We start from the raw sequence: 71,800 nt of genomic DNA on the forward strand, positions 1-71,800 counted from the left end.
ATGACGTATTATTCTTTCTCATGTAACTTTTAAAAGCATAGTATTAATTAGCCTAATGATTGTTAAGTAGGCATTTTGCTTTTTCAGTAAGTGCTGCTCAACTCCTTCTTTGAAAAGTAAGCCATAAAGACTGCAAATAGTTTGCTTGCTGAAGGATTTGTTCAGTTGAGGATATAGCAATTTTAAATATTTTTAATTACTGAATAACAATCTTTGACTTAGCATAGGTGTTAACATCACAAATATACTGTCTGTATATTTTATTGACATTTATTCCCTTTCTCAGTATCTGATACTCCTTTCTGAGTTACAAGTTTGTAAATGTTTGATATGCACATTTAATTTGCATTTTAATCGTATGTGCCAGTGGCTATGGGTTTACAAAACCTGTTTTTCGAAGTGACCATTTCACTGTGCAAGTCATGCACTTATCCTGTCCCAAACTCCTCTCGGGTTGATCAGTGATGACGCTTGGGGGTTTTATCTATAGATCCATGGCTCGACCAACTGTTTGGACTGTAGAGGTGACTAGTGGTGCTTTTGTGGCTGAAATGCTGGAGGAGGACTTGATGTCTCCCATCCCAGCGGGTTATACAGCTGTTGAGCAGTCAGCTGTATTACTTGTTTCAGTATCCCTGCATATTGTATTTCATTCTTGGATGCAAGGTTTTTTTGTTTTCTTTGGTTGTTTTCTTTTTTTAATGTTAGCAAAGTTTTTTTTTTTTTTTTCCCCCCCTGTAAAATGGTTCAATATATTTGGCATTTAGATCTGGACTCTGGATTTGCTGTGCTCTGCATGACATGTCTACTAAGATAATAAGTATGAGTGGAATGTCTGGTTACTTCTGGCAATCTTTGACTTAAGAACAACTTGAATGCAAAGTTCTACATTTTTTTTAACTAGCTAAAGCTCAGTACTGTTTTAATGTTAATGTAAAATGGAACTGAAGCTAAATTTTCTCACAGGAAGTGGGAAAAGAACTGGAAAAAAATTCATTGTTATGAAGCAGCCATTTGGTTATATTAAACCACTTTTTTTTTATTTTTACATCATCCTTACCAAGTGACCATACTGATTTATATGGATCCCTCCTCTCAGTAAGTGTTGAATCTGTTGTCTGATTTCCACTAATGTTGACATTGAAGGGAGTATGAATTGCTAAATATTTAATTAAAGTTGACAGCTAGATGGAAGAGAGAGATATAGATGTGTGTCCCCAGTGAGGGAGAGGCTGTAATAAGAGCAAAACAACGTAATCGAGTGAATACTTCAATATAAATTGGGTATTGAACAATACATAAACAGAAAACCCCTGGGGCTGCAGTGAGTGCAGCTGTGCTGTTTGACATCATAGTGCTCACGTTGGAAAGAGGTGTTGTGAAAGTCCTGCTGCAGGGAGAACTTCAGCTGAAGCTGATGCGGCACGAGGCAGTCCTGCCAAGGTGAAGCTGCTGAGATGCGAGGCAATCATGCCAGGAGGGTTGGAGCTGGAGGCAGCCAGGTTTCCTGAGTTCAGCTGCTCGCAGAGCTACTCGTTTGATCAGTGTCTTACCATAACATGCTTTGCTAGGGTCTCCACCTAAGCCGCCTCTTTCTTCTGATGATCTTTGTAATGGGCGCAGTTATCAGTTGTGCCAACCCATACAATGGCATAAAACCAAGCTGTGTCTTTTATGCCACGTGCCTTCCAGTATTCCTCCTTTTTTGGAGGCACAGGCAACCTCTGCTTCCTGACTGTTTCTCGCTGTCCCTTCCAGTTGCAGCCTCAGTCCACGGTTTCACCATGTGTTGTCTTTCCTGGCGGTACGATCTTAAGATATCGCCAGTGTCTCTCCTCTTCCTTGCCCAGGAACCATTTGTTGTAGTGCTGCAGAACTCTCTGGTAGTTTTGCTAGTGCCACCAGTTGTGTATCCATGCTGAGAATCGGCTCCCTGGTCTGATCTGGCACAAGCATTTCTTCGTCCCCTGCACAGCCTGGCTGTGCAATAGCTGTCAACAGAGATGAAGAGAGAACATGCCCTGGTGAAGGAGTGATAAGACCGGTGTCTTAATCCCCACTGAAGACAGCATATGTGACTGCAGCCTTGGTCTGAATTGGTTGTCGCTTGTTCTGCTGAGTCCTGAATATCCTGAACACCTATCCTGAAAGTGTGTCCGTGTAATCATTAATTTTTAGGAAGATATGTACTTTGTAGGTAAAATTTCCATGGGTAATTAGAAATGATGCCCCAGAACTTCAGCATCTGGGTTCATCCAGATCCTAAAATTCTTGCAGCTTCTGAAAATATGACATGTCAAATATTTTTTTGAAGGGAAGAAAAGAACAAGGTTCTTAACGGCCTCAGGATACGTGTTGCAGCACTGGGAATGAGAAAGCTCCAGGAGCTTTAAAGCCCTGTTCCCTCTTTCTGCGTTAAAAGTAAACTAAGTAAAAGGCTGAAACTCTGACAGGAAACAACCGTGTTGTTGGCAATAATAAAAGAGTGCTAAAGTTTGCCTTGTGATTTCTGTGGACTCTTCGTTTTGACGGACCAGATGAAAGATGCCCTTAACAAAAGTGGGTGTTGAATCTTAATTTAATCTGACTGTCAGCAAAAGCAATCAAAGTCATGTTGGCATATTAGCATTTTTGATAGTTACTAAAAGGAAATTTGAAATGTAGTAGAATAATTAATTATGTTAAAGAATAACATGGGATTGCTAGGGATTGATCTTTGTAGGAGAAGCATTACTAAGAATGTATTATTGACTGTTTAGGGAGGGTAATGACAGCAACTGTGGTGCGCTAAGGGAGATCAGAGGTGCAGCATGGTGGGAAACCTGATAATGATGGTAGACTTGCATCCCTCCCATGTAAACTGGATGAATGTCACGTCAGGACTCGTATCAAGACTGGATTTAGAGGTTGCTTTATCATGGAGCAGCTAATAAAGAAGGAGGCAAGAGGGGAAGCAGTTCTCAGCTTGGTCCTGAACAGCTCCAAGAGTCTCCTGCAAAATGTAATGATCAGAGCTGTTGTACAACAGAGATCATAATATAGCTCGAAGCACATCCTTGCAGGAGTGACCAAAGCCCTCCCCAAATCCACTGCAGTAGTGCCTGATTTCAAAGAGAAGAACTACGTAGAAATGGGGAGACTTGCTAAGGGGGTGCTAGGAAAAGTAGGACCTTTGCAGGTGATGTGTAGACTATTTCAGTTTGTGATTTTGGAGATGAGATGAATGCACACTGCCTGTTCAAAAGGCCTCGAGAGAGGGCCGGGGGACCACAGCATGATTAAATAGCAGAATAAGGGGCAGCAACTGGAATTACGTGGTCTCCTTCAAACAGCTGAAGCTGCTGCCAGATAGTGATAGTGTTGCTCATGTTGTGTAATAAAGCTTTGGAACATATTTTATATGTTAATATTTGGTCCTAAAAGCAATGGGAAAATTCAGGGGGACCCTTTCCCTCTGCCCATCTTACGGCATCCATTTTTTTATTCTCCGTTTTTATTAGTGGGAAACAGAAACAGAGAGGCAGAGCGATTTGCCAGCAACATGCCTGTCTGTGATGGGGTGAAGAATTTAGTTTAAATTTGCCTAGAAATTCCTGTTCTTGCAGAAATATCTTTGAAAGACAGGCCTTGACAATTTTCAGAGAATGGCTAGATTATCACAGAACTGTTTTGCATTTGCACAGTACAATTCTCTCTTCAAACGCTTTCCAAACAGTTACGGTAAGGAATCAGCAGAAAATAAATGCATCATAAAAAGAGCAATAACGCAATGCAGAGCATAGAGAGCACAGGATTTAGCTACTAATACTTTAGGAATGCTGAGAGGCAGGCGAACACAAAATTCAACAGATCAGCAAGTACAAAACAAATGAGGGTTTCCCATGGTTTGATCCACTGCAGTTAAGGATGCCAAGAGGTTAATTCTCCGCTTTACTCTCCTCACCGTAACAACAGATCTTTTGGTAGAAGTGTGCATCTCTACGTCTTTCACGTGTGGTTCTGGGTTCAGTGCTCCCTGTTGACTACTGGACTTGTGAGCAATACCTAAAGAGCAGCATGTGGTAGGTACCAAACAGACCTTCATCAGAACGGTGCTGGGTAAATGACTGCATCTTCAGTGTATCGACTGCTTGAACTGTGCTTTCACGTGCAGAGTGGGTTTGACATTGTTTTTACCTTGAGACGTCCTGCTGGTTCACTGCGGGAAGAGCATTTCTTCACTTAACCAGGTCTGAAGTTGCTGTCAAAAACTGCTGACTCTAGAAGTTACCCGCAATAGTTGGTGAAGAAAAGTTGTGTTTGCAGTGAGATGATGGGGTTTATGTATGGTTGTACTTCTGATACGTGTCTATATCTTCAGATTAAAAATGTTGTGGCCTGCCATAGAAAAAGCAAAAATGCTTGCCTAAGTTGCAGAATTGGCAGTTCTGCAGGCTGCCCCTCAGCTGCAGAAATAGGAATGACCGAAAAAGGTTATGCGAAGAATGAGCTGTCCATGATCACTGGGGAAAAGCGTATGGGCAGCCCAGAGCAAAGCCAGTGCCCAGGCCGGCGGATGCTGAAGGAGATGGATCACTTTAGCTTGTATGTTGGCACATTAAAGCTTAAAAACCCCATTCTCTGTTTTCCAGACAGAAGCAGTCTCCGCCAGCCAAGAAACCAGCAAAAATATTTCACAATGGACGTAGACGATGAAGAAAACATGAGTAAGACGTGTTTATTTACACAGTAATAAATGATGTAATCGCTTCTGAAGGTGACTTTCTCTCCCTAGCACAGCGGGTGACTATGAAGAAATTTTGTAAGCACAAATTAAAACGGTTTCTTTGAATGTTTTAAATATGCTATAGAAGAATGAATCAGAGCTTTTGCACTAAAAGAACTTTTAAATACATATGGCTATATACTAATCTAGTTACCCTATGTGTGTTTCATATTTCTCTTCCAACACTTGGCTAATCATGCAAAATATTTATATTTCAAAATAGTCCGTAGTTTTGTAACATGACTCTTCCTACTTTGAACTGGCAATGAAATAATGATGACAGTTTTCTCACATTGATTAAACAGTTTGGTACACTGCAGCGATATCCCACATATGGGACTGACGCATCCCGCTGTGCTAGTGTAGGTAGCACAGAAAACCCTTTCTGTGCCCTGGCTCTGTACTGTGTGTCCCGGCTTTCCGGCTGCTCTTCTGCAAATTCCTCACCTCCCAAAAGACCCGCAGGTAGGGTTGCAGGTCGCCTTGTCCTTGAGCTAGGTGAGATTAGTTCAAGAGCAGATTTTGTGCGAGGTTTCCAATCCAGGTGAGAGCCTTTTGTGCAGTTTTAGTAGGCAGGTCATTAGGAGGCTTCCTGGAAATAAAGATCGTGATTACATGAGATGGTGAGGGAAGAGTACTGATTTGAAAGGTCAAAGGCCTGCCCCAAGTGTGTACAGTGCCTCAAGCAAAGATGTTGAAGACAGGACCATTTCTGTAGTCCGTAGTGCACAAACCATGCTAATGGTGGCCAGCATCGTTCTGGGCTTCTTGGGCTTTTTCACTTAGAATGGCTGCAGTGTTTGTGGTTTGCTTCTTGCCAGGGGTGTTAGTTATGCAATGCAAGATACCTCCGCGTTCTGCCATCACAGCTTTCATGCTGGCAGAGAGGTAAGAAGAGACCACTGGAAGAAGAAAAACAATCTGGAAGAGGGAGAAACGCTGGAAGTGCAGATGATAAGCATTAGGGTGCAGTTAGAGGTCAGGATGGGCAGACTCAGGGGGAGAAGGGAGAAATGAAGGAGGCTGAATCAACATACATAAAGTAAGTGGGGGAGAGCAGAAGCTGGAAGAAGGAAAAGCAAAAGGAGGAGCTGAAAAAAATCACAGTGCTCAGCTCACCACGTATCTTGGATGCCTGATTGTTCTCATTAGACAGCTAATTGTTCCAACCCTGGCCTAGTGAAGTGTTTAAATATATGTTTAAGCACAAAAAGAGTCAAATATAGTGACCATCTTAATGAATACGTTGGTGAAGTGCTGTGAGGCTGCTAATCCTGTGGTAGAATTTAAGATCCAATAACTTATGGAGAAAAGCGTTCTCACTAAAATATTGTTAAAAAATATTTTAAAGATTTTTGGCCTTTCAACTATTGATTTATTTTTGGTGTGTGAATGAGAGAAATGTTTTGTTGCTGCTATGCTTATGTGCCATGCTTGACTGTAATTTATTATAGAAAATGTAATAACAAACATGTGCTTATTCCCTCTGAATGACAGTGGCTAAATGCTACATCTCTCGCAATGTTTTTGAAGCCCAGCACTATAGGAGGCTTTAGAAGAGAACAGGTGAAATTCAGTTTGAAGAAGTTACAACACCTTTTTCTTGGGAAATGTTGGATTATCATGAAAAGAAAACTAAAAACCTTAATTGGTTTCGAATGCGTCATTTTTCTTCAGCTGAAAGAGTGAACTTGCCTGGAATGGGTCTGCTACCACTTTCTTTTTGGTATAAAAGAAATTTCTTCAGGTGGACGCTAAGAACACGTTAGCTGTTTGTTTAAGTGGCCTCCCTAAGGAGGACTTTAGAGAGGTAAGAGATGTAATTGGGGAATTCACATAATTTGAAGATAATTGTCAGATAAAACATGCTATATTCCAGTAAGGAGTAAATCTGAGCATGAACAAAAGGTGCCTTGCTGAGCTGAAGAAAATACAATCTCTTCAACAGTGACATTCTGTAAATGTCTTCTTAAAAAATATTCAGTTTTTGTCTGCTTCTGTGTGTTTTTGTTTTTTTTTAATGTTAGTGCATTCAGATAAGAAACTGTTTGGATTTATTGAGCTTTTTATCTTGTCAGGAGTCTGCCTCCATGGAGTTGGTTGCAGGTTTGGGCCATGCAGTTGTGAAAATTTAGTTGTCTCCCAGAAGCACATTTTCAGATGCCTTTTCTGTACTGTATTTTCTAAGGGAAGCTAAAATAACAACATATACTTGGATGAACCCATATAATAGAAGGTATAAGAAGGCTCTCATGCATCTGTATGTCCACACAAATAACATGAATTTGAAATGTTATCAAATTTATGGGAGAAATCCAAATTCTTAAGTTTGTCACCCTTGATTTTTGCAAAGATTTTTCTACTTTGTATCTTTTTATATTTTTATATCCTTTGAGATTGCAGAGTGTGGTATCAGAAGCTGGCTGTTAAAACTTGTATTGTTTTATGTAGCTCCTTTTTGGGGGAAGTATCATAAGGAAAAGAAGGTAGACATAAGCAATATTTGTAGATTGTAGTTATAAAGTTAGAATTTCTCTGCAGAAGCTAGAATTCAAATTGTATTCATTCTGCAGAAATTTAAGGCAATGACGATGTTACATTAACTCCCTTGAGAAAATACAATTTTTCAGACCACGGGTTTTAAGTACCTTCTCCTTTTCCTGTTGAACACAGAGAAGATGTGGCAAGAGATTTAGGGTTTTCTGTTTATTCCACCTGGGGAGGAATAACCCCATGCAGCAGTACAGGTTGGGGGTTGACCTGCTGGAAAGCAGCTCTGCTGAGAAGGACCTGGGAGTGCTGGTGGACACCAAGTTAAGTATGAGGCAGCAATGTGCCCTTGTGGCCAAGAAGGCCAATGGTATCCTGGGCTGCATCAGAAAGAGTGTTGCCAGCAGGTCGAGGGAAGTGATTCTCCCCCTCTACTCAGCCCTGCTGAGGCCACATCTGGAGTACTGCGTCCAGTTCTGGGCTCCCCAGTACAAGAGGGATGTGGCAGTACTGGAGCAAGTCCAGCGAAGGGCCACAAAGATGATTAGGGGACTGGAGCAGCTCTCTTATGAGGAAAGGCTGAGAGAGCTGGGCCTGTTTAGCTTGGAGAAGAGAAGGCTGAGAGGAGATCTTATCAATGTGTACAAGTATCTGAAGGGAGGGTGTCGAGAGGATGGGGCCAGACTCTTTTCAGTGGTGCCGAGCGACAGGACGCGAGGCAATGGGCACAAACTGAAACACAGACACTTCCATCTTAACATGAGGAAAAACTTTTTCACTGTGAGGGTGACAGAGCACTGGAACAGGTTGCCCAGAGAGGTGGTGGAGTCTCCTTCTCTGGAGATATTCAAAAGCCGCCTGGATGCAATCCTGTGCAATGTGCTCTAGGTGACCCTGCTTGAGCAGGGGGGTTGGACTAGATGATCTCCAGAGGTCCCTTCCAACCTCAGTGATTCTGTGATTCTGTGATTCTGTTGCTTGGCATTAAAGGTATTTTTGCAGCATTCTGAGTGTCCTAGAATCTTTTTCAAGAGTGTCTCCAGATATTATCTCAGTGTCAAATCAGATACCCCTGCAGTCGCTTCAGTACAACAGAAGTAAGTAATCTGCTTGACATAAATTCACATTTTGGCCTGTTCTTATCCATTACCTTATGGGGAAGGGAGAAGTGGTGGATTTTGCAGAACGCTTGGGATACTAGTGAGTGACTGAATTAACCTTTTTCTTTGATTATGTTTCCCATATTTTTTCTCTAAAAAGATTCTTGCAAGAAATGCCGTGATTTTGCTCTACCTCTGTTTTATCTGGAAAAACTGACTTTTATAGAATTTCCCCAGGCCAGTAAATGAGAGCAGCAGTATACAGGGTGGATAGAAACATCCTTCCCACTGTGGTTCAGCTAAGAGTCATCTAAATTTAATTAAGTGTGCTCCATATCAGACAGACAGAGTGGGGAGAATGTTACCTCTCAGCAAGTAAGGGAAGTTCCCCAGTGGATAAAGCATCTTACTTAAAGGCACTTTTTAATTACAGGGGGGAAAAAAAAAAGACCAAAACCAAAAACCAACACACTCAGCCAGAATGTTTCTTTACTAGCATAAAAGTTTTTATCCATCTTTCCCTTTTAGAAGGTTCTCAGCTTAGTAAATATCTGGAAACAAAATGTTTTCGTGGCAGAATTTATTTTTTCCACTGGAGATGTCGGCATGTGATACTGTCAGAAATGATTTTTGCCAAGGCACCTTCCATAGACATCAGTGAAACCTCTAGTTCAAACTGCCAACTGTTTTTAGTGTCTGGAGAATAAACTAGTCTTATAAAGAATGTCTTATTCTTAAGTTAAAGGTAGTGTTAACGTTTTAAAAAGCTGGATCCTGTTGTCAAGTGCTTATATCTCTATTTAGACCACTTTAAAATGCTGGATACACAACAGCTGTAATGGACCTCAAAGGATTCTCCAAAGTATTCATTACTTTTAAAGATTTGAAAACTTATTTAAAAACTAGTATTGGTCTCTGAAATTCTTGACTTTTGTGTTTGTTTCCCACTGAAAGCTGTATGACCTTACAAGGGCAAGACATATGAAGATAGCATATGGTCACTTGTCAACCACAATAAAAGTTAAAAAAAAAAAGAAAAAAAAGAAAGAAAATGGATAATGAAAAGCATCCATTACTGAATGCAGAGATTTTTTTAATAGTTCAGACTGTAAATTTTTCTCCTGCCAGCTCTCTCCTATGCATTGCTAATAGTGTTTTAGCATTTACAGTTCTAAGTTTCTTGCCTTATTTTACCTGTTATTTTGTTGAAAGCTATGATACCAGCAGCAAAGGCGTTAATACTGGGCTTCGAATCAGATGGACAGAACTTGAAAAGAGCGAAGCTGGCTTTTAGAACGTACATGGAGCAGTCCACATCTTCCATGAGTTCTGCTTTGGAGCAGTGAAATTTTATTCCCTTTGAGTACTGCTGTTCCTAACTAGAGTCACGATGGGATTCTCAATCAGCGAGAGCTTTCAGGGGTCAGGCTGCCCCTTCTCATTTTCTCTGAAGTGAGCAAAAGACTCCTGAAGGCTTCTGGTCTCTAAAACAATGTTACCAAAACCAAAAAAAAAAAAAAATTGCAAGGGTACATCCACAGTGCATCCGGTTCTTTACTACTGTCTGTGGGGCTGCTTCTCCCGTGTCCAGAAGCGCACAGTGGAAATAAAGGGATACTGAGAGAAGAACTAAAGGGAGAACAGAATGAATAAGTACAGGTTAGAGTTTTTCAGTATGAGAAGGCCTGACAAGGTTGCAGTATTACAGAGATCTGTAAAATCATGAGCAGCATGGGGTGTTCATCTAGTATTGATGCTGCAGATGGTGGGTTCAAAACAAGCACGGGGAGATGTTTTCATGCAACATGTAATGAACCCAAGGAACTCATTGCCCAAGACTTGGAGGATGCTGAAGTGGTTTACATGGTCTTGAAAAGCGATTAGAAAAATTAATGGAAGAACAACCCATCAGAGGCACACTATCACTCTCTCTCAGGACACCCCAAAGCTGCAGCTCACTGCAGGCTGAGAGGTTGTTCTGGGGAAGTATCGCTATGTCCTTGCTCTGCTTTCATACCCTTCTCTTGGTGTCTGCTTTTGGCCCTTGTCAGACATGGGATATTGGGCTGGGTGAGCATGAGCTAGCAAGGCCGTTCTTCAGCTCTGCGCTGGGTTGAGAGGCCTTGAAAAGAGCCATTTCTGAATGGTGGGGAAGGGCTGGGTTGGAGGAGTTATTAGACATTGGAATATGGAAGAGGGTTGAACAAGATGACTTCTCTCTGACTTTCTCCCTAACAGGTGGTGGTAGTAAATCTTACTTTTTGACTAGTCTGTCAGCTGTTCTTCAGTTCTAAGATAATCAGGGGAACTCACAACTGCTGGGCAAGACAGGCTAAGGAGAAGGACTGAAAGCAAATCTTCACCCTCATCCTGGGAAGCAGCTGTCCTTTCTTCCGGTCCCATGATTTTTGGTGACTTTGTGGGTTGAAACAGATCAGAGTCCCTTCTGCTTCTCGAGGGAAGTCTTGTCCTTTCCATCACATCCGAGGCTTGGATTTGGATCTCCTTTGTGTTGTACGAGTTTGCCTACTCTCATAGTCTCCCAGCTTTGCCTCAGGCTGCTAGCTTGCTTTCTCTCCTAGTTTCTTCCATCCTGCAGGTTCTCCAAAGCTAATGTGCCCCATAACTCAAAGGCAAGGAGTAGTTTTCTTCCCTTCCTTTTGTTTTTTTTCCTGAGACAAGGGAAGCATGCAAGTTTCTTTCCTGCTCCCTACAAATCCCACCTCTTTGACAAGACATTGTTTCCCATGTGTAGGTAAAGAAGTGGATTTAATAGTTCCTCCGACTGCTGTACTCTGTACAAATTTCTGTTTTTAATGTTCAGTTGGCATATATTCAATTCATGTTTTCCTCTTCTGTTTTCCACAGATGTTGGTCCTATTGTTAGCAGTCTTAATTAAAAAAAAAGAAAGATACAAATGGAGGCTATGGTGTAATGTTAATTAAATGACTTCCATTTTAGCGTAGAAGTTGCATTGTTTGCTAGCAGACTCCTGATGCTGCTAATAAGAAGAATGTTCCAAAATTGTGGGCTTAGATAAGATATAATTTTTAGAGATCACAGCTTCAGGTAAGAAACTCACTCTAAGCCAAATTTTAATGTTTTGTTTTATTTTACTTAAATTCCTTCAACGTAGTACAATGAAGAATATTCATGCATGAACACTCTGTGTTGACTGTTGCGGTCCTATAGTATTCATTTTGCGGACAATATAATTTGCGATTGAACACTACAAATGATTACTAAATTAAGGACATTTCTAGTGATGAAGCACTTTAGAGTATTTAGTGTTTCACTGTTATATTGGTTTGAATTTAGCATTCAGTACTGTACAATTCTTTGCTATACCATCGCGACGTAACAAAATGTGTTCCTACTTTGGCTTTTTCTTTTGATCGTCTTTTTTTTTTTTTTTCCTCCCTCCCTCCCTCTCTCTCTCTTTGAGCACCGAAAGGAGTGACCTATCGAGCTTTTGCTGGAGGATGTTATAAATGAAAATTTAGTAACCATTCCATCAGCTTTGTAACCTGGGCGAAGTGGTGTGTGCACTTTAGCTATTCTTAGGGAAAGGTTATAGTGTGTTGGAAATTCATCGCTGTGAAAAAGAATTTCCACCTTGGTTTGCTCTAAGTTTGATTAATATTTATCACCTGTGAACTGTGTGGATGTATTATAGTACTAGATATTTTAAAGTCCTGGAACAGAGAAGTTGGAAACACTTGACCTACTAAATTTGCCTTTTCACTTGTGTATGCCAATATAAAGCACAAATAATTCATTTAAGCAGTTTCTTTACAGGGTAAAACCGAGGTCTTTGCAGTTGTAGCAAAAATAATTCTTAGAATATACGTGTGACATCATTACTCAAGCTTTCTACTTTAGGAAGTAAATCATTAAATTAATATAACGATGTCACATTGCTTTTCCATTAAAGATATCATCATTGTGATTATGCAACATTTGTCACACGTCTTGTGTTCTGTATAGCCTTAATGAAGGATCTTTATCATTATGATCTTTGGTTTTATCACTCTGGAATACCAGTTGATTTTTACTTTGCAAGGAATTGCAAAATTGCATGTAAATAACAAATACAATGTTTCTCAATAGCTGGCTTTGTGCAGACATATAGTCTTGTGGCACAGCTGAACTTAAGCATAGAACTTAAGCATTTTTTACAGCTGTTTTTCTGAGGAAAGATGGAATATATCTGTGGCAAATTTTAGTTCAAAATCTAAGACCATCTATCCAGAGAGAAGCTGAAGCTAAGTTTAGCGCGCTCTACTCTGCATTGCACTGCATCCTTGCAGCCTTATTTAAGAGCCTTTTTGATGCACAGAAAGGATGAGTATGTGTTTGGGTTCAGTGCAGATGAGCTCGGGCTGTTCCAAGGTCAGATTTTCTGGGAGAAGGATTCTGCTCTGTTGGGCATTCTGCCGGAATTAAACTGTTCTTGTTGCTGCCGCGTGGCGGGAAGTCAGCTGCTACTGAGAAAGCGGGCAGCCGTAGCTCCTTAGCAAATTATGGTGCGGTTGAACATTGAGGAAGAATGTCGAAAAGAATTGAATGCAGAATCTGTAGCAGCTAAAGAGAAATATAGGAATATTGGTGCACCTTCTGGTCAAGGTGCCTACAAAAGAGCTTAACTTTTCTTGACTCAGACTTTATTTATGTCATTTCTCAGTTTGAGCAAATAAAATCACTGAAGAAAAACTGTAGCCGGAATAAAATAAAAGAATTTAATATCAATTTCCTGATTTTGGTCTTCAGCATCTGTTTTTATTTTACTTGTGGTAGTTTTTTGTTTTATAGGTGTATATTGCAAATAGTATAAACTGTATTTCTGGTCTAAAGCCTTTTTCAGGCCAAATGTAATTTATGAGTAAAAGTTTTGTTCCAGTGTGATTTGAATGCAAAATAAAAGCTTCGGTGTTTTATTGCTGTAGGAAGATACCAAATGCATAGTTCAGAAATCGCTCTTGAATGTTATTCCTTGAATTATTAGGAGATCTAGCTCTCCGTTTGTACTGCAGAAACATTAGCCTGTGAGCACACATCACTTAACCAGTTACAAAGATAGATAAAGGAATCTATAAATTTTGCATTTACAAGATCCTGCAACGAAGGCATTGTAAGTTACTCTTTCTGGGCACCACAGGTTCAAGCAGCACTGATGTTAAAGAAAACCGCAACATGGACAACGTTCCCCCTAAGGATGGCAGTGTGCAAGGCCCCGGGGAGGGGACTCAGCTCTCCAACGGTGGTAGCAGCAGCAGCAGCAGAAAGCGTCCTTTGGAGGAGGGCAACAATGGCCACTCCAAATTTCGCCCGAAGAAGAGGAAGAAAGCACCGGGCCCCGTTTTGCCAAAGAATGCCCTGATGCAGCTTAATGAGATAAAACCTGGTTTACAGTACAAACTTCTGTCCCAGACGGGTCCGGTTCATGCGCCCATGTTTGTGATGGCGGTCGAAGTTAACGGACAGGTCTTTGAGGGGTCCGGCCCTACGAAAAAGAAAGCAAAGCTCCACGCCGCTGAGAAGGCTCTGCGGTCTTTCGTGCAGTTTCCAAACGCCTCTGAAGCACATCTAGCAATGGGGAGGACTCTGTCCGTGAACACAGACTTTACGTCTGACCAAGCAGACTTTCCAGACATGCTTTTCAATGGATTTGAAACTCCAGTTCCTTCCGATGCTTCCTTTTATTTAGGGTCCAATGGCGATGGATCCTTTAGCTCTAGTGGGGACTACGGTTTGTCGACGTCTACTGTAACTAGTAGTCTTATGCAGTCACCTCTCCCTGCACCATCACCGTATCCATCCACAAGTGGAAAGAACCCTGTAATGATCTTGAACGAGCTGCGGCCAGGGCTGAAGTACGAGTTTCTCTCAGAAAGTGGGGAAAGCCATGCTAAAAACTTTGTCATGGCAGTGGCGGTGGATGGTCAGACTTTTGAAGGATCAGGAAGGAATAAAAAGCTCGCAAAAGCTCGGGCTGCTCAGTCAGCTCTGGCATCCTTATTTAACATGCAGCTGGACCAGACTCCATCTCAACAACCCATCCCTAGCGAGGGGCTCCAATTACATTTACCGCAGGTGAGGAGCCCATTTGCTTTTTGTTCATATATTTCGGTGACTGCCAAGAGTATCCGAGTCATTTGTTTTGAATCAGCTTAAAGCGTATTTCTGATGTTTACACCGCTTGCGTGTTTTGTTGGGTGATTTATCCACTTACGGCTTCTGTCAGCGACGTGAAATCATTGTATTCTGAAATCCTTCTGTTCCGTTGGACAGCAAAGAGGTTTTGTTTGTTGATCCTTTCAGCCTTAATCACATCACGTAATAAAATGCAAAGCATAGCTTAGTGCCCGCTTAAATTACAGTTTTTATCAGGGGAAAAATTGAATCATGGCTTTCTCATGTGAGGCAGCTGTGCACAGATGGAGTTCAAGTCAGGATTTTACTGCTTTAAATAATTTGATTATCTGATACAACAGTTTTTACTAGAGAAGAAAATCATTCTCTCCTGCAAACCGAAATTGTTGGCATGAACGGTGCTGAACAGCGAATGTCAAGGACAGGTTAAGTGAGGCCAGCGCAGTGGTCCCTTGTACCCAGTACTTGAATAAAAGCCAGACTTTCAGTGCGTGTATCCAAGAAATGTGTGAAGAGTTTTAAATAACTGTCAGCTAAAGGATGATGCACTAATCAAATCAGTTAATTGAAATTTACAATTATTTTAGTCGACAAATATGTGAAAATTACTTTGGCAAGTAAATCTGGTAAGAAATAGTTTAAATCAAATAATAGATGAATTAGGCAAAGTATTGAACATACCAGACATAGACAAGAAATGTAAAGTAGCTAGAATGGAGTAAATTTTTAATCAAGAAAAATTCCCCCTTATTTATGTACTTTTGTTTTTCCCCAGTCAGACACCAGTAATCATTTTTCAAATGACCTCTTTCTAGTGCATCCATTGGCCTTTTTATATTAACATTACATATGCTTATCTCAATTCCAATACTTGCCTATTATTTTCTTGCACCTTTCTATATGCTTTTTTTAATGAGACTTTCAAGGCTTTGACCTTTGCTATCCCCAAGGATGGTTTTAGAATTTGTTAAAAATATAAAATATTATTGTCTAAATCAATGCATCATTCAAGAAAGTGGGATTAAAGAACATAATTTGAGGTTGTGAATATTTTAGGTACATTTTTCCCTCAAAATGCTTGGACAATTTGCATCATTTGGAAACTCATATATGCTGTCTTTTTATGTTGCACAATTATTGCATTATCGATGAACGTTTCCTGCATTTTCAAATCTAGGACTGTGATATTTCATCTAGTTATTTCTGTTTATGATTTCTCAGTAGTTTCAGTTAATTCAGACCACATTCTTTGTAGAGCTTTTTAAAAAGCCTGTGGCACCAGCCTCTAAAGTAGTTCACTCTAGTGATTTGCACAGTATTAGTTCTTGAATCAGTAAAATGGTCAAAATTGGAACTGCCATAAGAAGTGGGGAAAAATTATTCAGGGTAGCTTCGGATAGGTTTTAATCTTCATTCCTGATGTTGTGAATCACTATCAGCTGTCTTAGCCTACTGCACCGTAAAACCGACTATTGCTATGGGTACGCTTGCCCTTATGCAGGAGATGGCCAGGACATTCGAGCCTTGGGCTGCGTTTTTAAATAACAAAACAGCAACACATACAATCATTTTTTTTGCAGTGCTCCTATGCTGACCTTCATATCTATATTGTATAGAACAAAGGGTCCTTTAGGACCAGATTGCGTTTTACATCTGTTACAGGTGTGCAAAGGAATAGGCTACTCGGCTGTGGAATTACCCTGACACAGAGCATGGCATAAACTCAAGAGCGCCCAGCAGGCTTTAGAAGTAGTTCAGAAGTCTTTTGATCAGCTTGTAGTCAGGAATTTATTGTCCTTTCTTCACTTTGGTGTGTTGTGTTAATGTGCTTTTAATTACAATTGGAATTAGCTGTCAAGTTATTGGAATTGTATCAAGGAAGAATTCAGTCTGTTAGTAGTTAGTAGTTAATAAGGGACTTCAGCATTTGTGGGACTTTTTAAGGGTTTGTATTAGGTCTTGCTTTATTTATCTTCTTTATACTCTTTGTGGGTTGTTCTTTTTTTACACAGTGCTTATTCAGTATGTGTAAAGATGATAAATTTGGAGATAATCCTAAAATGAGCAAAGCTGCAAACACTGGAGAGCACAGAAGTGACGTCAAAGGGATAGGATGTGTTATAACCCTTAGACCAAATAAAATGGTAACTGGGTTGGAAAAATCGGAAGCTCGATGCATGCAAGGGGAGAAAAATCCAAGATACCAAATGTTCAATGGAAAGAGTAAAGGTATGATGTAGTCATGCCAATAAAGATGTTGGAATTTACTGTCTGAGTGGCAGGTTCAAAATGAATTTTCAGTTCAGAACTGTGCGGTAAAAAGGACAGGACAATTCAAGATGCATAGTCTGAGACAGCATTACATTATGGATCTGAGAGTCAGTGGTCATCCTCTGCACAAGTCTAAGACATCTCTAATACGCTGTAGATTAGCTATATACATAGTTAATACGTTATGGTTAATTTGTGGTGCCTCATGAGAAAAACTGATAGAGTGCAAAGAATTTAGAGGAGAGAAAAGATTATTATTACTCTGGAGCTGATTGTAAATATTAGATGAAATGCATATCAGTTATTACACACCTGATAGCTGCAGACACTGTGGAGGAAGTTAAATTTGGAGATACATGTGTAAGTTATCAAATGAAACAAGGAAAGTTTACATTGGAAATGAGCTTATAAAAAGGACATTGGTATAGTCTTTTGGGCCGTGGAGTGGATTATCAAAGTGCTAATCCAGTGGCTTAATACATTTAAAATCAGTCTGTGCAAAGCAAGCATATCTGCTTATTTCCAGCTTGACCTTTTGTGAGGGATGAAGCAAGGTTGCCAGTGGTGTGGAGAATCTCTTTGCTGAGAAAGTGGCTTAAAACCAGTAAGTCGCTTAATATAATGTGCCTCAGAACAGATGAAGAAGTCCTGACGAAAATCAGGCCTCGTGTATGTATTGCCTTGGCATCCAATGTGTTAACGTGGAAGAGATTTCATCAGTCTTGCATACAGGGCTTTACTTTTCCAAAACAAAGAAATCAATCCGGTGAAACCTTCTGTATTAGCAGTAACAGAAAGCATATACCAAGGACTCCAAAATGTGCGCTCTTCCACTCCTTGCCGTGGAAGAAAATTAAATGTTTCAACACATCTAGGTTAATGTTGTTAAAATGTTTAAGATCCATGTTTAAGGCTTATCATGGATCTATAGAGTCTGTAGGCACTTAAGGTTGATGGGAACTGAATAGAGAAGACAGAGAAAGGTGAACAGTATTTTAAAATCTGCTCTGAAGACAAATGTGTCATGTGTCTATAGATGAAGTGTGGTAGCTATTGCAACCAGGTGTTTGCAAATTGTCCACGTAAAGTCCAAATCAGGTTACTGAAGAAAGGAGTATTTTGGAGGCACTGAACCCCAGGAAGAGCCATAGTGAGCCGGACCAAAGCTTCTTCTCGCCCATCGGCCTATCCCTGGTGCCAAATCGTCCTTTGCTGTCCCAGAGATCACTTGTTTTCTCTACTTTTTTTTTCTTTTCCCTTAGACATTCCCTGCTTCCCAAGAGGGCTGCAAGGGTTTGAAAGAGGTGGGCTGATGCTGTCACTAAAAGCAAAATCAAGCATGGACGGTGGCCAATACCAAATGCCTTGAGAAAACTGAGAACAGGGCATATCTCTAGCAACACTCCCCCAGCATATTCTTCCAAACTCAAGAATTTTCTTAGCCAAAAACGGCATTTTTCCATTTAAGAGCCCTTGATGGATTAGGACACCCTCCCTCCCCCCGCAAGAATTTCAGTTCTTTCTTGAACTTTTGTAAACTTTTAGCTTCCACAGCACCTTGTAGTATTAAGTTCTGCAGTTTAGATGCGGATTATGGGAAGAAGCATCTCAGCTTGTTGGTTTTGAACCTGCTGCAATGCATTCTGGTGTGCCCCAGTAATTCTGCTGCCTCCTAGTAATGCACTTTTCCAGGCGCTTGGTACTTTTTCCTGCAGTGTTTCCAGTGCATATTGTGCACTTTGTGACTTCTAGTAAAGTCTGCTGGTCCAGGCAACACCTGCTGCCAGTGGTTGTGATGGAAACTGTTCTGCCAGGATAGGTATCCTCTCGGGGCCACTGGTGGCTGGGGTTGGGAAAACCTTCATAGAAGCTTATCATGATATTTCCCAGATTTCCTCAAACTGTTGACTTAAAAAGATAGCTAATGAGTTGTGATGCAAAGGGGAAGCACTGCTGGGTCTGGAAACAACTGAAGAGATAGGAATGAGGGAATTGAAATTGTAAATATTGAATCTTACGGAAAGAGTTATTTAGATTAGTGAAAGCTGGAGAAGTTGTGAGAGAAGGCAACAAACTAAATAAATAAGCAGCATAATTGCAGATGAAAATAATTAAAACATCCACTAGAGGGAATACTTTTAATTATTCACCTCATTTATTGCAAATTCAACTTAGGGCAAAAAGAGCTTGTGTATCATTATGGACATACGTGCAAACAAAATGTTACACGGAAAAAATTGAGTGAGATCCAATAGTGTGATGGGTATTTTCACTTGAGGTACAATATTTAATCCTGGTCTAATTTGGGGCAGGCAGGGAATAAAAAAGAAGTATTAAAAAACAGAAACGATGTACAAGTAAGTGATGCAAGGGATCAAAGGTCTGGGAAGACTTCCTCTGGAGAGATGCTGAAGACACCTAGAGTGTTTAGTGAAATATGTTCAATGTATAAAGTTGAATAAGAATGTAAGAAATTCAGACCTGGTAGAAAGATCATACTGAATATGTTCATAGGAATTCGTGAGTAATGTCTTGAATTAATTGTGGTGGAATTAAAAGAGATAAAAAGATACATTTGCGTAAGTAATGAGAGAATTTACTGCCTGATTGGAGTTTCTTTAAATAAATATAAGAAACTTTTTTGTCATGGAGAACTAGAAAATAACTACCGTGTTTTATTAGCATAGATATGTTTGCACCTTCTCTGAGTTGTGTATGCTGATCACTGTCAGAGGAGAGAGAATGTGCCAGGCTGACCCCGATTTTGCCTACTGTGGACACTGCCAGTGCTCATCAGCTTGTGAGAAAGTTCACATGAGCCCTAAACTGTAAAGGTAAGAAGAAATAAACCTGAGGGAGAACATTTGTGCTTGAGAGGAAGAGGAAAGATCCCTAGCGCTCCAAAGAGTGCCCAGAAGTTTGGGAAGTTTTGGGTCAGTTCCCCGCTCAGATCCAAGAGTGCTGTCAACCCCTGAAGCGCCCTTGGTCCACCACCGCTTCAGTACTTACCAGCATTTATCTAGATGGAACAGCTGTTTTTGGTAGGAGTGATCTCCTGCTGAGATCTTCCTTCAGATCCAGACAGACCTGAACATTTTAAGGTTCAGAATATTTTAAAACATAGATTTTCAGGTTTTTTTTTCTTTTTCTGAAACATTGCTGTAAAATATTTATTAACTGAAATTGTTTTGTATATGTGGAAAAGAACTGGTTTCACTGTAACTTCCACCAGAGAAAGGAACGATGCACCCAAAATAGCTTTGAGCTCACATGCCTCAATGAGCAAACTGTCATCTATTTTGGGTCTTTCCTTGTTTGAATTGTCCAACTTTGAATAAATGAGTTAATACAGGAGAGGGTGGTAGAGAAACTGTATGTGTCTCATGTTAGGGCACTTCCTGAGAATGGGAGAGAAAAGTTCAAATTCTGCTTCAATTAATGTTTATTTATATGAGATGGAATAGATCCCGAAAGAGATATGACAGATCCACCCCCCAGACAGGTCAGTGGTCTGGGCTTGATGGGGAGGCAGAGCTTCAAGTCCTTGGATTTTTTCTTCCAGAACCTGACATTTTTATCAGCCCCAAAACAAATTTGAGGTCTGCAAACTATTAAGTTTAAGTATGAAGGCAACTCTGAAGTTGTCTGGTCAGTTAGAGAAGTTCAGAGATTTCTAACGCAGTGTATTTATGGGTGCATTGGGAATGCCCGCATAACTACTTATTAAGCAGTTATTGTTAAGCAGCTGTTTTGTATCTCATTTTTACTTCTTCCTTAGGCTTATCAAGAATAACAGGCGTTGAGGATTACAGCCTTTAAAGTATATTTCATTTAATGAAGTGATTTTCATCTGGTGTCCTTGTCTTTAAACTGACCTGTTAAACGAGGTAATAAAACAAGAGGGAATATCTCTTTGGAAAGAGAAAAATCTTCATGGTTGTTTCTGGAGGCGATCCAAAGCGGTCGGAGGAGGAAAAGTTGAGCGTTGTGGCCTCTTTGCTTCCAGCAGCCGGGCTCCTTGGCAGGCTTCCGCTGTGCCTTTCCTCACCCACCTCCAGCCTTCATTTCAGAGACATCCTGCACCATTTTCTTCAGTTTGCGCCCCTTGTTACCTTTGATAATTCCTTTGCAATAGTAAGGTTCAGCTCTGTCAGGCTCCTTCCCTTCTGCTCTCTTCTGTCTCTCCTTCCACCTCCTTTCTCAGAATCCCTTTTATAAAATTGAATTCAGAGTATATCCTTATTAATTGTAGAAGCCATAAAAAGGGTCACTGAGGAAAGAGTTTCCTTTTCTTCTTCTTCTTTTTTCTTTTTTTTAATTCAGGAGACTAGCAGTTTAAAAATATTACTATGGATTTGAGAAAATGGAACAGTTAACCTCAGTAAGCTCATATGTTACATATAGACTTCAACTGTTACTGTTTTTACTCTGCTTTTGTGAGACTATTTTAGAGTGTGCACCCAATATAATAATAATAAGTGTATTCAGGTTCTAGGAAACATACGAAAAACCATAAAATTGATTGGCTAGTACAAGCTTGCTTTCTTCAAAACTTTTAAGAATCGCTGAAAAGATTTTCTGTCCCTAAGTCTGCAAATATATATGCAAAAAGCTTCTCTAGTGTTTGCCCAGAGATCAGCTTCGAGGCTATAGTAGCCTTAAATTAAGGAGAACAGAAAACGTTTTCCCACATGTAGCGTTGTCTCTTCTGTCTCTGCTGTACTGCCATAGCATCTGTCCGAAACTGGTTTTGCCCAGGTTGAAACTGCTAGCGATAAATGGTGATGGCCTGAGGATTTTCCATGCTTGTTTGAGCTGAAAATAAGATAACAAAAAATTATTGTCTAATCTGGATCTATTCCCTGATCATAATGTAGCTCATAGGGTAAACACTCGTGCTGGTATCACCTAGAAAGTTTATTCCCCAAAACCCAGGAGCTGAAGTGGACTGTAAGAAGGTAGGAAGAGCTTAACCCAGTGTTGTTCCCAAAGAAGGTACCTTTTGAAATGACAGCTTTAAACTGTTGTACCTGAATCTGTCAATCTTGATTGCCATGGAGGAGAGCCCAACTGTCTGCACAGTGTTTTTAGGGGAGCAGCTATCTCACCATTTTGAAATACAGAGGTTGGTCAAAGTTTTTTCATCACAAAACTATCCTGTTGGGGTATCTCAGGTTACCCCCAACCAAGTGTACCAGGAAATACTGCAGCTTGGAGTAGAGCGTTCTTGGATACCTGACAGTAAAGGCAGACTTTTTTCCAGCTATCTTTGTTAGATGAATGAATTTGCAAGTATTAAAGGTTGATTCTTCCCTTCCCTCCACGCCTTATGATCCACAGAGGCAAACATCTTTATCTAAAATATTTTCCAAAAGCAGCATCGACCTTTAATCGAAATCAAACCACTAGACTTGTAGTTTCCCTTTCCAGGACATTGTTTCACTATGGGAACACTACTTGCATATCTTAGGTGCCGTGATGTTTTTGTGGTTCAGTTGGATGTGGGGGCATGGGATGTAGAAGACTATGGGGGGAATGTCTAGGCTTTGATAATTAGTCCAGAGGAGTTCCATTTCCTGTGGTGTGTGTCCATGAGGGTTGCATTTTGTATCCAGGCAGATTTTTATTTTATTTATTTATTTATTTATTTATTTATTTATTTATTTTTGCGGAGAAGCTTGAGGGAAACTATGGGTGGTCCCATTCCACAATTGCATATTTACAAAGCACTCTTTCTTCAATGTGACATTTTGCTGGGGACAGTTGAGCAATGTCGTTTAGTAAAAATCACACTTTCCTGAAAGTTTACCAGTCTCTTGCAAGCATTAATATGCAGCAAAGATATTCTGAAGTAATAATACTTACTGATTAAAAAAAAGAATCTTCTTTTATTGGGAGCTCGTGATTAGAAGTATATGACTATGGCAACTAATCCTTCAAGTTCCCTATCACATCAGCTCATATTTACACACAGTCCCATAAATGAGCTTCTCCTTTCTAATCTCTTCTGTGACAGAAGTGAGTTTGAAGTATCTCTAGTAGGGTACTCCACTCTTGACAACATGGCCCCTATGACAGATAGATAAACAGAAAGAAAACACCGTTGATTCTTTTTCTTTATTCTTTAGGAGCCCTCCTCCCCTGCCCCAGCATCAGCAAAAGTGCCTGCAGAGAAAAAGCGAGCGATAGGCAATAAAAACACGACATCTGGTTTTTATCTTGTGTTTAGCATGAAGGAAGTGCTTGTCCTGGTTTACTTCCTCCTTGATTTCAAGGTCACTGGAGCATCTCTCTTATGAGGAAAGGCTGAGAGAGCTGGGCCTGTTTAGCCTGGAGAAGAGAAGACTGAGAGGAGATCTTATCAACGTGTACAAGTATCTGAAGGGAGGGTGTCAAGAGGACGGAGCCAGACTCTTTTCAGTGGTGCCCAGCGACAGGACGCGAGGCAACGGGCCCAAACTGAAACACAGGCAGGTCCATCTGAACATGAGAAAAAACTTCTTCACCGTGAGGGTGACAGAGCACTGGCACAGGTTGCCCAGAGAGGTTGTGGAGTCTCCTTCTCTGGAGATATTCAGAACCTGCCTGGACGCAATCCTGGGCAACGTGCTCTAGGTGACCCTGCTTGAGCAGGGGGCTTGGACTAGATGATCTCCAGAGGTCCCTTCCAACCTCAACCATTCTGTGATTCTGTGATGATCTATCGCTATTCCTTGACTCTGCAGAGCTAGTGAGGCAGCACATTTCTAAGCTCTTCTGAGGAAAGTTACTGCTCATCAGTAGCAGAGGCTGTCTCCTTGAGCTGCTCAGCCAGCTGTGTCCCTGTAGTTTACATGTTTTTGAGACATGAAGATGATGGTAAGAAAACAGGCAGCAAAAGTTCCAGATGAATCAGATTGGTTGTGTCATAAATAAAGAGTTTTTGACTTACAGTGTTATGAGAAACGGTGAGATTTTTGTTGCCGTGACCATTATAGTTTCAGTAAAATCTCAGTCAGTGGACTTTTATTACTATTTTTAATATTTTGAAGGGCAGACAAATAGGCAAGTCCCAGCAGTTATTGCCAGACTTGAGTCCTCATCTAATGAGAAGATAATTTATTGATAAAAGCATGTCTATTCAGGCTAAAAAGTCTGATTCTCTAATTGTCAAATGTAACCTAAAGCAGATAAACACTCCATCTTTTCCGGTGGAAGTCAGGTGGGAAAAGGCTTTGCGGTGCTGTGAGGAAGTGGCGTGTCTAGAGTGGTGAGACAAATCTGAAATACAAAGTACTGCAACTTTGCAGGACTTGTTCTTTGTCGTCCTGCTGCTCTTCTGCCCACCTGAGGTATGTCCAGGAGATCTAGGGGAAACATGTTTGTAGGTGAGGTGGTATCTTTGTTGAGGTGATTGGAAAAAATGCATGAATTTTGTGCACCGATTCCCTTTATTGACTTACTGAGCCATAGCAAGCCACATGAAATGCATAAATAGACACAAGTGCTCTTAAAGAATCTACTATTTTAATGGAATAGACTGCTTGAGAGAAAAAGATAGTTCATATCTAGTTTAGTGGGTAAGTATTCCGCAGTTTCAAACCTATACAAGACCAAAATCTTGACAACTTAATCTGTAGACATTTAATAGTGCTTATTTCTCACCATGCACCTGTTTTTATGCAACTTGGATATCAGATCAATAACATCTTTTATATATTAACCTGTTTCTATCAGTAAAATTCTTTTCTTTTTTCCCTCCCTCACAGTTTCTTCTGTGTTGTTCACATCTCTAGTGGACATTTTTGTCTAGCTTGACTTCTGCTTAGTTCTTCTTATCAACGCTCTCCAGGGTCTTATTTTATAATTCATTCAAGCGTTTTTAGGTTTCTTTGCCAGCAGCTTAGTTCCACGTTGTTTGAGATGCAGCCCCATCCTTCTGCATAAGCTTACATTTTCCCAGAAAGACTCACTGTGTTCTCATTTGTATACTAACACTGTGGTTATATCTACTTCACCAATTATGTAAGAAATAATCTTGTCAGAAAAAGCTATATATACATATACATATATATACACATACATACACACACACATATATATATATAAACCCTATATATGAGCATTCCACTCAATTACTTGTCAAGTAGCTATCGGAGCCTGTAATACCCTTTTATCAGCAGTACTGGCAGATAACTTGTCCATGGGTATATTCCCAGAAATGCCTAGAAGTTTGAGTTCCTGCCCCATGACAAAAAGCCTCATCAAGCGGTGCTGGTTCCCTATGAAATGGGGATATTACAGGCCTCTGCAGATCAGCTTCCATTTAGCCATCTGGACTGAGGAGCTACATAAGGAAGCAATGTTCAGAGATCCTGAAAGAAGCATTTCTGTACCTTTCCCTTTTACTACCGGTGGTTTTTGGCTCAAGGTTTTGTGAGCACCATTTCTGATACGCGGCATTTTTATGTAGGCAAGTGTTTGAGAAGACTCTTTCAGACCACGCTTAATTTTTACAAAGAAGGAATAATCCATATTTTTTGTTACCTGAACAGCAAGCCTTTCTGGCATGCTGATGCTTTGGTTCAACATGCTGCCCCTGAAGCATCTGTTCTGTTTGTGGTTAGGGTACATCAGTATTCGGAGAAGTTTTTCACTACTTCTGCAATAATATGTTCTCTCGTAACATTGATCTGCATGGTTATGCGTTGCTTGATAGCTGGTCAGCTACCAGCCATATTCTCCTGGAAGCTCAGTATGTCTGATGTAAAGCACAGTAGAAAATTAGGTATGATTTTTTAGAAATGAGAGCATGAAACTTGCAACTAGGAAGCATTATCAGCAAGCTACGCAGCGGGTTTGTGGCTAAAGTGTTGGAATGGGACTCTGATCTTTGTTCAGTTCTTTTCCCCGCGGTGGTCTGCCATGTAGCTGTAGGCAGGTTAATTATTTAAGCTACGTGTGTCTTAATTTTCCATTTCTAATACCAAGATGAGTATAGAACTGTTGGCATTTACTGTTTTGCTTCTTGTATATTTATTTACCTTATAGTCTTTCATCCTGCAAAGTTTCACTCTTATTTACTGCATTATATAAGTGCCGGGACTGGCACAATTAAATTTTGTGTCATTTGATCATGATGCTATCGTAGCACAGATTATGACAGAATTTTGGGTCCAGCGTCAGAAATACTTTTTTTGCATTAGTGAGATAAGAGTTTCTGAGTTGTAGTCTATTCAAATGCATCATGAAAATTCGTAGTTGGAGTGTTGGGGCTCTTAAAACCTGCAAACTGTGCAATGCAAAACATTGACTGAAGCTTAAGATAAATGCGACCTCTGTCACCGCTGACTACTAGTCTTTGTTTCCAGTAGGCTTCTGGAAAAAGCCGTAGAGCTCGGAAATTATGACACACAGGCTGTAGCTATTTCTTCCTTGGCTGCTAAAGCTCTCCCAGAAGGGAGTTAACATTGAGAATTCCTTCACATTGTTTCCGGGCTGTCAGCTCTTACGGGCTTTGCAAAGATGATGGTGGAGAATCGAGCTGACAGTCTTGCAGCCCTCTGGTTTTTTTGACCCTGGCAATGTGTTTTTAGATACGATTATGTTTAAGTTTTTGTTTAGATTCAACTGGATCCCTCCACACAGATCTGTGTACTGTTGCCCATCAGCACTGTTGGTTTGCCTTGGACCCTATCTAGGAGGAAGGAGAACGGTGATTTTCTTCCATTACTGAAGGGGCCCAAAGGTAGTTAGTAAGCAGAATCTTCTCAGTCTCAAGAGTCCTTTTGGGCTTGATTTACTTGCCCACGCATGTGTTTAGCACCACATTCGATGCTCTTGGATACCAAAGACATCTGCATAGCACTGGCAGATAAGACACAGGACCTGTGTTCTTCTAGAGCATCGTGGGCCAGGTGGTTACCGCACAGCATCTCGGGTACCGCTGGGGGCAACACATGGACAACCGAACTGAGCTCTTTATACCTGGGACTCCAGCGATGGGATTTGGCTCCAAACTATAGACTGCTACACGTAGTCAAAAATATTAAGCCTAGGTGTTTCTGTGTTCATGAGTGTCCGAGCTGCCGTTATAGTCAATGGAGAGCTGATCAGTGAAGTCTGGAGGGTGGCTCAGCTGATCAAATACAGGCAGTCTGTTGAGGGAGAGCTGAATGGTCCACCATGGTGACTGCATCTCTGTTGACTGTAACAAGAGCTTAGCTAGCAGCTTACAGCTGGACACCCATCTGCAGGGGTCCGTGGTCTGGACTGGGTTCCTTCCCCAGCTCTCAGTTCTCCCTCTCTCTTTGGATCCTGATGCTGATCCTGGTGGGAGACAGGTGAGAATGAGCTGCCACATCTCCCGTACTAGCTTTGGGCTTCTTTCTTCGTGCCTGGGTGGTGTGATGGTGTCTGAAACAGCCCAATCAGCCTTAAAGAGCCTGTTTTAATGGGCATTCCTACTTCCTCTAAATAAGAGGAAGACGCCTAAGAAGGTTTTTCTCTTTCTTTATGTATCTAGATTACAGCTGTTTCTTTTTGAACATGTAACTTGCCATACTCAGCCATTTCTTTTGGAATAAATAACTGTGCTGCCATGCACACTGCTGGGGTATTGCGCTTCATGGAGTGCATGTGAAAACCACTTAGCCAGTACCAAGTACAGTCATTAACCAGTGTTTTTCCTCAAAGGCAATGTTGTTGCATGGTTTGCCCTGGTTTTCAGTTTCTTTTCAGGTGAAAATTCAAGATTTTGATTTTGACTCATTTCCTCTAGCTGTTATGGTTCCAACCGCCTTAAGAACATCAGGTGAGATTAGCTGCAGTGTTGAACTGAACCATCGGCAGAGTTCAACAAAAGCAGGACTGGTATTTTGAAGTTTCCCTTAATATTAGAAATTATTCACCCTTACAGTATGACCTATGTTGCTTGCCAACCCTGTTGGCAAATTATAAGGATGTATCTATTATTCAAGTTTTCCCGAAGGTGAGAGAGATGAATCTTCCTAATTTTGGATGGCTTGTTTTGGGTTATATGTTGACATTTTCCATTCCTAAATTTGCATATGTCTTGTAAAAATAAAAATATAAAATTTAACTACTGTTGAAAATGGATTCATTCTTATTTATGTAATAACTGCATAATTAATTCCATGGTTATAGAAGGTTTATATGATGGTTTGAAGAGGCTGGTTTTTGCACTTCAATCCTCTTGTCAGGTCCAATGTTTAGGATACTGAACTGATGTGTTTTGAGGTTTGAGCATGAAAATATTGACTCAACTGTCTATTCAGTTGTTCTCATAAGCCTCAAATGTTCATAACAATCATGAACATTAGCTGTTTTGATTCTTGGCTTAAGGCTGTGTGACCCTGTTTTTATAGATGCAGACACACAGAGCTCCAGTTTAGCCTACAGAGAGCTATGAGAGTTCAGTATAACTGAAAATTGGACCCTAGATAGCTCCTGGACGCACTGCAGAACTTGAAAATCTTTGTCCCATCAATCTTCTAAAAATGAACGATGCAAACTCTTCTAATCTATTATGTCAAATCAGTACAAGTGCAGATCTTTATAACCTAATGGTTTTATTATTTGTTTAATTTCCTAACGTGCATTTCTGTGATTTTACAGGTTTTAGCTGATGCTGTTGCACGCTTGGTTGTAGATAAATTCAGTGATTTGACAGAAAATTTCACATCTCCACGTGCACGGAGGAAAGTCCTTGCTGGAATTGTGATGACAACAGGCAAAAAAAAAAAACCCACACACCCACCCACACCATTTTAACTGCTTAAATACCAGAACTCTGGATGTATTCTAAGAAACCGTATCTTTTCTTCACTCAACCAGTGTTGAAATATATTACTATTTAATCTTCAAACTGTTGTATTTAAGGCACTTGGATCTTGGTTAAATGTGATTACAAGAAAATTCTACCTGCGAATACTTCTATTTCAACAAAGTTCCTATATTCTGTACAGGTAGAGATGTCTGAGACTTCTGAGATATTTGAGACTTCTAATTGAGACTTCTGAGATAAATCGTATTCTATAAAACACATGTATCTTTTGAAATGAATTATGCACCTTTTTGGAAATAAATGTAAACATAACAATCACCACATTAGTCACATAGACAGTATCTTCTGTTTTGGCATATAATGTTATAAATTATGCTTGCTTTCCAAGTCCTTAGGACTTTGCGCTTTATTTAGTTATTCTTGCAATATTTCTTTCTTGGTGCTTAGTGTCTCGGTCATTTTAGTAAAAATACTTGCTGAAAGCAGCTTCTGTTTCAGCAGCTGACACTAGTGTGCACGTACAACCAGCAGCAAGGTTATGCTTTTGTGATTGCTCACATGAGATCTGTGCTCTGCCAGATCACTTGGATCAAAAGTGAAATTCCACCATAAGCTGATCTGCATCCGTGCTGCTGCTGAATTTTCCTTATGTTAAGATTTATCCTTGCCTTTAGTCCAGTTGGTCACTTGATTGGACTGAAGTTCATTTTGGACCTGTCATGAAATACCCTATTAGCTGCACAAGTCAGAGCAAGATCTCCTCTCCCACCATGTTTGAATTGTCATTTTTATTCTTCTCCTCCTTCTTGGAAGAAATGAGATTGCTTTATAACAAAGGATAGTCCCACAGACTGCTTCACAGAATTTTTGAGGTATCCGGGAGCTTTGGCCGCATCCCCATTTAGGATGCACTAAGACTTCTTGCAGTTGGGGCAGTTCATTCGTGGTTATTCTTGTCCTCTTTGTAGGCTCATCATAGTCTTTTTCAGGCCTCTGGGATTCACACTTGTGTGCATTCAGGAGGCTGCTGCTGTGAAGGCAGTGCTCCTTGGGCTCTCAGTGCTGACACCTCTTATCTGGGTTTCCCCAGGACCTGAGCAGGTCCAGTACTCCTGCTGGCATCTCAATGGGCTGCATTTGTGAATCCACCTGACAAGCACGTGGAACCGGCAGAAGGGCTGATGGCTTCACTGTGCAGAACCTAATGGAGAGCGGTGCGCGTGTGTTAGCAAATTGGGCATTGCTTCTGTCAGAGTGAAGGTTTTGTACAGATTGCTGCCAGTAAAGTTATTTTGTACTGGTTCAGCTGCTTTGCCTCACGTGGCTATGACGTTTTCGGTCTGGTATTCTGCATCCTAACCATAAGCCTCGGAGACTACACTGGTAAATGCAAGAAACTGCTTGAAAGCCTGGCAAGTCTAAGAGAAGGAAACTTGATGGGTTTGACCATTTCTAAAATTAATTTAAAAAACACTGAATTATCTTTAGTGCCAGAAGAGATCATTCTGCCCTAACCTTTATGATGTCCCAAATTCTCATGAAGTATTATGTGATCCAGAAAGTAAGGGGTTCGGTTTTAGTACAGGTGCTTAAACATAAGCTCACCAAAGATCCCTTCTACGCACATACTTTGTGCTCCAAGTAAATACAAAGTATAAGTGGGGTAAAACTGTTCCCCAAAGTCTGTCCAGTGAGACATTGCTAGTCCCTCATCCTGATGATCTATCTGTGAAGAACATGCTGTAGTTTTATTTTAGATTATTGTATAATGTTGAAAAAGTTGTTACTGTAATTACAGCCCTGTGTCCAAGATTCCCAGAGGAGCCATGTGCCCAAAGAACCAAAAGCCTTAATTAACATGTGACTACATTTTGATTAACTGAAGAAATAGCTTTGCACATTATTAGAAAACGGCTTTGTATGGATGTGTTAAGTGTCTGGGGAATCCCTAGAATTAGGTGACCCTGACGCCCAGCCTTAGAGAACAGCTTCCCCTGACATGAGACACTGAATATCCCGAACAGGAATGCCGTTGGCCATGATGGCTCGTAGCAGGGGAGCCTGTACCAGCTTGTGCTGCCGAGGGCCAGCAGGGCAACTGCTGAAGTTCTCGTAATGTCACTGTTCCCTTCATAAATCTCCACCTGGATTTGTTCTGTTCCCTGTGTTAGACCTCAGAAAAACGCTAGGAAATTTCTGCACGAGTTCAAGGTTTTCAGATTAAAAATAGCCTCTGCAAAGCCACAGTGAACACACAGAGAAGAGAGGTACCTGTCGCTACACGGGGGCATCAGGATGACTTGGGCTGAAGACTTTGTCCGATACTTTCATTTCGCTCGGCCCCTTTCTTTTCATTTGAAAGTGCCAAGTTTTTGATCTGCTGCGTGTTTTATTTGAACATTTCTTCTCTTGGCTGTTTGGTAAATAACAAAAAAGTAAATTCTATCAAAATGCCAGCTGACTAAAATGAACCTTGAGCTAACTAAGCTACGTTTCTCTAGATAGTGACTCTAGTAAGTATTTGGCAGAAATATATGCTTAGAAAATACAAAGGCTGTATGTTTCGCTACAATATCTGGGACCAGACTCTCCCCTGGAGCTGGTACATATCACGGACGAGTCCCACCAGGGAGCTGGTTATGGCTTCTTGATTCTCAAGTGACTAACCATGGCCCCTTCCACACGTTAAGCTTTATTTCTACTGATTTTGAGGTGGTGAAGCACCTCCCCATCTCTCCTCCTTGGTTTTATCTCAGCCCCATAGGAGGGCAAGCTGGGCTCGTATTCATTTTTGCGAAGGCTGTACTTCGGTTAGGATTTATTTCATCAACAGTGACAGCTCAAACAACCCGTCCTGTTCCGTGCCACTCATCCCCTTACTAATTACTTGTTCTGCCCCGTATATTGGCACTGCCATAGGGCAATCAGGTGGTGAACAGTACTAGGGCCCTGAATTGCATTCAAAACAATGGCTATCTTCCCCATCCAGCTCACCGCATGTTTGCCCAGAGGTGTGCCAGCAGTACAGGAGTGCGAACAAGCCGCTCCAGAGCCAGAGCTGGCACAGCTGTGGATGGGACGTGCATCACATCTGGCTCTACACTGTAGCAGGCTCCCTCTGTATAGGCACCCCTAGGAACTGAGCTCATATTAAGGGGAGGATCCTAAGCCTTAGGTGCCTAAAGTCCGGTTAAATCTGTTTTGGGGTCGGTGTGTAGAATGTGGTTTCTCGGCTTTTACTTACTCTAATAACTATTCTGCGGCAGGAAGATAGCAGAGGGCATTTGGCAGGGCTGGCCGCTTTCTGCCTCTGCTGATCAAGCATTGTGAACTTCGAAGGAATTAGCGTGTGGCTTGTTGGGGCTTTTTGCTCTGTTTTGCTAGAGGGATGTAACATTTTGGACCTGCCTTTCTGAATTCTTCATACAGCTGACCTCTATTTTTTGTGACAGAGACAGTTTTCTGACTATAAAACACAAAATATTTTTAAAGATTTCACATCTAGTTGTTCTGTGCAGAATTATTTAACATCAAGGACTATATCTCTAGAAATATTATACTGCTGATAAGCTTTGCAGCGGTTTAAGCATTTAATCTTTCTTCCTACTGTAGTTCTACCTTTCCTGTTCTTGGCTTAATACCCAATCAAAATGTGTTGTTTTTTAATAAATCAGTGCCTTTTAATAAGACAAATTTCTAAAATCACAGTGGATATCTGCATATGTAGCCAAGAGGTATGTGCTGCAAGCTAGCGGGCCAACCGTGTCTCAGAAAAAAGCAGTGTCTTTGGAGTTCAGACTTTAATATCTCTTCCTGAAGCAGCAATGTTTTCCTTGCAAGTTTTCAATTTCTAACTAGTCTGAACTCCGAAATGAAGAACTCACGTGAACCATAGACCATGCTGGTATAGGCGCAGGGAGGATAGGTCTGACTGAAGCTTTTGCTATAAAGAAAGTATTGGAAAAAGAACCAATTTTTTTGAAAGGAAAACGCAGAAAGAAGCATTGTTTGAATTTTGCGGGAAGAAATCTCTTGCTAGAATGACTGTGATTTTTAATTGCCGAAATTAAAATTTTGAAATTTTGTTTTGCAGGTACAGATGTGAAAGACGCTCTGGTAATAAGTGTTTCTACAGGAACAAAATGCATCAATGGTGAATATATGAGCGATCGTGGTCTTGCATTAAATGATTGCCATGCAGAAATTGTATCTCGCCGGTGCCTGCTTAAATTTCTATATACTCAACTTGAGCTTTATCTAAGGTAAGCTTAACAAAACGTGTATTCAACTAGGTGTGAACCTGGGGAGGGAAGCGTGGAAAAAAGTATTTGGGAATCTTTTTGTAAGCTATAAACATGTAAATCAAAATAATCTGGGCTAGCAAATATGTGATGTTTCATTTCCTGATAAGTCTCTAAAAGTTCACTGGGAACATCGAGGGCTCTCTCTTTCTTGTCTCTAGTGTCTCTTCATTTTGTTATTTCTAATAACTGTTAGAGTTATAACCATGTCTAGACATACTGTAATCATTTTAATGTCTATTGAGACTGAGCAGTTTACATTACTTATGTGTTTATTTCAGTTTTGACTATAGCTTTCTTCTCTATTTCAGCAATAAAGAAGATCAGCAAAAATCCATTTTTATCAAATCTGAACGCGGCGGGTTTAAACTGAAGGAGAATGTGCAGTTTCATCTCTATATCAGTACGTCTCCTTGTGGCGATGCTAGGATTTTCTCACCCCATGAAGCAGCACAAGAGGGTATGACAGCAATCATATTAAAGCTGTGGAGTCTAAAGCGTATTTGATCACATACAAGTGGCACAGTTAGAGCTTAGGTGTCTTCTTTCCTTTTTGTGTAGATGTGTGTTAGAAAAAGGTCTCTCCAGAAAATCCGAGTAATTCTTCCTGTATCACAGAAGTTAAGTATAGGCAGATCAACCACCTGGGCTTGAAGAGGCTGAAAATTAGTAAAGATAAGCCAGCGTGTCAGCAAGTATCCTTACAGAACTAACCAGGCCATTTTAATATTGCTGTCTCTTAATGGTTGTTGTCTGCCTGCTCATTTCTTGATCTGCTGCTTGACTTCATTCTAATACTATAATGTGCAGAACAGAATTTAAGAACTACCTGCTACATATTAATTGTTCCTTCATGGAAAGCTGGTTTAATTGCGAATGCATTTTAGGAGACACGGTGTACAAGAGAGATGTTTGATGCTGTAGCTAAATTGAAAGGAGCAATAGAAATTGTTACGCAAGTTAACAATTATGCAGGCAAGTGTCTTTAATTGACTGTTCTTATTTTAATGCCATATATAAAGTATGTTGAGAGTATTTCTGAGTTGATGGTGAGCACTTTTTGTCATATAGATCAAGGGGACAGACATCCAAACCGCAAAGCAAGAGGACAGCTACGGACAAAAATCGAATCTGGGGAAGGGACAATTCCTGTGAGATCTACTACCACTATCCAGACGTGGGATGGAGTATTGCAAGGAGAAAGGCTACTTACCATGTCATGCAGCAACAAGATAGCTAGGTGAGATATTAGTAATTGGTCTCTGTAGTATTGTTTTTTTTATTGCTGAATAAAAAAGGCAGGTGTGCATGACATGTGCAATGAATGTGCAGGTTATCAATGGGTTTCACTGCTTAAGTGTAGTGCGAGGGGGGCTATAACCATTAATAAAGCTCTGATTCTTCACCTGCGATTGGTGTCAGACCTTCTGCTGGCTTCATAGGTGGGGCGGAAAAATTATCTGTCATTCCAGCCACTTAAAGTCAGGACAGCTTTGTTTTGTGTTTATATCACTGGAAAATATCAGAGGAATGTTTTTGGGTTTTTTTTGGCCTAACATAATACGGCATTAGCAAAACAGTGCAATAAGTACATTACACAAGTCATATTGGATAACTGCCTCTGATGTATTTACATCTTTGTATATTAGAGATACATGTGTGTTCCATGGATGGATTTAGAATTGTATTGTTTCATACAAGGAAGAAATGTTTCAGTTAAAAACATGTTAATTGATGGGCACTTTTAAATTGTAACTTGAAAATGATTTAAATTTTATTTGAAATGTTTTTACTTAAATGGTTGAACTGTAATTAAAATAATATGTTTTCTAACATTAGTTCTTTTATGTACATTTATCTGATTTATTCTTTTTTCTTTTATTATTTAATTTTTCAGTTTTCTTTTTAATTGGGCATAGACAAAAGATTCACCTACAATTTAGCAAGTGTCCTTTAAATAGTATCAGAAGCATGGGAGACTTTCTAGAAAATTGTAGCATGATTTTTCAAAATGAGTCTGTATGTTTTCAGCCTCTCTATGCTTTCATAAAATGTGTAAGAGAAATGCCAAGTTTTTCAGCTGATGTTTTTAGCTTAATTTTTAATAAAAATAGCTATGCATTTTTGTCAAGTCACGGTTAGTTTGATTCAAAATTTATTGAGCATATTTTAACACAGAAAATAAGTCAGAACTTATTTGTTGTACACTGTGTATACCAAATTAACGATACAGGGTGAAGGTTATGTAATTGTTTTTTTCCTCTAGTCTTGTCTCAAGCAATCAACATCTCTACTGAATAAAGACATTTTTCTTTGTTATTTTTAAATCCCTCTGACATAAATGGCCAGGGCCTTTTTGAAGTGAGGACAGTGGGTTGTTGAAAAATAATTCTATAAAAATGGCATTTAAGTTTCTTTTAGAATTTTATCAATAACTCACCAAGCAGGTTTGCCAGCTTCACATCAGTGACTTCTTTCAGCCGTCCAATATGGTAATCATGCTGCATTCATTTGACTTCTTTTATCACGTCATCATTGCTATTAGTGAAAATAAAAAATGAAGCGAGTTCTTGAGCTAGAACACATTTGACTATTTTGTTGATTTTGTGTGATGCAGAACAGAATCCATCTCACGCTTGCCTAGCTAGCTGTCACCTCTCCTTGGGGCTAATGGGAATAATTTTGTTTGTGCCAGTGAAGGAAGCAAATAGAATCCTTTGACACAGAGCAAAGACTATATGACGGGTAAGGAGGCCCAAATTTTCATATTCTTTTTTCTTTTTTTTTTCCATCTCCTCCTTCTTCATCTTCTTCTGCTTTTTTTTTTTTTAATTTCCCTGACACTTATGATCATGTTTTGTCCATTTAAATTTGAAAGAATGCATTGCTATGTAGTTTCCAATATTCAGTACTGCAGAACAATTTAGCCCTTTCAGGTGTCACTAAATTTTCAATCAGGCTAAGTTGCTCCTATGGCACAGAAATAATTTCTTTAATAAAAACCTACTAAGTACCTCTTAAGTCAAACTCACGGTCAAACCAAAGCTTTATTTTGCTAAAGATTGCATTTCTTTGCACAATAAATCTTCCAGCCTAGACAATATAGGGGTAAATTCTCTTTGTGCAGGATTACGTGGGGAATCCAGTGTATTAAAATTATTGATTTCTGAACAGCTCCCTTGTATAATCCAACCTATTACTTCAAGCCTCTGAGTGCTTTGTTGCAGCCTGTTGTCTACCCCATCCTGAGCCGGTTAGGAGTATCTAAGGAACTTGCAACCTTTCTGTTATACTTCTCCGTTCCAGTGAAGAGTTGCTGACAAGTACAGGCTCTCCAGCGGCTGCTTTCCACTGCGGTGGAGTGCCAAGCCCACCGGTAGTAAGGGGATGAGCTTTGATACTCATCTGTGGGCTCCCTCTGGTTTCTCTTTACGTTCTGACTGCATGTTGGCAAACTTAAATTCACGAAGCTCTGGGTTGGATTCTGCCATGGCCTGGGATAGGACTCATGAAATGGGCTTTGGGTGTAGAATGATGTTGGTCTGCTGTTTTCCCCGAGAGCTCAGCTCGCCTTTTCTTCCCTGGCTTCTCCAGTGGCGGATACTCAGCACTCCTTACGCCACCAAAACATCCTCCTGAAGGGACAGTCCTGCTGTTCTCTGCCAGTCTTCTCTCATTATCGCAGTGGTAAAGGCAAGGTGGTGGTTTAGCTCCCTTCCCAGTCACCTGGGAAGTGAGAGAGCAAGAAGTTGTGAAACAGCCCTGTAGATTTTGCCTCAGAAAGTCCTCGCTTTACTCTGACTGCTCATCTCCTTCTGTTCTTGCTTTTGTAACCTTCTTTCACCTCGTGCTTGTGTTGGGAGAATGCTGGAGAGGTAGGGGAGAAAAGACAAAAACGATCAAGAAATCTGAAAGTTCTGCTTTAGGGAGGAAGGAGTGGTGGGGGGTCCCTGCCAGGGCACCAAACTCTAACCTGTAGTGATATCATGTGGTGTAAACCTGGAGAACAGCAAAAGGTCTGTATATGTAACAGTAGATGTAAGCCCACCTTGGATCAGAAGCATTCGAACTGGATTATTCCTAATGTGTTTAGCACGTGATGTCATTCGAGGGCAGTGTTACGGTGATTTCTATGACCAGAATAATTGGTTTGGAACATTAGTATTCATAGATTTGTTTTAAATGTATCCTGAATTTGTTCCATATATGTGTATTTTGGCTTCAGATAATTGCTTGAAGTTCTCATAAAACATTCCAGTCATAGATGGAGTATGTTTTATTGTCTTGCTGAGAAGAACAGAATGTTTTTCTCCGTGTTTTATTCCTAGGAATGATCCAGGAATTGAGAAGTGGTTTAACGTTAGATCCAGTTACTAAGGGGGAAGTCGCTTGTTCCCTTTTTGTCCAAAAGGGGAAAAATAATTATTTCTGATAATCTGTTGAGTGAAAGAACACCGCCTGCCTACACATTGGCCTTTTCTTGTCTTGTGTTTATTCAGAGTAGAAGATCCGAATGGAAGTTCCTAACTCAGTCTTTATGTCCATCTCTTGAATGGCTTTGCTCACCAAAGGCTGTGTATTCTGCAGTTATATTCATTCTCGTCCAGTATTTTTCTGGTTCGAAAGTGATTTCCAAAAGGAGAGCTTCACAGCTGAGTTAGTATGATCTCTGAATAGCAGTAGAAAGAACAATCTTCTCATCAATTCTCAATCAAAATAACAGTGGTCTATTTGAATGTATTAATTTTGATATGTGGTGACTGTGTGGCACCTAGATTAAAAAAAAAAAAAAAAAAAAAAAAACCACCTCAGGGAAAGTGGAAGGAAACAACTACCCAAGATGAGGTATCTAAGTCCTAACCAGTAAGACCAGTGACCTGAGTCCTGGCTCAGGCTTGGCAGCATGCAGCAAACCCAGGCAACAGCAGAAAAGATGGGACAAGTCAGAGCATTGTGGTTGCCAGCCTAGATTCAGCTGCAGCTTTCCGATTTAGCTAACTGAAAATGTGACCGCAGCATGAATAAAAAGATCTTTGCAAGGAATCCTACCGTCAAAGAACATGGACTTCTGGCATTAGTTGATTTATAGTGTGGGCTGCTACCTGACCCACTTGAACTGGAAAAGAAAAGAAACTCTGACTGCACTCCACATGCAGATGTTGCTGCCTGTTTGTGCTGCGGCTCATGGAAGGAAAGCACTGATCGTAGAGATTCAAATAATCTCTTAGACAAGGAAGCAAAGAGAAATCAGGAGTTTAGATTTGACCGAAAGAGAAATGAAAAGGTGATTCGATCAGTGAAGTCTGCTACAGTCCGCTCTGGCTGTTCCTTCTGCCAGGTAATGAAAGCGAAGTCCAGCTAGACAGGTGCCCACAGCAAGCAGATCATGACCTATGCAGCGTGAGTCTGGATTTGACTTGAAGAGCAGGAGTGTCCCTGTGCGTGAATGATGAACCACAGTGAATGGTGAACACGTCCGTTATGATGAGGCAACAAATGAGCGCACTAAGAGCCAAATGCTGGGATATTCAGTCAGATCCACTTCGGAGACACAGAGGTGAAGACTAACACAGAGGGTTCTGCAAGCATCTCTGGGGATGATGCCCGCCTTAAACTTGGCAGGCTGATCGTAGCAGTCACAGAAAGTAGAAATAAGCAGAAAAACCATGAACATAGCTAGTGCAAACACGAGCACCTTCTGTTCAGAGATAGCTAGAAACACAATCTTTAGGTTCCTAAGTTTGCAAGGTAGGAAGCAAGTCCTCTCACACCTTGGATGCACGATCATCAGGAGGGGCTCCTGGTTCACAGGGCAATTCAGAAGGCCTCAAAATCTTGTTGGTATCACAGTAGGCAAAGCCTACCTTTGAGATTATGGCCTGAGAGAGCTGCCATCTGGGCTGCAAGCCTTTGTCGTGGAGGAGGGCAGAAGATTCATATGACAAGGGAAAACACTTTCCAGGGATGGTCTGACATCTTCTCACATCTTGCAGCTTGCCCCAACCCCTCCCAGAGAGGAGTGCCCCAGAAGATACAACATGCCTCTTACTTGTCCTTTCATTGTGCTTTTTGTCTTTTTTTGAAGAAAGGAGATTTGACTGAGGCCTGTGAAAACAGAAATTAAATTGCATGAAAATATAGTTGTTACTTTGCATTATATAAAATTTCCATCCTTAGTCCCTTGCCTTTGGGTGCAAGTAAAAGCTTGACATAAACAAAATGTCTACTAAATCATTTTCCTTTTCCCATATTTATTGCTGTTTATAAATGATATTAATAAGAGTAGCTCTTTGAACTGTAACTTGTTTTTTCTCAGGATTTGCAGTCTATCATAAATATAGTTTCATTTTTCAACAGACAATTCATTTTGGTAGTTGCAGAGGATTCAGTATTCATTTTTCTGTGATAAGTTCTGACACCAATTCCATATGCACTGTTTAAAATGCAATGAGTAATGACTCAGCTCTTGCATACTTCCGTTTGCATAAAAATAAATGAGTGGTGCTGAGACACTGGTATCAACGTCATGCTTTATCGCTTACTGCTGTTAGGCTCCCTTCACTTCTGTGATCTCTCTAAAACAGTATAAATAATGAAATTTATATGCAATTTGGGTTTGGAAAGTTCAGAGGTGAGTTTTTAACTGCAGCCTGTATTTTCAGCAAGAAGTGCACTAGCAAAGTCTGTGCTAAGGTATTGCTGCAGAGTTAAATTTTATGTTTTTTTTTCCCCATGTATTCAGAGTTGTAAAATGAGCTGTACATCATGAAGACATTAACAGACCAATAGGCATCCTTATAGGTGTTCACCATAGATGTCCTTGCCTCTGAGCACGTATTAGTCCAAAGCAGAAGTCTGACAACATAGAAAGGAAAACAGGACTCCTCTTGATTTAAAGTCAGTGTTGAGTTTCTTTGTCCTCTTTTTTAATGTAGCATAACTGAAAACTGCAAAAAGCTTAAAAGGTGTGCATTAGCCTCCAGCTTGTTAGCATCTAAGCAGTGAATATAGATTAAGGAAACCAGTAGGTATGATAATTCTGGAAAAATCAGATTTCCCTGACGTGGTGCTCATCTGTAAAATTGTAGCTCTCAGGTGAGCCCGCTGCACAGAGAATGTTCTCTCTATAAATTTCAGATTTTGAACACAATTCACGTGCAACTTCATTGCCAAACCAAAAGCTGTATGTGAATTTATGGATACTTAAGTGCAGGTGTGGCAGAACCTGAAACTGGTTACATCTGTAGGAACTGTTGCCGTGCTCTCGCCCGGACCCACGGTGCCACCAGGGGAGCGCTGCAGCCTCCTCTACTGCAGGGTCACAAAGCACAGGCCTCAATGTGAGAGATGCTAAAATGGCGTTTATTCTGGGCTGCGTGCAAGCTTACATACAGGTGCACTTCGTTTCCACCCCTAGGCTGCGCGTCACACCACGTGATCTTCCGCTACGCCTAGTCTACCACTTCTCATGCAAATATCTTGTCTATGCAGTTTCCCAAGATCCACCACATCTCCCCCCCTTTCTAGAACCTCTTTTTCCTGTACTATTAATTGATATACTCTACACTCATGTCTATCAAGCAGTTAAGCCGTACATGCCGTAAGCAATAATTCAGAATTAGCAAGCCGCAGCATATCACTATTACTACTGTGAGTGCTATCAAGCCTAGTGTTATAAGCCATTTCTAATCAAACCATGACAAGATCCACGCCCCTGTGTTGACTTGTTCCCTGTCAGGAAAGTCTCTGTCGGCCCCGCCTCGGGGTTGAACGGGATGCAGTAGTGAGCTGCTCCGTGCGCCTGTGCTCATCTCCTCCAGTATGACTCTGCGGTCCCCGGAATCATGAAGCCGGCGATAAACATCAATGCAGCCATGCAGCAGCATCCCGTCTGGCGTTGCCCTGTTCAGGATGGAATCTCACCAAGAATGATTAGTTACACCCCAGACCCTTTCGTACGTGCATTTAAGTCAGGTTTTATGCATTTCATTGGAACCCACCTTATCTGCTCCTCCCGTTTTATCGCGGCATACCCTCTTCCCTGTGATATCAGTTCCCATCCTGTCTCCCACTCCCCTTCCCCTGGGAAGCAGACCTTCACACCTGGACCCGTCGAGGGCGGTAGGTGCCCCCAATGTCTCCTCACTGGCTCCATGTGGCAATCCCCTCTGCTGTGATGGTTCAGCACATAGAGCGCGCGATGCAGTAGCATCGCCTGTTTCTCAGGAGGGATGCCTCCCCCACAGCCTTCCGCCTCAGCTAGGGATTTTATTTTACTTTTCAGTGTTTGATTGGCCCGTTCTACGATTGCCTGGCCTGTGGAGTTATAGGGCAGGCCTCTGAGTAGAACAATTCCCCATAGCTGTGCCCATTCGGCTGTGCTCTGAGAGATAAAACAGGGCCCGTTGTCCGTCTTTATCTTCGCTGGCACCCCTAGCCACGCAATGGCTAGGTTCCAGTGGCTCTGTGCCGCTCGGGCCGTCTGCTTCTGATGCTGTGTTGCGATGATCACAGTGCTACAGGTGTCTATTGTTACCGCCAGCCAAGGCTGTGGCTTGAACTCCGGGAAGTAGGTAAAGTCCGTCTGCCATATCTCATTCCCTTTTAGACCCCGGGGGTTCACCCCCGCCTCCCACAGCGGTGTTTTCTGACAATATGGGCATGCCGCGACAATTTCGCGTGCTCTGGCCAGAGGAATGCCTGAGTGCTTTGCCAGCGCGCGAGGCCCCAAATGAAGGAAGTCGTGCACCTCCTTCGCCTCGGTCATCGTCCATATTCCCTTGGCGGCCCCGTCGGCAAGGCTGTTTCCTTCGTAGAAGAACCCAGGTAGCGATTGATGGCTGTTGACATGCATTATAGTGCAGGGCGCAGTCCGGCTCTGCAGCGCCTCTTCTAACATCATGCAGATATCGCTTCCTACGAATCCAGGCTGGGCCATCCTGTTTACCAGATTGTGAATGAAGACGGAATCCGTGGTGATGTTTGCATGGCTATTTGGTCCTAGCGCCAGGGCCATGCAGACCGCTTTCGCTTCCAGCCACTGAACGCTGGCTTCCTGCTGCCACGTAGCCTTGTGCCACTGCTCATCCTTATACCAAACTACTGCTGCTGTAGAGGTTCGCGACGAGGCATCCGTGAAGAACGTCGGACCCGGCTGGGGCTGTGGAAGTACCCTCGGCTTAATCTCTGGAAAGCAATGCTGAAGGCTCTCTAACAGCGCAGGGGTTTTTCCGTGCTGAAGCACTCCTCCGAAGGTATGTAGTGCCAAGACAACCTCCTCGTCTTGGGCAAAATAAGCATTCCAGGTTGCCTTAGGTATAGATGTCGCGATGACGTCCGGGTCCTTACCGAAATGCCGACAGCAAGCCTTCCGTGCTTTGGTGATTACCTTAGCGGTTGCCGCAGTGATGGGTAAGAACGCTGTACCGACTTGGTTGGAGAATAGCCACAGTAGTATCCTCACTTTAGCTGCTTCGTTCTGCGCAAGGGCCCCTATAAGGCCTGCCTTGGTTACCTTCAGCATAGCGGTGATAGGGGCCTGCGGATCCCACCTTCCCAATCCAGCTGTGGCCATTCGTTGCTCTATGTTGCGAAGACTCTTCTGGGCCTCTGGCGTAAGGTGTCTGGGCTCCCAGGGTGCCTTCCCCTTTAACAGATCGTGGAGGGGGCTCATCTCCTGCGGCATTATGCCAATGATAGGCCTCAGCCACTGCAACGCACCTACTAATTTTTGTACATCGTGTAGGGTAGTCACCTTCGGGTTCAATTCTATTCTCAGGGGCCGCACCTCCGTGGGGCTGATGCAGCACCCCAAGTACTTGATGTCGCTTCCTCGTTGGAGCTTCGCTTCTGACAGTTGCAGTCCTGCCTCCTCCAAATTCTGTTTGACCTCTTGGAGGGCTTGTTCTAAATGCTTGTCCTCTTCTGCCGCCAGGAGTATATCATCCATGTAGTGAATAATTTTCATGTCCGGCCAGTGGTCACGCACCGGCTGCAGGGCTCTGGCAACATAAGTTTGGCATAAGGCGGGCGAGTTCTTCATGCCCTGCGGTAAGACCGTCCATTGGTACCGCTTTGCAGGGGCATCCAGATTGGTATGTGGTACGGTGAACGCAAATCTACGGCAATCGTCCGGGTGCAGAGGAATCGAGAAAAAACAGTCCTTAATGTCCAATGCCACTGCTGGCCATCCTCTCGGAATCGTGGAGATCAGTGCAAGTCCGGGCTGGAATGATCCCATGCCCATCATTTGGCTATTAGCGGCTCTGAGATCATGAAGAAGTCGAAACTTCCCAGACGCCTTCTTCTTAATCACGAATATGGGAGTGTTCCAGGGGCTATAGCTCTCTTGTAAGTGTCCTGCTTGTAGCTCATGGTCTACTATTTCTCTGGCGGCTTTCAATTTTTCTTCCGTAAGGGGCCACTGCTCTATCCACACAGGTTCTTCCGTTTTCCAAGTGATCTTCACGCCGCCTCCAGCAGTGGTCCTCATACTAAATTTGTGAGCTTGAGCCTCATTTGCGCCATGGCATCTCGGCCTAACAGTGAGTCAGGGATGTGCGTGACGTACGGCCAGACCCGAGCTATCAGCTCGTCGCCATCGTCGTCCTGCACGCGGATCTCCACCGGCATCATACTCCTGTACGTACTAGCCATTCCTCCAACTCCGGTTATGTAACCAGCATCCATCAAGGGCCAGCTCTCAGGCCACTGGGCGTGTGCTATGCACGTCACGTCCGCTCCGGAGTCCGCCAGCATGGTTATTATCCTCCTCCCCTCGTCACTACATCCTCCCAAGCTCAGCGTCGCCCGCACCACCGGGCGGTCACCTAATTTTACTGCCAGAGCCACGTTGGGACGTCTTCCTCTTGGACCTCTGCCACTGTCGGGCCAACTCCGGTCACACTCCTGCGCGGGGCCAAGATCTTCGGGAGGGACGCCCCTTTGCGATGTCCCCCCCGCCCCCCGTTTCCCGGCAGTTTCCGCTGTTGATTTTGGGGACACTCTCGGGCTACATGCCCGTACTGCCCACAAGCCCAGCATGACCCTCGGCCTTGCCACGAGATCGGCCGGCCCTGCCACTGACAGTGTGCGCTAATATGCCCTAATCTGCCACAAGAGAAGCAACGCTGTGGTCCCTTTCTCATCTGGTCCACCGCCGAGACAAGAGCCTGTGCTGCCGCTGTTCCCTGGTTCTGTTTTTGCAGTACTGTGCAGATGACAACCGAAAGTGGTGTTCCTTTAGGGATCGTTTTCATGATGTCCTGCGTCATGGCGTTACTCTGCTGCCAGAGGCACTCCATCATGACCGGACCCTGGGCCTCAGGGGGCAAGTCTGACTCTGCAATGGCCCGTTGGAGCCTGTCACAGAATTCAGTGAAGCTCTCTGCGTGTGTCTGTTTTATCTTTGTCCAGGGTGGCTCTACCTTTACTAGCTTCCCGAGTTCTTCATACGTGGCCCGCGAAGCCTCTGTTGTGGCCATGACCTCCCGGCCTCTGAGAGCTGTCGCTTGCTGGTTCGGGGATGCGAGGTTTGCACCTCGCCCCACCAAGCGATCCAGTGTGGTACCTGCTAGGTGGTGGTTCGGGTTCCCGGCGGCAGCTGCAGCGAGGGCGGCACAACGGCCTTGCCATGCCTCCTTCCACAGCATCCAATGCGTGGGTGACAGTACCGCCCTCGCCAGCTGCCGTAGGTCGTAAGGCGTACACGCCTGGGCATGCTCACTATCCAACAACATCTGAGTTTGCTGATGTTTCAGCCCGTTCTCTTTCACCAAGGTCATCAGCCCCTGTACTATCTTGGGCTCGAGCACCACCCACTGGACCCCTTCCCCCGGTACTGCCCTTACGGGGCAGACTTGCGGCACTTGCTCGAACCGTAAGCCCTGAAGGGCACATGAATCGGCTATTAGCTGCCAGTCAGTGAGTGGTGTGGACTTGGCAGGGGCCGCTCCCCTTTTTGCTCCGCTGAGCAGGTCCCTCTGTTTTTCGACCTCCCGCCTTATTTCCTCTAATGCACGCAATAGGGTGTCGACCGGGGATGTTGTTACTTCTTCTCCGCCCTTCGGCTTCCCTTTCGGCTGTGTCTCTCCTATTGCACACCCCCGCAGCCTGCGCGTAACTTCTCGCAAGCCCCCGCCTTCCTCGTCGCTGCTATCTTCTCCGCTCTCCTCCTCAACCGGCAATCTCACCCGAACCTTCCTCCCTCCTTTCAAGGTCGAACTCTGGTCTCTCCGCTCTGATTGGCCGTTACCCTTCCTCCTTCGCTGCAGTGCCTGACTCTCCCCGCCTACAGCACCCTCCTCTGCCGGGGCCCACGGCAGCAGGGTCCTATCTTCCTCACTAAGCGTCTTCCTCAAAACTGCGCCAGGCACGCAATCCTCGGGTTCGGTCCCGTCGACCCCCCATCCCTCTCTGTCTTGTGCGAGATCTTGCCAGGGATACACCGGAGGCGGCTCCTGGGATTCCACCGGTAGGATCACTGGAACCTCCTCGCCCCCGCTCTCCCGTTCTTTCGCCGGGGCCTCCCCGCCCCCGCTCTCCTGATCTTTCACCGGGGCCTCCCCGCCCCCGCTCTCCTGATCTTTCACCGGGGCCTCCCCGCCCCCATCACTAGGCTTCTCCTCCGTTTCCGTCTCAGCCTTCTCCTGATGAAGCAACGCGTCGCGGGCGGCCTTCCAAGTCTGTATTTCCTCCCGCGACCGCTTCAGAAGACGGAGTATAATTCCCCACGTCTTGAGATCTTTAGCCTTGTTTGTGGACATAGCTCGCTCCGCCAGCACCGTAGTGCATCGCGGCCAGAATTCTGGCTGCAAGCAGTCCCCCGGCTTATTTATGACTCCTTCTTTCTGGAGCCGCTCTACACATAGTGTAATATCCTTTGGCTACACAGAAGCTCCCCATGTCTTAGCTAGGAACACAACTACCTTTATCAACGCCTCCATATCGTCCGGACTCTCGGCTATCGCCCGCTGCTCGCCATCGCAGCCGCCGCTCTCCCTCTGGAGACGGCCCGCACCCCCTGGGTCTCACAGCGAGACGTGTCGGTCCTGCCGGATCACGTCGGGGTCACTATTTGTTGCCGTGCTCTCGCCCGGACCCATGGTGCCACCAGGGGAGCACTGCAGCCTCCTCTACTGCAGGGTCACAAAGCACAGACCTCAATGTGAGAGATGCTAAAATGGCGTTTATTGTGGGCTGCGTGCAAGCTTACATACAGGTGCACTTCGTTTCCACCCCTAGGCTGCGCATCACACCGCGTGATCTTCCGCTACGCCTAGTCTACCGCTTCTCATGCAAATATCTTGTCTATGCAGTTTCCCAAGATCCACCACAGCCCTGAACTGCGCTTCTCACGCTCGCTTCTGTCACTTGCTCCAATTACTCATTTCTTCTCCTCCTGCTACGCTGAGCCATGTCTCCTTTTAGTCCTCTCCTCCCTTCCTCTGCCTTCCCTCCATCCAGAGTCAGCGTCCTCACGCACAACCTAACCAGGCCACCACAGCGGGACCATTCTTTCCCCAAACAGCCCCTGGAGTCTTCCTCAGCTGAGTCCCTTGCTCCAGGAGCTCAGCCAGACCTTGGCACTTACTTCACAGACCCCCTCGGTGTCGGCTGTAGCCTGTCCGGCCACCAACACATCCAGGTTCCCCCACCCCCTGGACTCTACCTTCTTCAGCCATGGCCTTGCAAAGGAGGCCACAGAGTTGTGCAGGGACAGCCCTGAAGAGCTGGAATTTACTACCCGCTGCTAAGGATACAGCAAAAAACAAAGACACAATTGCCACTTTGGGGAGGGGGCTGTTCTTCCTTCCCTGCCCCACTCCTTCAGTGACCACCTCCATTTATGCCCCACTGAAATTTTCCAGGATTCTGCCCTGTTGGGGTCTTGGCAATTTTGCTGCCATTACTAATCTGCTGCCCAAGGCAACCCCTCTGCTCTGCCTAATAACCTGAGAGAGGTGGCAGGAGAGAGAACAAGTTGGGCTGGATTATGTATACTGTCAAATTTCAATTATTTTATTATTAAAGTTCTTTTTTTTTTTTTTTTTCTCCGGAAGGGGCAACCTGTTTCATAACCTGTGGCAGTGATGGACTTCAGCACTGGATTCCTCAGCTGCCAGTTTGATTTCTCTCAGCATTAAGATGTATGCCTTTAAGAAGACATTTTGTGCTGGTGAGGCAAAATGGAGAGACTGTGGAAAACAGGCACGTCAGGCATTAACTGATGACTAGTAATATTCGACAGATGCTAACATAGCCATAAGAACAAAACCATGGAATTTCAGATTTTTTTTTTTAATTGCTTCATCTGTAATTGTGAAACTGTAATTTCCTAGTTTCTTTTTTTAAGCTTTACCTTTCCTCCAGGGGGAATGTCTGTGATTTCCTTTGCTTTTCTCTGAGGAAACACTATGCAGATTATTACATGTATTGATTTGAACTAATCACTCTGACTTTGACAAGGAAGCCAAATGCAAATTCCAGGTAGGTTACAGCTTTAAGGAGCCTGTGTCTAAGGACTCAAGGCAAGCAATTTAATATATTTGGTTGTCTTTCCAGGAAATGACTTAGGATGATTTTAGTAAGGTCTCCGTAGGTACAGTTAAGAAACTTGTGCCTGACAAATTGCAATGATGCAACTTGGCAAGTGAGTTTGCGAGTGTGTTTAAATTGGCTCCAGTGTGCATCATTAAAAGCTCAAGTTCTTTCACTCCTTGAAATTAGCAGCTCTCTCATCTTACAGTCAGACTTTATTATTGCTCTAATCTAGGGACAGTGAGAGACCGCCTTGAAGGAAAAGCAGCCTGTGAAAACTGGCAGGATCTCTACAATGCTTTTGCTGTATCTCCAAAAACCCACAGAGACCCTGGTCTAATCTATTTCATTTAAAGACGATGGGTCAAACAGAGCTGCCTGCATTGCACTAGTGGGGCTGCAGCTTTAAAACTGCCTGGACTGAGCTGGTTTTGAACTACTCTGTTTTTTGCTGGGATGATACACAGCTGACTGACCAATTTGGTCTACATAGCAAAGGCAGTAAACTCAGAAATGGTTTCTGGCAAAGATAAGGCCAATTCACAAGTTTCCCTGTCTTCTTCTGCTGTCCCAGGCCTCCTACTCTGCAGATTTCTTCTTGCTACTCCATCTCCTTTGCAGAACCTGGAAAATAGGGGACAAAGTCTTCATTAGAAACCCAGTTTTTAATTTAATTTTAGAATAAAGAACATTCTGAGGGAACCTAGCAGGGAGGATGGAGCCCACCTGCAATGTGAGCTGCAGTGAGGGATTATTCCCTTGCAACAGAACTACCTCAGAGCATCTTGTCTCTATGCCTGAAACACAAATGGCCATGAAAGAAAAAAGGATCGTTCTCAGCCCCATGTCTAAAGGCAGCAGCTAAGTCTGTAATTGGCCTGGGGTCATAACGAGCATCCTTAGCTGGACAGCTCAAGACCTGACAAAGCTCATTAATCCCACTATTAGTCAAAATCAGATTGCTTTGATCGCGTTACTCCAGGAACATAGTCCTGGTGTGGCATGAGAGGGCTGAACAAAGCCCTTCTCCAGACAAACACTTGCCCCTCTGCTGCCTACATAAACCCCACGGTGACGGCTCCTCAGCTATAAGGCCGACGACCCTCGGTGGAAGCACCAGTCTGCAGGGTTACACAATGCAGTAGCATGCACAGTGCAAAGAAGAGGCCTAAACAAATCTCAACAGCAGTATGGCATGCATAAAAAGACTTCTCCTCTCCTTCCGAGCTTTCTATTTGCTTTGAGATCCAAAGCTAGGATTCAAAAACTAGAAAAAGAAAAAAAAAACAGCCAGGAAATTGTGATAATAATGAGTGTATAGATGTAAAAGCGTGTGGCTGGGCACCAGGGGGAATGGCTCACAGCAGGCTGGCAGCTTTGTTAAGCAGAGTTTTCCCCTCATAAAGTCATCCCGTCTACCTCCAGCCTATCACCTTTCCTTCACATGTCTGGAAATGATGTCCAGGATTAGTTGCTCCATCACCATCCTAGGGACTGAGGTGAGGCTGACTGGCTTGTAGTTCCCTGAATCCTCCTCCTTGCCCTTCTTGAAGGTAGCAGGGGCGTTTGCTCTCTTGCAGTCCTTGGGAATCTCTCCTGTACACTTCCTTTTTAGGTTTGAGGTCAGCCAGGAGCTCCTTGTTCATCCACATAGGCCTCTTGCTACCTTTGCTTGATTTCCTGCTTGTTGGAATGGACCACTCTTGAGCTTGGAGGAGGTGATCCTTGAATATCAGCCAGCTGTCTTGGACCCCTCTTCCCTGAAGCCCAGGGTATTGATCCTGCTTTTTGTCCTCTGCTCCCTCCTCATAGGATCCTCAACTCACCATTTTGTGGTCACTGCAGCTAAGACTGCCCCCGACTTCCACATCTCCAGTCAGTCCTTCCTTGTTTGTATGTATGAGATCCAGAGTGCCTCTCCTCCTCAGCTCCTTGATCACCTGTGTTAGAAAGTTGTCATCAATGCACTCCATAAACTCCCTGGATTTCTTGTGCCCTACTGTTGTCCAGCCAGCCAATATCAGGGTGGTTGAAGCTCATAGGACCAGGGCCTGTGGACATAAACTTTATTCCAGTTCTCTGAAGAATGCCTCACCTATTTCTTCTTCCTGAAGAGATTGTCTACAGCAGACACCCATTACATGGTCACCCATGCTGGTCTGCCCCCCAGTCCTGACCCATGAGCTCTCAGCTGGTCCCTCACCTGTCCCCACGGAGAGCTCCATGCATTCCAGCTGCTCATTCAAGTATTTCTCTTCACACTTGAAACAGATTGCATTTTAAGCAAGAGCCTAAATTTTGTCAAATTTAACTTGATGGCTTCAAGGAAGTACTTCAGCTGCTGCCTTGTACATCATACCCATTCAACTTCATCTGCAACATCTAAGTTGATTGTAGAGAGGGGCACACTATTCCTGTACTCATCCTGCACCACAGGTGTCTGCCTCCTGACAATATAGAGAAAGAAGACTGAAATCAATATTCAGAGATATTACATCCCCGCTGCTGAAGGGACCATGTCTGTACTTACCAACAGTTTGTGCCATTAGGGACAAATTCAAAAGACTCTTTTGCTCTTCCCACGAGTCTGAACAATAGTGTACTAAGCTGTCACAGCAGAAAAGTCTGGCAGGTGAGCGTTCCACAAGTCAGCTGGTGACCACTGTTCAAACAGCCTACATAAGACTTTCTCCAGGAAAGCAATGGTTCTTCCATGTCAAAACCATGATGCTACAGAGCCTCCCACAGAGTTCAGTGTCCTGACCGACAGTAAGGGTGGGACTCAGTTCTAAGAGACACTCACAAACACTAAGCAGCAGTGGGGTGAAGGGGGTGGTCATGGCCACGTATTTTTCATTCCATCGACGCACCCTCCAGTAGCCCATCTCCTGCTTGGGGTCCTCTGCATGGCAGCTGGCAGACACATAACAGACACTCAGGGCCCAGTGGGTTTTGTCTCCTACTTCAGCCTCCCAGCAGTGGCAGCCTGATGAATAGGCAGATGATCCCAGCACACAGGGGTAAGTGGTGAAACGCCGAGAGCTGTGTGGCAGCTCCTGGGGGATGTCAGTGAAATAAACACTCTTGAGATTCTCCAAGAGCACCACACTGGCATGAGCTGTCTGAGGTCCAGAGACACATCTCCTTTGGCAGAGCAGAGACTATGAGAAAGCAGGGAAAACCAAGGGGGAGGGAGCAATGGATTCACACACCTCACCCCAGAAGAATCAGCTAGAGAAGAGCAATTACACAGCCATTTGCCCATTGACCACAAGGCAGCTGGGCATCTGTCAACCCTCCATGCCCCATCTCCTCACCATACCACACGCTTGAATTGCCTTCTCTGAGTCCCTACCCCAAATTGTCTTAGCTCTATGCTATGCCACCTTTCTCCTGAAGTTGCTTACCTTCCTCTGATAGTCTGCACTATCATCTGTTTCATCTCTCAAGTGCCCCACTCTAGACCCCTTATTCAGGCAGGCACCAACAATACTGGGACCAGGGGTCACTTCTGCACTTTGGCAGAGTGACAGGGGTGCTGTTGAGCACATGCACTGATATAATGGGCTTTCTCCACAAAGGGGCCCACAAATGAGCCCTCAAGCCCGTTCATTGGGTTCACCAACAAGATAACCATTTAAATGAGAAGAGTCAAGTCTAGTCACTTCAACATTTTAAACCAGGCCTAGACATACAGGTGAATTCACTGCCAAACAGAAGACACTTTTCAGAGCCAAGGACTGGACTCAAGTCCCAGACCTAGGTCTCTACATAGCTTGACTACCAGTGTACTTCTTCAGCATCTTCTTAAGCTGAAATAACGGCCTAGGGAAACAGGCCATTGCCTTCTTCAGCTCAAGAGGGACAGAAGGTACCTCCAGGTTCTTAAGTGTTTCATACCTAAGGAAAGAAGTGACCTCATCTAGCAATCAAATCAATCACAGTGTCTAGAAGATGCCATTCCCTAGTACAAAACACAGCAGCTGTTTCTAGGAATTATTGCTATGCTAAGGTTGAAATGCTGGAAGCTTACCAAAAGTCTATATTCCCACTTAGAAACCATGACAGGAAAAAATTAAGGGGAAGAAGCTGACAGTTCATATATGTTGGGATTTGGCCCAGAGTCAGTATAACTATCCTGGTCTGAGAAAAGGCAAAGGATGGAACTGACCACCAATATATCAGGTTTTATCTTCCAGGGGTATCATTCTATTACAGTGCAATGCAGCCAGTCTCCTAGCACTGCACTGAAACACTGGCATGGTATTAATCCCAGAGGAAAGGAGCACTCCTACCAAGCAATTGCATCTTCAACTACTAACGGCTCCTTCCCTATCCCCTCCCTCCCCTCCCCCCAAATAGGAAGAGGAATAGGGTACATCACCTCTGCAGGACACTCTGCATGTCCTAGAAAAGGAGAGGGAAGACAGTAAGTCAGATCCCACCAAACCCCCCCCCCCCCCATCAGCATAAATATTGTAGGGTGTGTCTGCATGCCCAGCAATCCTTTTGCCTGTTAGTGCTGGGCTTTATCTAACCCAGGTGTCATTAATTCTGCTAATTATTTGGGGGAAATGGAAAGAAAGGCAGCACTTGTAAGGTCTGGCTCATGACATCTGGATGAGTCACACCCCATTTTTACCCTTTGAGTATAAAGTCTTGCTTTCCAAGGTGGAGACCTACCATGACTAAGTTTAAAGCTCAGCCTTTTCATCACCTCACCAAGAAAGATCAAAGTCATGTTGCTATCAGCTAGACCACATGGAAGAGATTAAACAGAGAGATCCAGGGCTCCTGGTTGCAGAGGGCCATACAGATTAATAGTGACCTCTAAAAATGCAAGGCAGAGCTTCACCCCTGCCCCAGAGAAAGCGACTGCCACAAGAGCTTCTTTGAAAGGCTGTCATCCACACATTGGTGGCAGGAAAAGCCCCAGCATACAAACCTTGAGCACCCCTGCTCTGGACTCCAGGCATCTTTCCATGTCCACCATGAGGGTGTTGAGAGAGCAGCACTGCTCCGAGAGGTGTGCTGTGGTGGTCTTCAGCCCCCCCCAGCATCTCAATCTCTTCTGCTCTCAGGCAATGCAACTGCTGGTCCTCCTCTTGCTCCGGGAAGGAGCGCAGCTCCTCAAAGTCACAGGTAATGCGCTTATGACAGTTCCACACTAACTCCTGTGGGACAGAGAAGTCACCAGGAGATTAGAGAGCATCTCCCAGCTGGGGACTGACCTGAGGCAACACCCCCAGGGAAGGGAAGAGCCCCTCTTGTCAACTCTTCTGAGCTCACCACACCATTCCAGTTCACTCCAGCTGGGCGGGCCTAAAGAGAAGGCCCCTACCCCACTCCTCCCAGCTCTGCCCCTTCTTCCACTTACTCTCAGCTCCTTGGGCTTTTTCTCCTCCATGGATAAATGTTCCTTCAAATCCTTTGCTTTTCTGCCCAGATGCTCCACGCAAGCTTGTAGCTTATCCTGGAGAGGGAAGGGCAAGAGATTCTACTCAGGCAAAATGGTCCAAGGCATCAGATGCTGAACCAGCACTGAGAAGGCTTAGATCATACCAGTTGAGAATCATATACCAATTGATCTGACATGTCACTTCACGCACTTTGCTTTCATGGGGTGTCAATTATAAATTCCAGCAATCCTCTGGCTATTCACACTGAACATCTGCATCAGGTACTACACAGAGTGTTTCTGGGTTAAAGTTCTGAACACCTGTGTGTACAGCAGCAATACAGGTTACAATAGTCCTCTGCCTTCAAAATTTAGCTTCTGAACAGCAGCTAGAAGTACAGACAAGGAGTCAAAGCAAGATAGTTCTACACTGTATAGATTAATTTTTTCTAGGGAGTCAATCACCAGAGCAACTTTCCAGGAAACCTACTGTATCTCTGAATCAAAATGGAACTTCTGACTCCACCCTCAGATATGGGACAGCAGGAATTACTCAGTGGAACATCACAAATTTTGCTCTAACGCTCCCTCCTGCCTCTGAAAACGACTAATCGAACCCTAAGTTGTGATTCCGAGGAAAAAAAAAAAAGAATGGGGGAGGGGCCTGAAAAATGCCTCCAACATTTTGGATGCAACTTGTGCAGACACCTTTGCTGGGATTCTGTCCAAGATTAAGACATCTAAATTTAGATGAATTAGATGCCTAAATTCCACTAGATGTCAGTATAGTCACAGGAGTATTCTAGAAAGCTAATTAGCTGACCATGCATCTACTGTCGGGTGAAGTGAATAAGTACACTTGTCAGACTGTTGGTTCTAGCCACCAACACAGCCAGCTCAATTGGTTGAGGTTGCCTCAGAGGGTGAACCACACATCCCACTCAGCTGCTGGAATGTTTCTTCAGCTTCAAGATGGAGAGCCCGTGAGCAGTAACATCAGTTTCTGATGTCGGAATCATTACTGCAGTTTTGGGTGGTCTCACCTCAAGCTGGCCATGAGGTATAGGTACATTTCTACATACAGCTGCCTTAGTTCCTGTTCCTCCTTGCTCTATCCATTAGACTCCAGTTTCTTTACTGGATCATAGAAACGAAACCCTGAGCCCCCAGCACGTACCCTCCTCCTTCTGTAGCAGGGACTGTCTTTCTCCTCCCTGTTTGCAGAGAAGAGCGGAATCTGCTAATAAGTTCTGCTTCACTGCTTAGAGCGGGTAGGAGCCAGTAGTCATTGGGCCTGCACTCAGCTCTTATGCCTAGATTAAACTCCTTCGCAGAACTGGGGAGGTCCTACATCCTCTTTCATAATCTACTCATGTTCTGATCCCTAGACTCCACTTCCAAACTGTGGTGCTTGAATACAAATTTCTCTAGAGCTTCTCTGGTCACCAGCACCCTTTTGAAATATTTAGCGTCAAAGTCAAACTAGAGATGCAACACTTGTTCCCAGACTGTTCTGCTGCATTCCTGTGACTTAACAAGTATTGGTGGGTCTGAACTGCCCTACTTCCTTACTTAGGATGAGATGGTTAGAAGTTTAAAGACTGGAGTGGAATGCCAGGTATCTCAAACCTTGTGAAGGAAATGCTTTCTAACAGTACCTCTGGGAGATACCATTTGCTTACCTTTTTTTTTTGAGGGCTTCATCCAGGGGCCCTCCTGTATGAGCGAGATGGCTGTGGGAGACTGCACACACCACACACATGGCTTCCTGGTCCTCCTTGCAGAAGAGATTGATGACCTCATGGTGCCGGCAGCAGAGCTTCTCGTTCTGCATCTTTTCCTTGACAAAAGGCAACTGCCGGGCTGTCTCCACTATGCTGGCCAGCTGCCGGTTGGGGTACATGACTTGCTGAGCACAAACATGCTGACACATTGGGCAGCTGAAGTCCTTGATCTCTGGCTCCCAGTAGTGGGTGATGCAGGCTCTACACAAGCTGTGGCCACCAGGAATCATGACAGGGTCCTGCAGGTAGTCAAGACAGATGGAGCAAGTGGTGTCTATGTTAAGGACCTCCAAATGACTGAGGCAACCCATTGGTGGTAGTGCTATGAGATGGGCACAGACTTCGGGAGACAGTTCCTATATCCTGATATAGGAATAGTCACCTGGAGAAAAAAAAAGAAAAAGAAAAAAAAGAAAACCACACCACAGAGCAAATAGATCACATACATGCATTATTCACCATGTGGACTCAAGGAAGCCTAAGAATCAGGCCTCATAGATATTCTCTCCTAGCTTGAGCGAGGAGAGAAGACTAGAGAAAAGACATATGGGTTATGTAACCCAGACACCTGGTTCAGCTTCACTGTCCTGTTCCTCACTGACCAAGGCAAGCAGTAATTTAAGTAACAAGCATTTATTGAATTCCCCAATACCTTGCAGGAGAAGGAGTTCTTTCCCCATATCAGACATGGAGGGGGTTGAAGGCAGGCTGGAAATAGCATGCATGTTAGCAAGCACAGTAGTACTGAATATTTCTGCTCTGTCACCTATGTACAGACTTTTTCCCTTGAACTCAGTACATGGTAACTAGACACACAGAGAAACAGAAATGAGAGGTCCCACTTTCATACATAGCCCATTGAAGCCAGTCTGGAAGAGGACTTATTAAAAGATAGCCCAGGCCTCATGGCATAGACTAAATAGACTAGCTTCCCCCTCTCACTGTTTACACATGGTGCTTACAAGATGAAAAATTCCAATGCAAACAAGTTTTTTAACAAAGAAAACATTTTTCATCCAGAGGGTGACAAAACGCTGGGACAGAAGCCTAGAGAGACTGTGAAACCTTCATACTTGGAGACAGGGAAAAACCAGCTGGATAAGACCCTTAATGTCAGAGGTACCCGAACTTGCTCAAGGGTGAGAGCGCTGGGCTGAGTGCAGCCGAGCTGCAGGATGAGGTCTGCAGTCACCTGGTGAGTGAGCTCTGCGCTGGGGCCCACGTCCCTGCAGCCGGATGTCCCATGGCTCCTGCGCCGCAGGGCCGCCCGGCCGTGGGTGGGCGGAGGGGCGTTTGCAGCCGGAGACGAGCTCCCACGTCCCTGCTTTGCCCTAGGCCCGAGACTGCCCTGTGCTGCTGGAGAGGCTCTTCAGCACGACCCAGAGCTGCTGCACGGGGAGCTACCAGGCATCGCAGGCAGCAGCTGTCATTGTCCTGGGTGAGAGGCAACACCGAGCTCTCGCGCTCCTCCCGGCTGCGTCCCCCGGGTCGGGGTCGGGGTCCAGGGCCGGGGTTGGGGTTTAGGGCTAGGGCCCTGTCCTAATGGCTGCGTTTTCCTGTATGCCAGGCGTCCTCCGGGACACCGCGCCAGCCAAGTGGCTCCAGCAGCGGGACCTGGCATTCCTGTTGGGAGGTAGGTGATGGCGGCCGGGCTCCCGCCTCGAGGGACAGGGAGGCATCCGGAGGCCCCGTGGGTGCCGGCCAGGGACGCTGGTGCTGAAAGCCAGTGGGGCGTGGGGAGAGGGGACTCGCACGGCCCCCAGGCTCCTGGCCAGGGAAGCCACCCCCAGCTGGGCGCCGCGGGGCACCCAGGGCCATGGGGGAAATGGCTGCCAAGCACCCATGGTGCCTCCCTGTGTTGTCTTTGCAGCTCAGCAGAGGCGGCAGCGTGCCGAGGCTTCCTGTGCGTGGCAGGCGGCAGCCCCAGTGCCCTGCGCTGGGGGACCCCAGCACCCTGGGGCAGGAGGGCAATAAAGCTCCGTCCACACAGGGAAGGTGCCGGCTGTGTCTGGGCTCTCTGGAGGTCTTGCGCTGACCCCGGCCCTGCCGCGCCCAGAACATGGCCCTGGTCCCCCCCCCGCCATGCCCTGCCCAGGGACACGGCCTGGGGGTAGTAGGGACACAGGGGAGCAGAGAGACCAGGGGTGAGTGGGGGGCACTGGGGATGATGGGGGCACCGGGAGGTGCCTGAGGACACTGGGGGGCACTGGGGTGGGACAGGGGATGAGAGGAGCCCTGGGGATTCCATGGGGAGTGGAGGGACCGGGGGGCAAGTGGGGGCTAGGGGGGGCCAAGGGGCCCCAGGAGTCCCTGGGAGGCACCTGGGGGTGAGTGCAGACCCGGGGGTGGAGCTGCTCTCCAGGGGCGGCGCCAGGAGCATGGGGTGGAGCTGGGAATGGGGCCAGGGCAGGGCGAGCCCCAGGGGTGAGTGCGGGCTGCCGCGGGTGGGGAGCTCAATTTGGCCCCTCATGGCAGCTGTCCGCCCCTCCCTCCATCCCTCCATAGTGACCTGGGCACTGGGGGCTGGGAGGGCAGCGGCGGTGGCCTCGGGTGAAGAGCGGCAGGGCTCGGCTGTGGGGCCACGCCAGGCTGGGGGGACCGGGGCTGGGGCTATGAGCACGGCCAGGGCGCAGGGCTGCCTGGCTGCAGCGGGCCAGGCCAGGCTCGGCCAGGGAATAAAGCCCGAAGGGCTGCAGCCCAGCACCCCCTGCTTCCCCAGCGCCACCCAGGCTGCCTCGCACCCAGGGCCAGACCCTCCCCACAGGGCCACCCCAGCCGAGTTCACAAGCACAGCCCAGAGCCGCCCAGGGCCAGCCCAGGATGGGGCTGCTCCTGTGAGCCCCGCACACAGGCCAGTGGCAGGGGCAAGCAGGAGGCTGCATCCCAAAAACAGGGATTTGGGGGGCCACGTGCCAGGGCAGGCAGGAAGGGAAGTTGTGAGGTTTTGGGGCCCAAAACGGAGACTTGGGGATGCATTTTTGAGCTCAGAAACAGGGGCCTAGCCATCTGTTTCTCTGGTTGAGAACAGAGACTAAGTTCCCCGTTTTTGAGTCAAAGATGGGGACTAAAATCCTGCGTTTCTGGGGCCACAAACACAGGCTAGTTCGAGCACTTCGAGGACCAGAAATGGAGCCTTAGTTGGCTGCCTTTGTGTCTGAAAACAGGCCAAGAAGTCCTGCATTTTGGGGGCCAGAAAGAGGGCCTTTATTTGGCTGCCTTTGTGGTTGCAAACAGCAACCGAGGCCTGTGTTTTTGGGGCCTGAAGTGGAGGCTTAGCTGGCTGTTTTTACTACTCAAAATGGAGACTAAGTCCTCTGTTTTCGGGTCCAGAAACAGAGACTGAGACGTGTTTTGGGGACTTGAAAACGGTGGCGAGGTTGACTGTTTTGGGAACAAAAAACAGAGGCTACATCCTACATTTTGGGGGCTGTTTCTGTGGCTGAAAATGGAGGTTAAGTCCTGCGGTTTGGGGTGGCTTATTGCGTGGGTGGAGTAGCGCGGGGATGGGGGGGGGGTCCTGGGTCAGATCGGGACCGTGTCAGGCGGGGGGATCCCAGGGGCAGCACTGCGGGGGGTCGCGGGGGGGGCAGGGGCAGTGTCGGAGCTGACCCGGGGCTGGTCGCGGCGGTGTTGGGGAAGCCCCGGGCCGGTGTCGGGGATCGCGGGGCCGCGCTCCGGGCTCTGCGGCCGCTTCCGGGTCCCGGGCAGGGGGGGGCGGGACAGAGCGGAACGGAAGCGCCACAGGGTCAAACCTCACTGAGCGCTGCGGCACGCAGGGAATTCTGGTCTTCCGGCACCGGGCTTCCGGGCGGCCATTTTGGCCTGCAGAGCATCCTGGGAGGCGCAGTGTTCCGGCACCAAGCCTCCGGGCGGCCGTTCTGGGAGATGTAGTCTTCCCGTTATGGGCTTCTAGAGGACCATGTCGCGCCTCTCGAGGTGGCGGCAGGTTACTTCTCTGCAGGCGGTTCTCACTAGCTGGCTGCCTTGTTCTCCGTGGCAGGCCAGGAGCTGTAGTTCCTGTGCCTTCTCAGCCCTGCAGCAGTGGCCCGGTGTGTCTGTCCTTTACTGGACATGTGCCGTTCACACCAGAGTCCCTGTAGGTCACTGGAGACAGTGGAATTTCCCTGTTTTTCCCTGGTACAGGGTTAGACTTAGGGTTTAGGGTTGCGGCCATTTAGGGTTAGGATTAGGTTAGAGGGTTAGGCCCATTTGTTGGCCCTCTAGACCCCTTAGCACCCTCCTAGTGCACTCTGGACTACTCTTTCAGCCTTCCTTCTGCCCCAGAGCTGCATCTCAGCCCTCTAGACTCCTTAGGACCCCTCTTGTTCCCCCAGAACCCCTCTGGAGACCTTGGTTGTGCCCCAGAGCTGTCTTTTGGCCCTCCACACCCTGCAGAATCTCTCTTGTCCCCTCAGACCACCTCTGCAGGTCTTCCTTGCTCCCCAGTTTTTACTTTTTTGGCCCCCTAGTTCCCTTAGGACCTCCCTAGGGTGTTCTGGGCTACTTTTCGGGCCTTCCTTGTTTCCCAGAGCTGTTCCTTGGCCCTCTAGACCCCTTTAGGAGCCTGGCAGTCCCCTCAGAATCCCTCCGGAGGCCGCCTTCATGCCCTGGAGCCCTCTGTTAGCCGTTTAGCACCTTTAGCAGCCCTCTCTTCTGCTTTGGCCCCTCCTTTAGCCTGTTAATTTCCCCCTGCAGGCCTCTGTTGGCCCTCTACACCCCTTAGCATCCCTCTAGTGCACTCTGGACTATTCTTTCAGCCTTTCTTTGTGCCCCACAGCCGTCCTTTGGCCCTCCAGCCCCTTTAGCTGGGGCGGCCCTGACAGTGGGACGTGAAAAAGACACCTTTGACTACATCCAGCTGAAGAAATGTAAGCCGAAGGATCAGAGGAAATAACTGCTTGCCTAGGTTTGTTACCTAGCAACACATTGTCAAAGTTTTTTATGAACAACCATACTTGATCAGGTGCCTATTCATTCCATGAATATTAGCGCAAAAATGCGTACGTTACCGATCCTCTAAAGCAAGTCCATGGCACTGGGGTGGCATGTGTAGTGAAGACTAAATCCCATAATAACACATTTTGATGTTGTTCTCTTACATGAAAGCACTTGGAGCAGATTAAAACATTTATCGTACTCTTTTGTTTGTTGAATGGGCCACGATACTAAGAGAGACCTGCAGTGAAGGAGACATAGTAGCCAGTTTCCTTACAGAAGGTGTCTTGTCCTGTACTTTAGGGCTTGCTGTACATCTTGAGAGATAGTAGTGAATGACAGGTCTCCTTTTAACCCCTGGGGAGCAGAAAGTCGTGACTTGAGGGCAAATTGTTTCTTGCAGCTGGGTTAGAAGGAGCTGGCTACCAATCAAAAGTAATGACAATTCTGTGGAGTCCCTGGAAGTTTTGAAAAGACCGTATTTACCTTTTAGAGAAGGCTATGCACTTTCATTACTAATACCTGTGGTAATCAAGCCAGGTAAGTGGTACACAGGTGATCAAGCCATTAGTCTTTTGCAGAACGGCACCCGGGGGTGGGGGGCGCATGCGCACTGCGCCCCGCCGTGCTTACTGCTGCCCTCGCGTGTCGAAAAAGTAGTACTGCACCCGCAACACGCGCACTGCTTCCTGCCGTGCTCGCAGCTGCCGTCGCGTTCCGAAAATATCAGTCTCTCCGTGGACAGTGTCGGGGGAGCCCCGGGCCAGTGCTGGGGATCGCGAGGCGGCGCTCCGGGCTCTGCGGCGGCATCCGGGTCCCGAGGGCGGGCGTGCGGCGGGAAGAGGGGCGAGACGGAACGCAGTCGCCGCAGGATTAAACACTGCAGCATCCCGCCCCCCCGGGCATGCTGGGAGCAGTAGTCTTCCGGCACTGGGCTTCCGGGCGGCCATGTTGTTGCATGGCATGCCGGGAGCAGTAGTCTTCCGGCACTGGGCTTCCAGGCGGCCATGTTAGTCTGCAGGGCATGCCGGGAGATGTAGTCTTCCCATAGGGGGCTTCTGGGAGACCATGTTGTGCCTTCCGAGGTGGCGGGAGGTTCAGTTCTCTGTCAGCGAGGTTCCCACCAGCCGGCCGCGTTGTGCTCTGTGGCAGGCCTGGAGCTGTACTTCCAGGTGCCTGTGCCTTCTCCGCCCTGCAGCAGTGGCCCGCTGTGTCTGTTCCTCACCGCACATGTGTCGCTCGGGTGTCGAAAAAGCACTACTGCACCGTAGCGCATGCGCCCTGCCTCCCATCGTTCTCACTGCTGCCCCCGGGTGTCAAAAGCTCCGTACTGCACACGCAAGGCGAGCGCATGCGCACTGGCTTCCCGTGCTCACTGCTGCCCTCGGATGTCGACGCGCCCGTGCTGCAGCCACCACTGCCCTCCCCCCGCGTACAAAGAACACCGCAGCCAGCCGGCGCGCAGACGCAGTGCCCGTCGCCGTCTTCGCCACTACTCTCCAGTGCTTCGGTAACAGGTAAGTGAATGGGCCGTGCTCGTCGCCCCTTCCCGGTGCTCACAGGCTGGTGGCGCAGAACACTGTTCCTTATCGGTGCTTCCTGGTGTCGCGGGGATGGGCGGTGCCATCTCGGAGCTGCTCCGCGGTGCCCTTTCACCGGGGCAGCACCAGAGCCTGCTCGCTGATGCCCGCCACAGGCACGGGCACGGGCACGGGCAGCCTCGGGGCGCTCGTTGCTTGGTGGGAGCCCCACGGGGCCGCAGCGGGCTGCAGTTCACACGCCCAAGCCGGCCGGCTGCGGCACCATGCGGCAAGCACGCGAGGGCGCCATTGCAGGTCTCACCTCCCTCCCGCTCCCCCTGCTCCCCCCTGCCCCTCCCGCTCGGTCCGTAGCCGGCGCACGCGCGGTGCTCAAGCACCGGGCCCTCGCTGCAGCCGCGCTGCGTTGGCGGCCTGCGCATGCGCGGCAGCGGGGAGCAGCACGGCGGCGAGCGGGTCTGGCATTTTCGCTCGGTGGCGGCGGTGGGTGAGGGCCAAGGCCACCCGGAGTCGAGGATCTGGGGGTGCCGGTGAGGCGAGCGCAGGCCTTTGGGCGGCTGCGGGCGTCAGGTTGCGTCCTGGCCGCTGGTGCCATCGGTGCGTGGAGGCGGCAGTGCAGGGCAAGGGGTGGCGGGGACTGGGCCTGGCGCCGCACCGCGCAAGGAGTGCAGGGCAGGGTCTGCATGGGGCAGGGTCTGCCGGAGCGCGGTCGGACTTTTCCTGCCTCGTGTGTCGCCTTTAGGGCCCCAGTTCCTCCCCAGCGCGGGCCGGGGTGTGCGCTCGCCCCTGCGGATGCGGCCCGGAGGAGCGGGGAGGCAGGCGGGCCCCAGAGCAGGGTTGTGGCGCGGTGTCCGCGGGAGGACGGCTCCTGTTATGGCAGGCACGCCCGAGAGTGCTGGTAAGTCCCGAGGAGGTTTAAAACTTCTGGACCCAGCAGGTTGAAGGTCACTTCAGTCGTACGTGAGGTACGATTAGTGCAGCCCCAGGTTATTTCCTTGAGAGTTGTGGCTAGGCAAGCAAGAAGATGGATAGAAGAACGACACTCCCAGCCACCTGGAGCCTCCCCCACCCCCAGGCACAGACTGTGGTCACCAGCCAACGCGGGCACCAACTGACTGAAAGCCCTGCTGAGCCTCGCTGAGCCCTGCTCCCTCCTGTACGGCTGCCCCAAAGCCATGGGCTTCCCCAGTGCAGCATGTGGTGACAGGTCCTCCGTTGCCTCTGACGGCTCCCCGGGCACTCATGTGCTGCACAGGGGTCTGGATGTCTCCAGCAGTGGCCCAGCAGCCTGATGCCTCCTCTTGTCTGGCACGTAGGGTCCTTCACAGCTCTTCTGGGATATGGGGCCCTTGGGGAGTTCCCTGCTGCCTCTTCTGGCGTTCTCTGCAAGCTCGTAGATCCCTCCTCCTCCTCCTCCCCTCTCGTGGGGCAGGAGACCAGTGGCTCCTCCTGCAAAGCTGACAGCCACATGCGGCACCCCTACACGCTCACTGCGCATCTGGGATGGCCCCCCCCACCCTGAGGGCCCTGCAGATTCCCACCCTTCCTGCAACCAGCCCCCCCAAAGCCATTAAACCACCCACAAGTCCTGCCCCAACAGCCCCACAGACCTCTAAATGCCTCCAAACCCTGCCGCAACATGGTCACTGACTCCAGACTTTCCCCTAAACTCTGTCCCAAAGCCCTAAACAATCCTAAAACCACTCCCAGAGCCAGTCCCCACAGCAGTGAGGTGTTCTAATAAATATGGGAGGTGATCTGTGTCTCCCCCTTGACTTGGTCCCACTTTAGAGAAAAGGGAATTTACAGCACTTCTTGGTGAAGAATCTTGACGGGTGGGTGCACAGCTGACAAACAGATTTTTCTCTCTTTTCTTCTGAGCCACCTCTTAGTAGCCTCTGTGCGTGCAAGAGGACTCTGTAAAGGTGGCTGACCTGGGATAATCATGCTGTGCACAATGCTTAAGGAGAACATTGACATAAAATTACAGGCTAAGGAATAACCTAAAAAAAAAAAAGTCTTGGGAAAAGCCTAAGAGAGCACTGATGGGCTATGGGAAGCCCCAGTGATGCTGCAGAAAACAGCATGGGTTTTAGGCACCTCCTCAGAGCAGGAGAAATGTCTTACTCCAGCCCATAGGGCAATGGGTGCTCTTAATTACCACCTTTAATTACCGAAAGTGTTGTGAAAGCAGAAGGGACTAGAGATGATGCATAGCAGGTTATGGACTATATGTAAAGTTTCAACAAACAACAGTCCCCTCTTCAAACAGAAACAGTTTAGTCTTAGGTAATAGATGAATGTGGCTTTGAGTAATGTGAAGAGAAGCAATTATGTCAATCACCCAGAAAGCCTTGGAGAAGTGGTCCAAGGATCTGATACCCTCACAGCCTCATCAGTCTTCTCGGTTTGTTTGGCAGGGTAGCCCACCGAAGAGGGGCATCTTGAAGAGAAGCAGCTAGACCTAGTGATCCAGTTGTTCATTTTGGTCATCACCTGTGAGGTCAGCATCTGAGCGTAAGAGGAATCTAGGAGCTGTATCAAAAAAGTAATGGGTTTGAAGCAGAGAGAGGCAAATCAAGTGCTGTTGTTCTTCCGTGTAGCTAAAGACTGAGAGACTTGTCGGTTAAGCGTGTGTATACAAGGGTTTGAGAAAGGATACTGAACAGTAACAATACTGAAGCAGAATAAAAATCAGGTTTCATGGAAGATGGTGTAGGTAAGTATTAGGTGATGTGCCTCCCTGTCTATTAACCTAGCCCTAATTGCTGTGTGTCATGTTTCCAAACTGTTTACCCTGCAATGTATGATGCAAGGTGCTGTATTAAGACCTTTCCTTTAAGGAAAAGAAAAAAAAAAAGAAAAGAAAAGAACACGGTAAAGAGAAAAAGAACATGCACAAATCTAAGTAGTGTTTCACTGCAAGTAAAATGCAAGTTTATCTCTTTCTAACAGAGGTGGAACCAATGATAGGAAATGCTGACAAAGAGAAAAGCTGGACAAGCAGTTTTTTTGTGATTAATACTGAAGGGATGGGATGAAACAAGGAAGCAAAAATGCAGTTTAGCGGACCCTTGATATCACCAGAAACTGCTACAGAAGGAGGTGTTCTGGCATGGGTAACTAAGGTAACTCTTGATAATGGCTGTTAGTTATTTCGGCCTCCCAGAGGCAGCACTGAGGACCAAGTAACCCGTTCTGTTTTGTTATCATACGTGCATATATAGAAAGGGAAAGATATAATATTTAATTTTTAGATTAATTGCCATGGCTGAAGTTGAAGAGATTAGAAAAATGTAAGCAAGCTGAAGTAATGAAATCAAATGGAAGCAACTGAGAGCTGGAACCAACTCCATTGCCCAAAAAGGGAAAGCCCATTCCTCCTGGCGAGGAAGGATCGCCACTAATAGCGGTCAAAATAATAGATCACCAGCATACAATGGAAGGTCTGTACGCATTACAAAAAGTATGCTACGTACATATATTTCTGCACGTGTGACTTTATGCATCTATGATGCATCATACTTTAAGAGCTACAAGACAGCAAACTATTACCTTAGGGGAATGGTGGTCAGGTGGCCAGAGTTACTGAAGAGACAGAGAGACAGAAGTGTCCGAATTGTAAAGTTAAGAGAGCGCTTTCAGGAAGGCTCAGTTAGCGCAGCCCCAGGTTAATTACCTGGCAATGGTACTTGGGGAAACGGGAAGACAGTAGATGGAAGAAAGGTTAAAGCCTTGTGGAGTTAAGGCTCCTTCTCGTCAGTTCCAACTTAGAGCAGTTTTAGGAGGATTTAATTTCCTCCTGTAGTGTTAACATAGCTTTGCTGGTATCAGCAGACTGTGGTGGAAATGACTGGAAAGGAGTCAGGAACGGAACAAGGAACGTGAGGCTGCTTTCACTGAACTGGAAGAAGTGGCTGTAAAATCTGCTGCCCTCAAATTCCCAGGACAAGGCAAGCCTTTTTCAGTAATGCTTTCCACATCTGCTGAGTCCATGGGAGCAGCACCGTTAGAAAACAGCGGTAAGGGAAAGTGGGTGCCAGTAGCATCATCCTTACATCCCCTTTGGGGTCAGAACAAAAATTCTCCGGCTGCGAGAAAGACTGTTTAGCAGCAGTCTGGGCTGTAACTGTCTTTGAGACTTTCACCTTTGAGAGGACAGAGGCAATCCGATCTGCTCAGTTCCCTCTGAAGTAGCTAATGTCAGGGAAGCGAATAGACAGCAGAGCATCATCTATCCAAGTGGCACAGCGGGCACTAATCTTAACGAGCGGGGCGTGGTGGGGTGAGGGGGTTTACTGCGCAAGTGTTACAAGAAGTGGATCTTCTTGTGTGTGTCTGAATTGACAGAGCACGGTTGTGCCAAAAATGTGGACACAGGAGGCTTCTGAAAGATTAATCTCTAGCGGCTACTTGGTCTAACTTCCCTTTCAACAGCAAGCCCGACTGTCGTCATAGCTTCCAAAACAGAGATTGGGGGAAGCGGTATTTGTGGCTTGCGTATTCTCGTTTACCTTGCTTGTGTGTGTATTAGATCCGCTTTTGTGCTTATAAACAGCTTTGGATTCTTATGATTCTCTGCAGAGCTTTGAATGTTTTTTTTTTTGTTTTTTTGCTTTGCTTTATACTTTTGTAGGGCGATGGATTTTACTATGCCTCCATCAACAAGCACTGGCTGACAAAGTTGTTATGTCCCAGCAGAGACTCTTAGGCAAGACGGAGGAGTTCAGCTACGCAGCCTGCCAGAAGAATGTCGCCTGGGAGGGGTTGCTAGCCTTGAGCTATAGGCGCTGGTGCATATGGCTCGTTCTGTCAGACATGAAGAGGTTTTCTTTGGCTGCAGAAATTTTAGCTCGGCTTTATACCCTATAGTGGTAATATTTTTGTATTTATAAATTGTGTTAATTCTAGGTGTTCAGAACATCGGGGAACGACTGTATGCCACCATGAAGAACTACAGGCTCCCGCCCTCAGCCCTTTGTAAGTTATCACGTGTCAAGAGCAGCCAGGAGACTCCAAATGCCGATGGAAAGGTTCTCTGCCTGGTCCTGATGAGGAGCCTTTGGCCATAGGAGGGTCGGCCGCGTCCTTACCGGACTTGTGAGTAATAAGCCACAATTCACGGACCAGCAAAGGAGGGGGGGGATAGCGACTGGTAGCCCAATCGCTACGGCATTGCTGTTGCTAGCGAGGCCACAAGGTGGCTGCTTAATGTCATAACAGCAACTTGGGACCCCAGAATAAAAACCGGTACAGTGCTTAGAGGAGGATCTGTGTTTGCCCAGGTTAGGGAACCATCATTAAAGCTTTGGGGGGGGGGAAGAGCTCCAAAACGAGACTCTCCCAGTGACCTTGGTGGTTTGATTCATTTGCAGGCTGACGTTCTGAGGGGGCTGACGTTCTGAGGGCTCGCAACTTGAAGAGGAGCAGCTCAGCCCATTTTGTTGATTTTGGTGATACTGTTTTAAGGAAGCGTGTAAGTACAGAAGGGGTCTGGAAGGATTTTCAAACAAGACGGGAAAGAGCAAGGAAGACTGGAGAGTGGAAAAACTAGGTGCCGTGGGTACTGAAGTTGTTAAGGGCTGAGAGAATTTGGGGTTAAGCCTCTGAAAGGGGCTAAGGCACAAGGAGTAGTAAAATACCGTGACTGAACACAAAGTTCCTCCCCAGTCTGTGCCTGTGCGCGCACCCTCACTCTTGCAGACGCAGACACCCTGGAGCTGTAGGGAAACAGGCCAGCAGACCCACAAGTGGACTTTGGGCACAGTGGTGTGCAGAGAGTTCTGCGTGTTTGGCAGGTGAACGGGGATGGAGAGTGGCAAGGGCTGTTCCAGGCTGTCTGGATCCATCCAGTTCTGCTCCCTGTCCCTCTGTCCAGCTCTCCATCCTTCTCTTTCTTTCCCCGTGGCTCGGTCCGGTGCCCCATCCCTTTGTTTAGCTACTCTTTTCTCTGCCCAGCTGCCCATCCCTCTTGTACGCTTTCCATCCCTCTCTCAATACCTACATCCCTCTGACTGGCTCCGTGTTGCTCTGTCCTGCTCCTCTTCCTCTCCCTATCCCACTACCTGCTCGCTGTCCTTCTGTCCGCCTCCCCATCCTTCTGCCACTCTCATCTGTCTCTCTGTACCTCTCTTTGCCTCTCCAGCCCTCTGTCCTCCTCTCCAGCCTTCTCTTTCTATTTCCGTCCCTTTGTTCAGCTCCCCATCCATCTATTGGCCTCCCTATCCCTCTTTTCTGCTGTTCTATCCCATCTCTCTGTCTGACTTTCCCTCCCTCTTTTTCTCTCCCCACCCTTCTGGCTGGTTCTTCATCCTTCTCTTTCTCTTCCCATTGCTCTGACCAGCTCCCTGTCCCTCTCTTCCAGTCCCCATTCCTCTCTCTGGTTCTCCCCCCTTCTCTTTTGCTGCCTGTCCCTCTGTCTGCCTCCGCTTCCCTCCTTTCCTCTCTTTATTCTTCTGTCCACCTCTGTATCTCTCTTTTTCCCTCTTCTGCTCCCCAGTCCTTTGTGCAGCCCTCCATCCATCTGTCTGGCCCTCTATCCCTCTCTGTCTGTTCCTTTGTGCAGCACCCTTAACCCTAGGGCCAGGTCTCTAGTCTTCTCTTTCTTTCTCCATCCGTCTGCCAAGCTCTTTATCCCTCTTTTCTTCTGTTCTGCTCCCTGTCCCTGTGCCCAGCTGAAGGTCTGTCATTGCTTTGTGTTTTGTCTGGTGTGGCAGGTGCCAAGAGGCAGTTGGCACTCAGCAGAGATGATCAGCAACACCCAGAGGGTCCCATCAATCTGCCTGGTTCGGGTCTTGTGAGACACCTCTGCAGGAACTTTGCGTGCTCGGCAGGCAAGTGGGTTGGAGTGTGGCGAGAGCTTTTCCGGGCTGACTGGATCCGTCCGGTTCCACTCCCTGTCCCTCTGTCCAGCTCGCCATCCTTCTCTTTCTTTCCCTGTCACTCTGTCCGGTGCCAGCAGCGACCAGTGGGTCCCATCAGTCTGCCTGGTTCCAGTCATGTCAGACACCTCTGCAGTGACTCTGCGTGTGGAGGGCTGTGGCTGTGCGGTGGGGGAGCAGTAATGGGCCAAAGATGCAGTGGGGGATGGAGCAGGCAGTGAAGAGGCTCCTGGGGAAGGAAGGTGTCATGGAGGCAGAGAGCAGCAGAGGCTCTGAGTACTCGGATGTTAGGACAGGTGCTCGTGGTAGGGCGGTCTGGAGCTGCTGTTGTTGTCTGTCCTACTCGTCAGTGCAGTCTGCAGTTATTGCGTCTTGTCCGCCTGTGCGCAGACGGGGCTGCTGTGTGGTGCAGCTTGAGTCACGATCATGATGCTGGCATTGAACCCAGTTTTCTGTCAGGTCTGCCTTTATGCAAACTGGTGTCTTCCCTACATCAGCCTTGCTCTGCTCCTCTTCCAGGAGCCTGCGCTCGACTCTGCTTTCTGGCACGCTGTCGTGTCATAGGGCTTTCCAGTAGGGTCTGTCTGACTTGGGCCGCTTGTGTTGTCCGCTAGGCAGCCTGAGCGAGTGAAGCAAAATCCTCCTCCTGTCACTGTCCCAGCCAGAGTCAGTTTCCCATCAGCTCAGTCTCTCCAGAGTTTGGAGTTTCTGGAGGCCTTAGTTTTTATCCTGCCTTGGCTGGACAGCGCTTTCTGAGAGTGTCTGTCAGCAGCACAGTTTCCCTGAGGAGGATGATCTACTGAAGGCTGGAGGTGGCCAGGTGCCTGAGCGAGCCTGACTGTAGGTGAGGGTTGCTGTAACATCCCTGCGATGAAATGGAGCCAGAGAGGGAGAGTGAAGCAGCACAGAGGGTCAGTCGTAATTGCGGAAACAATTATGGGCCTTGGACTAGGGAGTAGTTTTAGGAGGGCTGTGCCTCTCAGTAACCATTCTGGCCGCTTTGCAGGTGGCTGAAGCATAGTCCAGCAGTCAAAGGAGCATTGTCACAGCTGGGAGCTCTGTGGAGATCTGCGGCTGGCCATGGAAGATGAGCTCTGACTTGCAGCATGGACACAGCTAAGTCCTGGGGCTGCATTGCATGTGAGCAGGGCTGGGAGGTGGGAGCTGGTTTTGCCCTAGGTGGTTACTGGTGTTATTGGCTGTGGATGTTTGTCCATAGAGCTGAGAGGACCAAAAATATTAATTGTTTGTAACAGAGATGAATTAGTGCTTGTGGTGTTTCAGGTAGGTTCAGTGGAAGTGCAGCTTAGTGCAATCCTGTGGTGTGATTCTTGCATGTGCTCGCGTTTGAATGGTGGCTAAAACCAAGCCTATAAACAGCAACAGCAACTGTAACATGATTCTGGTGCATGTCTTCCTGTTCTGCTGCTCTTCTAAATGAAGGAGAAACTTTTTAAGCTGTGGGCAAAACCCCATGGCTTCTCTGTACTGTTCTCATGCTCATGGGTGCTTTGGTGTTTCTTGCTTAAAGCTGAGGGTTTGAAGTTTTTCACTTAAGGTTTATTGTTTAGTTTGTTGTTGAGGGTCTGTCACTCAGGGGTTATGGTATATTACTTCATTTTGTGGGGCTCAGTCTTTATCAGTCAGAGTTTACAGTTTGCTCATTTAGCAATCAGGGCGCAGAATTTAAAATCCAACCTCATCCATAAATTTTAAAGCCTTGGCAACCATTTGCATTCCAAGATTTGCAGTTTGTCACTTAGGGTGCAGGGTTTACGGCTTACTGATAAACGAAAAGGGCTAAATCCTCGGATAATAAACTGTAAGCCCTGAAGCCTAAGCAGCAGGCTGCGAACCCTCCTTTGGGGTTTGTAATCTTCCCCTGTACCCAGCGTTCAGCTCTGTGCACTGACCTGAGGTCTGGGTTTCATGCGGAGCAGGCCCATCACACCGAGACTGGCGATGCGATGGGTGAGCTGAGCGCTGTGAAAGTGTCCTGCAGGGCTCTAGTCTGGGGTAGGGCAGAAGCACAGGCAGGCGAGATCAGGCATTTTCCTCTCAACTCTCAGAGCTGGATCCTATCTCTGAAGGAAAGAGCAGAGGGGGTAGGTTGTTGACTACTCAGAAACCTGCCACGTCAGGGGCAGCAGCAGGAGCTGACCCTTCCCTGACAGATGGATGAACGCTGGTGTGGTCATGACTCTTCGGGTGTCACAGGATAAGGGGAAGCATGGCAGACTCACGCCCAGGTGTTGTTTCTGTTCAGTAAAACAATAAACAGTTGCTTTATTCTTTGCACTCATGTCTGTGGTTTCTGCCATCGCTTTGCCTGAAGATAATGCTCAGGGGAGGAGGTTACACATTGTGTGTGCTGCTGGGAGCTGGTCCCCAAGTCCCTCGTACTTTGGTGTCCCTGCAGTTCCCAGGGAACCCAGTGCTGTTCGCAGGGCTGTGGGGAATTTCCCTTGCATTGCCTGGACCTTGGGGTGGTGTCGGTGGCGTTTCTCATCATCCTGGGGGCAGCCAGGGCCCCTCCAGGGCTGCGTGAGGTCTCCAGGCTGCTTCCGGATTTGCTTTCAGCACTTCGCCATGTCCCTTGTGTGTCTGGGGAGGAGGCCTATGTGCCTGGAGCTGGGAGATAGTTTCTGTGGGGATGGGGGGAGCCTGCAGGCACCGTCCCATCAGCCACTTCGAGCCGTGTGATGTGCCTTATGGTCCCTTTTGTGTGCACCAAGGCCCTTCGTTTGTATTTTGGTTTGCCCCAGAGCCCTGTGTTTGCCCTCTGATGCCCTCAGGAGCCCTCAATTCACATTTTGGGTTGCCCTCAAGCCCCCTTTTGTGCCTTTTGGTGTGCCCCAGGGCCCTGTGTTTGCTTTGCAGCACGCCCCAAAGTTCTCCATTTAGCTTTCTCCCCTGTCCCAGAGTTTTCTGGGTGCTTCCTGGTGTGCCCCAGGGCCCTCCCTCTGCCTTTTGGCGCGCCCAGAGTCACTGTTTGCTCTATCATTGCCTTTTTTTACTTTTGTTGCACCCACAGCTCTGGATTTGTTCTCTTGTCTCCTGAATACTTCCTTTTCCTCTCTGTACACCCCAGGGGTCTCCCTTCAGCTTTCAGCAACCTGCTCTCAGGAGTGGGGGTGCCTCTGCTACCCTGGGAGCCCCAGCTGTCTGTGATGGGGCTGATAGCCATTCCCCCTCCCCAGTTCCTGATGGGCTGCAGCTGTGGGCCCTAGGGCTGGGATGATCCCCAGGTGGGGCTGGGGGGGGCAGGATGAGCCCCAGGTGGGGCTGGGGGGGGCAGGATGAGCCCCAGGTGGGGCTGATGGCAACAGTGGGTACGCACCGGGGTTGGGGTTGCAGTTGGGGGAAGCCTGCGCTGGGGCCAGTCCGGGACAATGGAGCTGCCGCTGAGCACCGCCCGCTGGGACCAGCACGGCGGCTGCACCATGGAGGAGGTGAGCAGGGCGAGGGTGTCCACACTCGGGGCTGCGGGTCCCCCACGTGCTGGGGTCCCGGCGGACGGGAGCGTCCCGGGCAACGCGGCACAACCAGGGCGCACCGGGGCTGGGGATGGCGGTGCACCGGGGCAGTGGGGGCCGCCCGAGGACGTGGTGGGGAAGAGTGGTGCACTGGGGCCATGGAGAGCGGGCAGGGAGGGTGTACGCCGGGGCTGTGGTGGGGTTTATTGCGCGGTCGGAGGAGCGGGGGGGGGGGGGGGGGTCCTGGGTCAGACTGGGAGCGTGTCGGGGCGGGGGAGGAGGGATCCCAAGAGAATCCCTGGGGAGGATTGCGGGGGGGGGGGGGCAGAGGCAGTGTCGGAGCTGAGCCGGGGCCGGTCGCGGCGGTGTCGTGGGAGTCCGGGG

At 46.2% G+C, this 71,800-nt stretch overlaps 1 pseudogene; it reads left to right on the plus strand.

Annotated features, from left to right (window-relative positions):
* The first annotated feature begins 4,611 nt into the window (after positions 1-4,611).
* Positions 4,612-34,134, plus strand: LOC136996618 (double-stranded RNA-specific editase 1-like; annotated as a pseudogene).
* The last annotated feature ends 37,666 nt before the right edge of the window (positions 34,135-71,800 follow it).

This window comes from Apteryx mantelli, unplaced genomic scaffold (assembly GCF_036417845.1).
Source record: "Apteryx mantelli isolate bAptMan1 unplaced genomic scaffold, bAptMan1.hap1 HAP1_SCAFFOLD_61, whole genome shotgun sequence".
Classification (NCBI taxonomy): Eukaryota; Metazoa; Chordata; class Aves; order Apterygiformes; family Apterygidae; genus Apteryx; species Apteryx mantelli.